The following is a 72,089-nucleotide window of genomic DNA, read 5'->3' on the forward strand; positions in this document are numbered from 1 at the left end:
AAATTGACTTTTGGCGCAACCCCATAGGGATTTTACCACACAAATGTGAGTGATACCCATTACTTACTTTCAGAAAAGAAGTTGTTTAAACCAATTGACCCCTTTTGACCCTGCCTTCCGCACCACAGGGGAAAGTTCCTTCCTTTATAAAATGTTGAATCCTTACCCAAAATGATGCTACCAGTCAAATATGTGCTGTTTCAGAGTTGTTCATATCAATTTAGCCAAATTGACCCCTTTTGGCCCCGACCCTCAGGCCCCTGGGGGGGTCAGCCCCTTCATTTGTACAATTTTGAGTCCCCACCCCATAGAGATGCTTCTGACCAAATTTGGTCAAATTCTGATCTGTGGTTATGAAGAAGAAGTCAATTGTTAACGGACGGACGGACGACGGACGCTGCGGTATGGCATAAGCTCACCTTGGTCCTTCGGACCAGGTGAGCTAATAGGTTTTCAAAATATTTCAAAGTTATGTTGTTTTATTTTGGCAAAACCTGATGATAGGGTTTAAGAATTATTAATTAAATTTTCCCATTTTTTTTCATTCAATATTAAATTATGATAAAAATAATTCACCTTTATTAACCACAATATCTTTCTAAGTATAATGTGCATCTTTGATAACATTCTTGAGAGCAGCTATTGACAATGATGTTTGTAAACATACATCTCACTTGTTAAATATACTGTTTTATAATTAAAATTAAGGTATTATCTACCCAACTACTGATACTATTTTGACTAAATAAACCAAAAATGAAGGTTTCCTTATTATAACCAAATGGGATAAACAATGCATCAAGAAGGAGCTCGCAAATTTTGTACTTTCTCACATTCACATAGTGTATGAATAATTTTCTCTGTCTCAGACTTACATTGAACACATATAGCACTATGTGTAAGAGCAACTTTAAATAGCTAAGAGTTTGTTTTTTAGAATGTGTTGGTTTATTCGGTATTGTAATCATAGTAATTTAGAATTTTTCGTGACAGTAAAAGGTATCATATAAATCATTTTCCATGTGTCCTCATCAAAATCAAACAATTCTTTCCATTTGGTTTTCCCCGTGGATTTGGTACTATTTTGGCACAACAACTTATAAAAATCTTGAGTTCCTCTCTTATGCTTCATGAATACTTTAAATGTAAGGGTATATATGGAAAGCTAATCAACGTTTTTAAAGTATCATCATTGGACATATAGTTTTTGATAGTGTTAAGATACCTTGATATGCGAGAAAGTTAGTGTTTAAATCATTTTTTTCGTGAAAATTCTACAAAATTACAAAAGGTATTAAAATTATCTTTTAATAAGTTAATTATAATTATAACACCATTTTCAAACCATTTCTTATAGAAAACACTATTGTTTCCTATTTGAAAATATTTATTATACCAAATAGGCATTTCAGTATATTTTTTTCTCTCCTATAGAAACTTCTTTATATGTTAATTTTCGCCATGACTGGAAAACATCTTTCCAAAAAAGTTTTTTTTACATTTGTCATGAATAAAATTTTCTCATTAGCATTTTTTTTTTCAAAAAAAAAAACAAAAAAAAAAAAAAAAACACTTGCCATTCCCCCCCTGATGTGATAACCTACGTATTCAGGTAAGTTTCAAGGCTTCAATAAAAGACTTGACATGAATCAGTTTAAGGCCCCCTTCATGGTAGCTTTTAATGATTAATGACCGAATTTAAAAAATGCCAATTATGTCACATCATCAGCGGAGATATTGATGTCAACACTGAAATACCCAATCCATAGGTTGAAGACCTTTAAAGCAACATGTTTTGAACAGATTTGAAATTTCATTAGGTTTGCCCGCAATCCACAAGTTCATACTGGTCGTTCTTAGACAATTTTTCTACATTAAACGATTTGGCTTAAGTGTTATATTAAAAAGGTAGCCCCCTATACGACCCTTTAACCATTAGTCTTCTTCGCCTTTGCTTATAATATATAATACATTTCTTGATAACAGTGTAAATATATTGTTATGTGTATTAAGGCACAAAATATAGGATAGATTTGACGTAACTGGCATTTATCAAATTCGGTCACTGTAACCCATTTGTCGACGATATTTTTAATTGGTTTTATTTTCAACATATCAATACATCATAGAGAGTCCAAAAAATTACATTTCGTCAAAATTTGGAATCACGAAATTCACCCCTCATAACTCGAAATGGTTTCTGGTCTGAACTTAATTTCATATCATATCATGACCTTTTAACTTCAAGGTATTTATATACGGAAAGTACTTTTTGTAAAATCTTTTTATTCATTTCTTTCTATCAATCTTTAAAATAAAAACATTGATTGTTGATCTAAAAATTGTTACTTAGTATACAATACGGGAGAGGTTAATATATCAGTGACAGTTTTTGTATCACGATGATGTAAAACTTTACACAAATAATTTAACATCTTTCTAGAACAGGTAATTGGTATTTAAATTTTCAATGAACTCGTCTACTTATTCTGAAAAAAATATGAACGCTTACGGCAGTTTTAAAATCTAACATTTTTGATCTTACTGAACAACATACGGGAGATCTGACGTACGATATTGAGCAATGGAGTCGAATATCTTTAAGGTCGTTTCAAAGGCGCAAAAACGCAAATCGACCCGTCAGACCGCTCCAGATTTTAGTTTGAATGCTAATCAAATATGAGGCATACATATACTTTATCGACATATCCATACTTGTTCAAATGTTAATCTTCTCTATGTATATAAATAGATATTGTCACTATGTCTCTTTGAAAGATAATTGTAAAAAAAAAAAAAAAAAAAAATGCAAATTACATGCATTTAAATGCATTTTTTTCCATTGCAATAATTTTTTTAAACCTCAGTTTAATTTTAAAATAAGTAATTGAAAACTTAATTTTAAAGCGAAATGTAAAGGTACGAGTCTACTTCGAGGCATAAATATAGTTTCTCGTCATATCCGTACTTGCCCTCATACCCATACTTGTTCGAATATGTTTATCTTCTTTGCACATTTGAACATATATTGTATCACTTTATGTCACTGAAGTATTACATTTGAAAACAAAAAACTAATCAAATTTCAAATTAGAAGCATTTAAATGTATTTTGACATTTACAACTTTTAGATCAATCTAATTTTGATTTAAAAATACTTATAAATAGAAAATTTAATTTTGATAATGATATATTGTGACTATCTAGAAACATTTAGCGAGTATAACCAGCCACATTGCTTTGTACCAGTACATATTATACTTTTCTTAATACTCGAGACGTTGCTGATGGGACGTTAAGAACTAACTTAATACTCTGAGGTATATTACTACCAAAGTGTACCCCAAAGGGACTTTTGACCACTTGACCGGTAAGTACATGCCTACTACTAATTGACCTCAAGTGTGTCGATGTCAATATCAACTTTAAAAACCTTATAAATAGGCACAGAAATTTAAAATAAATATCAAAAATTAATGCATGCATTTTATTTAGCACGTGAGGATACAGAGAATATCAGGAAAGTTTTCAACCCTGTGGTAATAGTCTTTATTAATTCAGATAATATACCATATAATAGTTTACATCTAGTTTTGGTAAAGGACTTATTTTTGTTGTTTTGTTTTCCGATGTATTGTGTTGCGCACATCAACCTGCTTAATATTTGTTAATATAATATTTGGTTTGGTGTGGTTTATTTTGTTTAACGTCCTATTAACAGGTAAGATCATTTAAAGATGGCCTCCCATGCGTGCGACATGCATGTGTGTGGCGAGTGCGTATGTGTGTTTAAGGAGGCTGCGGTATGTTCGTGTTAAGTCTCCTTGTGATAGGCGGGAAATTTTGCCGATTTATAGTGCTATCTCACTGAAGCATACTGCCGAAGACACCCAGCAGGACACCCCACCCGGTCACATTATAACACACCTTGGATATGCACAAGATGTATATTAGTTTATCGAATGAAATAATTAAAAAAAAGCGGTCGATTTAGAATGTGAAATGGTAGGAGAGTCGCCCAGCCCGAGTACGTGGATTTTCTCCAAGTACTCATATTTGCTCTCAAAGTTAGACGCCTCCCTACGGTGCGATCTGATTAGTATACGATGACAGAGCCAGTTTGAAAACGAGTTTTATGATGAGTCAAACCTGTTTACAGTTATTGATATTCGAGGTCCATGTGATGTTATATAATATTCATATGCTATTATTTTTTTTTGTAAGATAAGAATTTAAGTAGATTCAGGAACGATAATTAGATCAAAAGATATTTTGTTTATTTTGCCACATCAATAAAAACAGTATCCTTATATGCTAAAACTCTGGTCTTTACTCATATTGAAATGTCCACATGATCATTAATCGGCTATAAAATACATGCTACTATTTCTGGAAATTAAAGACAAATCGATGACGATAATTATTTCAGAATATGACATAGCATACTAGAATTAACAGTCATGTCCGAAAAACAAACAAACCATACGCAATACCAGCAATGATAAAATACCTGTTAAGGTTATGGTGAAAATCTTTATTGTTTTTATTCTGTATCTGTAGTGATCTAAGTGATACACCACATCGCTGTATTTCAGAAAAACGTATGTCTGCTTTTGAAGAAAAAAAAACGGATTTCTTTTTATAATTCATTAAATTCCAATTTTCTTAATTATAATAATGGGTAAGTACATTCTTAACGGCCAATCAAGTCTGAAAAGATCATTAATGGTGAGCAAAAAATAAGCAAAATGATATGTAAAAGTAAAAAAATGAACTAGCTCACATTCCTGTATATACTCTAAAACAAGAGACCTATGGGCCTTAATGGTCACCTGAGATTTAAAATATTTCAGTTAATTTAATTGACAATTTTTGGCCCCGCCCATCAGCCCCTAAGGGTCAGTCAGGGCCAACATATGCATATTATCAAACTTTCATCCCATGCTGAAAATGGTAACCAAGTTAGAATGAATTCCAATAGAAATCAAACAAATAATAGTCAAAAATGTGATATCCCTATATAAACTATAATAAAATTTACCGCTTCTCCAGGGGCACACTTATGACTCGAGGGTCATGAAATTCATAAATTTTGTAAAGCACCATAAGACCCTTCCACGTATGAAGAGTATTTGATTTTGCCTTATATGGGTCTTGAGTAGAAGATTTTTAAATTTCAATCAATTTGACCCTTTTAAGCCCAGCCTATCAGCCCCTGGGGTCAGTCAGGGCCACCATCTGCGTACCATCAAACTGCCTTCACAAGCTGATAATGTTAACCAAGTTAAAATGAACTCCAATAGAAATCAAACAAATTATAGTCAAAAATATGATTTGCCTACATAAACTATAGTAAAGTTTACCCCATATCCACGGGCAAACTTGAGACCCCAGGGTCATGAAATTCACAATTTTGGTAAAGCACCTTCAGACCTTCCATCTATGAAGAGTATGTGTTTCTACCTTATTTGGGTCTTGAGAAGAGTTTTGAAATTTCAGTCAATTTGACCCTTTTTAGCCCCGCCCATCAGCCCCTGGGGGTCAGTCAAGGCCAATATGTGCATATCAAAGTTTCTTCCCATGCTGAAAATGGTAACCAAGTTAGAATGAATTCCAATAGAAATCAAACAAATAATAGTCAAAAATGTGATATCCCTATATAAACTATAATAAAATTTACCCCTTCTCCAGGGGCACACTTGTGACCCGAGGGTCATGAAATTCATAAATTTTGTAAAGCACCATAAGACCCTTCCACGTATGAAGAGTATTTGATTTTGCCTTATATGGGTCTTGAGTAGAATATTTTTAAATGATTCTTGGCTGAACATACGACATAAGACATTCAGATTTTGAATGTTCAGCCGCTGAACATACGACATACGACATTCAGATTTTGATTTTGAAAGTTCAGCGACTCGACATACAACATACGACATTCAAATTTTGAATGTTCAGCCGCTGAACATACGACATACGACATTCAGATTTTGAATGTTCAGCCGCTCAACATACGACATTCAGATTTTGATTTTGAATATTCAGCGGCTCGACATACGACATACGACATTCAAATTTTGAATGTTCAGCGGCTCAACATACGACATACAACATTCAGGTTTTGAATGTTCAGCCGCTCAACATACGACATTCGACATTCAAAACTTCATATCTTGTGTTTTTACCAGCCAACGAGGGAACTTTTGAATGTTCAGCGGCTCGACATACGACATACGACATTCAGATTTTGTTTTTGAATGTTCAGCGGCTCGACATACGACATACGATATTCAAATTTTGAATGTTATGAAGGTGGTATGTTCAATCCAAGTTTCATACCAATGGTAAAAATGAGGCATTAAAGAGGTTTTTTTTAAATTTAACGTTTGCGAACCGTGCAACTATAACATTTCTTATTATCTCCGTGTGCCATTAGGAAATGTGATAAATGTTTGATTTAGATATGCATTGATTGGACTATTTTACATACGTTTAAATCATGTCAACAAATATATATATATATACCGTGGAAAATCAACAAAGGAATTCACAAAATAAACCCAAAACAGTGAGCATGTGACTTTTTAGCTAACCTGGTCCGAACGACCAAGGTGAGCTTATGCCATACCGTAGCGTCCGTCCGTCTGTCGTTTGTCGTCCGTCCGTCCGTCAATAATTGACTTCTTCTTCGTAACCAATGATCAGAATTTAACCAAATTTGGTCAGAAGCATCCCTATGGGGTGGGGACTCATAATTGTACAAATGGTGGGGCTGACCCCCCCCCCAGGGGTCTGAATGGCGGGGCCAAAAGGGGTCAGTTTGGCTCTATTAATATTAACGACTTCTTCTCTGAAACCGAGAAATGAATATCGCTCATATTTGCCTGGTAGCATCACTATTAGGTGGGGATTCAAAATTGTACAAATGAAGAGGCTGACCCCCTGGGGGCCTGAGGGGCGGGGCCAAGAGGGGTCAATTTGGCTATATTTACATTAACGACTTCTTCTCTGAAACCGAACAATGGATAATGCTCATATTTGCCTGGTAGCATCACTATGTGGTGGGAATTCAAAATTGCACCAATGGTGAGGCTGACCCCACGGGGGCCTGAGGGGCGGGGCCAAGAAGGGTATATTTGGCTAAATTGATATGAACAACTTCTCCTCTGAAACCAAGCAATAGATATTGCTCATATTTGACTGTGAGCATCCCTTTGGGGTCGGGATTCAAAATTGAACAAATAGTGGGGCCGACCTCCCTTGGGGCTGAGAGGTGGGGCCAAAAGGGGTCATTTTGGCAGAATTGATATAAGCAACTTTTTCTTTGAAACTAAGCAAGGGATATCTCTAATATTTGACTGGTAGCATTCCCTTGGGTTGAGGACTTAAAATTGAACAAATGACGTGGCCAACCCCCTGGGGCCTGAGGGGCGGGGCCAAAAGAGGTCAATTTGGTTAAATTGATATAAACAACTTCTTCTCTGAAACTAAGCAATGGATAGCACTGACATTTGTATGATAGCATGGTCATGGGGTGGGGATTCAAAAGTGTACACATTTAAGAGTTGACCCCACCAGGGAGCTGAGGGTTGGGCCCAAAAGGGGTCAATTTGGCTAAATTGATATAAACAACTTCTTCTCTGAAACAGCTCATATTTGACTTGTAGCATCCTTTTAGGTTAGGATTCAAAATTTTATAAAGGAAGGAACTAACCCCTGGGGTGCAGAGGGCGGGGTCAAAAGGGATCAATTGGTTTAAACAACTTCTTTTCTGAACCTAAGCAATGGATATCACTCACATTTGTGTTGTAGCATCGCCAAAAGGCAATTTCATTTCATGGATTAATGCAATTTTTGGCATAAAAACCTCACGTACCCATAGAAAATGCCTATGATATATTGACATAGCAATACCAGTGACAAATATACTTAATCATCATTCTTGTTTCATATCTCATGAAATCCAGGTGAGCGATACAGGCCCTCTGGGTCTCTTGTTAACTGTTGTTGCCATTGCTTAAAACAAATTGACCACTTCCACATTCCAATGACAGTACGGTCAGACGTGAAGCTATTTTGACTCTCTCAGTTTATTTTAAAACGAAAATATCTTACACATGGTCCTAATAATAAACTTTTGGCATTGATAATATGACTTAAATGCTCAGTTTAACGGTAACGGCAAGTATGTAAACTTCACCAAATGGAAACAACATGCTCTTGTATTCTTGTATCTACCGATTAAGTATGAAATAAATCAAAAGTCATTTCAGAAGAGCAAAACATGGATACCCATGCATAGAGAGTAACATAAACAAATCATTTTAGTTAATGACATGCATCCGCATCATCACCCACGATTCATGAAAATGAAAAGAGTGGTTCTTAATATTGTTTCACAAGGAAGACATGCGGCGGAAACCAAGTGTCCACATCTCGTGGAAAAGGTTAAAGCTGTTCAATCAATCCATGTTTTCAGAATTCCCATGCACTTTTGAAGATAGGTTTTGATATTCTAACGGTTGAAAGTGAAGAGGCATTCTTACATGAAGCCTAAACTGATTTTTGTTTTGTTTTTGTTTTTTTTGTAAGCTTTAAGACTTTACCTGCAACGTTTAAGTGACCCCTTGGCATCAATATAAACATAAAGGTCATCTTCATCAGAGAGTGTTTTGGCATATACAATGTAGGTATCACTATGTCGGCGTCGGCGGGGTCGTCCGTACAATGGTTTCTGTGCAATAACTTGAGTTCCCTTTGACCAATCAACCTCAAACTTCATACAGTGCTTGCTTGGGATGCTTTTCATGTTCAAAGGTCAAAGGTCAAGGTCACTGTTACTATTAATAGAAAGTTGGTTTCTATGCAATAACTCGGGTTCCCTTGGGCCAATCAAACTCAAACTTTTAAAAGTTTTCCTTAGCCAATTAGGCTCAAACTTCATACAGTGCTTCCTGACCAAAAATGCTTGCTTAGCTTGCTTTTCAAGTTCAAAGGTCCAAGGTCACTGTTACTATAAATAGATAATATGTTTGCTTAAAATAGTTTGAGATCCCTTGGGCCAAGCAAACGCAAGGTCACTGTTACTATTGAATAGCTTTCATTTGGTTATGGAGATTGGAATGCACTAGATTTAGTGGGAAAATATGTTTCTCTTTATGTCACATACCTGTTAATACCATGTTTCTATCTAACAATTGCAACAAGATATAAAGAGTAAAGTGGATTGCACTTTTTCATTTGTGAGTTCGTTCATTGCATGGAAATCCATCTCGCAAATCATTCGGTTGGAATAGATACAATGAATATCCAAGCTGAAGCTCTACCGGAATGAGGCTTCTCCTTTTTCCAGGAGTTCGGAAATAATTTTCTCGACACCGTTACATTGGGTGCATAGAAGGGATTATTGATATGTTGTGAGCCTCGTATTGAAGGAGGTTCTCAAGGATGGTCTTTTTAAGTCCTACTCTTCTCTGGCTATATAGGGCCGTGTACCAAAGGACTGGTGTCATTTGGTAAGTTTATATTGACAATGTAGCTCTAAACAATCAGCTTTTGCAAAATGAACAACATCAGTGAAAGAGCAGTGATCCTTTATTTTTCATCAACAAGGGGCCCATGGGCATTAACGGTCATCTGACTCTTAAGACCCTTATACAATTGTAGTACACATACTCTATAGCAAGTATAGTGGCACTGTTGACCATGGCGGCCATCCTGGATTTTGGATTGACCCGAAAAATAGCAACACTTGACCAGAATCATTTCAGGATCATTTCAGTTAAGTTAGAGCTGACTCCAACAAGTGGAACTTGAGAAGACGTTTGAAATAGGTGTTGTTCAGGAAAACCATGATTGCGTAATCATGTTACAAAATGGCCGTCGTGGCTGCCATGTCAAAGTTTTTATGAGGCTGAAAAATAAAAACACTTTGTTTGCTCTCGTTCTTTAACACTCTCACCAATATCCAGCTCAATGGCAGCCGTGGAACTGGAGAAGAAGTTTAAAATGTGTTTTTCAAGTTGGCTGCTATGATGGTCATCTTCGATTTCTGACGCAAAAACAACAAAACTAGCTCAGGATTATCTCAATATCTTTTCAGGCAAGTTTCAGCTAAATCTAAATGTTGGAATTTGAGAAGAAGTTTGAAATGAGAAAAAAATACGCACACCGAACAGCGCACGGCGGACGACGACGGACGAAGGATGATGAGTATAGGTCATCCTGGCCTTCGGGTCAGATGACCTAAAAATTGTAACACCTAAGGATATCCATAATGATATGGTAGCAACACTAGGGAAAGATGCCCCCTACAGTGAAAAGGTACATTCGATTCTGACCGTGGATCTTGCAACGAGAAAGTGTTCGGTTCGATGGGTATCAAGACGTTTGACAGTTGATCAGAAGCACACCAGGCGAACATTATCTTGTTCTAATCTTAAAGGTGCTACACCTCCGACAGATAGTATTTTTATCAATTAAAAAAACGAATAGACTCGTATGTATTGTTCTTCAGGAATAAAAGTTATTTTATTCTTATTTATCTTTGAAACTAAAAAAGAAATTAAATAATTAATTGCGTGCCAAAGAAATTCCATTTCGATCCGCCTCCATATAGAATGACATACTGATGGCGCATGCGCTGAGAACAGAAAGTAGGAACCACATGGCGAAGCGAGGAAGGCAACATGTCTTAGCCTAACATCTCCAGAAAGAAGGAAGCATAAATTAAATTATGAAAAGAGAACGAAGAAAGGGAAGGGTTTCAATCGGAGACTGCACAGACCTATGGAATTATAAACAATGGAATCAGAACTCATGCGGAAATGACACAGTTGAGTTTTTGTTGGAGAGGCAAGTGTGTAACGTACACACATACGTAGTGTAATGTTCGGTCTGTTGTCATCTTTATTAAACCGTATTAAAGCATATGATGCGATTGAATCAACGGCTAGGATTTCTTTTGTGATATGTAGTGATTGCAGATTCACTACTTATAGTTCGCCATCTTTTAAAACTTGTTGATAAATCACAGCTGTATCAACCCAGCGAATTTGGGCCGAGGGGGTAAAGCTAAAAAGGCGTTTCGGTTCGTCGGCGACGACAAGGCAAAGGATCGTGATTTTTCCCAACGGATAATATTGAAATGTTTATTTTTTTTTAATTGCTATTTGCATTAAAACCTCGCAATTAAAAGTTGTAATTAAGTTAGGCAACAGGCAATATATATAGTTGTCTTCTGTATGTAAATCTCTTCCCAGAATGCACTGCGATCAAGGTCAAGTGTGTGCAAAGTAGATTATAATGTTCAAAAGTTCGAATCTTCTTGGCTTCATTACGACAATAGTTTACCTTATTTGTAGGTCTTATATAGGCATACATATATGGACTAAATGTAATTTATTGTCAAAATAATAACAATTTATTAAACTCTGTCGGAGGTGTGGCATCTTTAACCTTTTGAGGAAGATCCTGCCAACTTTCTTAACAAAGGAAACGGACGGGGAAAAAAACGGACGACAGACGCCGCGCCATGGCATAAGCTCACTGGACCTTCGGTCCAAGTGAGCTACAAATTGATTGCAGTGTTTGAATACTAATATAATGTATTACAATGACAATGCAACAGTCGTCTGTATAATGCATGACAGTTCAACAATCGTAATAACAGGGTATGAGGGTAAAACTCGTTATTATTATACCTTTCCTTATTTTACACTATATAAAAGGTAGACAATAGAAATGCTATTGAACCACATCCTCCAAAAATGCTATTAACAAGGTTAATAGTCAAAAGTGCTATTTACCCGGAATGATCGCATTAAGATTTTCGTGTTCTTTTTTCTTCGTTCATTCTGATTGGACAATGCATACGCGTTTTCGACACCAAGACGAAGCAGACAGTAATCGTTTAAGGGAATGATACAGGAACATTTCGGAAAATGAAAATAATGAAACAGTGTTATTTACCTCACACACATACAATAACTGTATATTATAGAGTATGACAATGTAACAGTCTTTATCACACCTTTGCCTCTGATATGATACATTTTGACAATGTGATACTAGTGTTGCCCGCGTTGTCATATCATTGCTCGTTTTTACACTAACACGGGCTGATAACTTGATATCAGCCCAGGTTGATATCATGTCATCGGGGTTCGTCACTCCGGACTGTTACCAAGTTACTTCACATCAAAAGAAGCAAATGTCTGATATATTATCTAGCAACAGTGAGTCGGAACCACCCCAAGCTGAAGTGGATGAAAACTTTGACCCTGAAGACCAAGATCTTATTCTGGCTTCACAGAACATTGAAGATGCTTTGCAAATTATTACAGCTCATGAGACAGCAAACACTAACAATGTTTTGGTTCCCATTACCGAAGCTGTTTCAAATTTAAACCAAAATTCCATGCAACAAACTATTTCTGGACAAAATGGTTACAGCTTCGGTTCTACAGCCGTTTTGGTTCTAGCAGGATCCACCATTTCATGGCAAAAACATTTCTTTCTTTTTTTCAACAAAACTCAAGAGAAAGAGAGGATTCAAGTCATATATTCAGATAGTAACTAATTCTTATGTATCTTAAGAGAGACTATATTCTTATTCTTATATTGACACAGGACTCGTCACCTACCACCACTTTTGTTAAAATGCTAATTTATTTTTGCGCCAATGACCATTGTTTTACTTTTACTTAAGTTGTTGAATTGTTCGATTAATTTCTTTTTGTTTTTCTGTTTTATTTTACAAAGGTGTGATAAAAAGGTTGTGATATGACAATTTCGATAGCACACCATTTATCAGCCCGATACCCTGATATCAGCCCTTGCTCTAATTATCATCGTGTATGAGAGTGTGGTGGTCGTTATTGTAGTTTATGACGGTGTAAAATTATGTGTCGTTAAAATAAATAACGTCGTTTATTAATGACGTCGTACTGCTGAGGCTCGTCTGCTGATCTAAAAAAAAAAAATTATTTGCAGTCGCAACGGGACAAAATGTAAAGTTGTGATCGCATAACATTACACGATGTGCGACGTGCGCACGATGTCTGCACGATGCGTGAAATGTGCGACTCGGATCGTCACGGCAGATGTGCGCACGCCGGGAAATTCGAAATGGTTATGTGTGCAATATAATGTAGATTCAGGAATTGATTATCTGATAGTGTACATGTACAATGTTCGGAAAGATTGTTACAGATACAGATATGAAAAGGCAATTATTTTACTATGACAGCTTATCACTTTTATTTTTGGAACAATAATTATTTACATCCATTGAAAGAGCAATTTTTATACAGTTAGCCTGTTGTCGATCCTGAACTTGAATAAAACTATTTAAGTGTAAAACGCCATGAATCCTAAGAAATCAGCAATAAATATACGAAACATAGATAAAAATGATATACTATGTGATTTGGTTATAACAATTACATCCATTTTTATGTTTTCATTAAAATGAAATAATCATTTATACCAGTTGGGTCTCAGTTACATAGCATTATAAAAAAGTCACGGCCCAAAATATCATAATAAAACCATTATACAACAAACACATCAAATTTAAACATATTAACAATTTGAATGAAACCAATATAGTCCTGACAAATGAACATAATTACTTACTAGAGTCCAGGTTCAAAAGTATTGCTAAAGTCATGGAATTCTCGGTAACTAAAATAAAAAACTTACCAAAATCTTTTAAAGTGATATAAACAATGTATCAAATATGAAATCATGCTAAAATTGAGATAAAATCATGCTTGAGTTATGTAATATATGTTATGGAATGATATAACATGTCGAATATCAATTGATTGATCATTATATCGACCTTTTTAATGAACAACATCACAATTTTAAAATCGAAATCAGAATATCGTATGTTGAGCGGCTGAACATTCAAAATCTGAATGTTGTATGTCGTATGTTGAGCCGCTGAACATTCAAACTCTTAATGTTGTATGTCGTATTTTGAGCGCTGAACATTCAAAATCTGAATGTTGTATGTCGTATGTTGAGCGTCTGAACATTCAAAATCTGAAAGTCGTATGTCGTATGTTCAGGGGCTGAACATTCAAAATTTGAATGTCGTATGTCGTATGTCGAGCGGCTGAACATTCAAAATCAAAATCTGAATGTCGTATGTCGTATGTTCAACAGCTGAACATTCAAAAACTACCTCGTTGGCTGGTAAAAACACAAGATATAAAGTTTTGAATGTCGTATGTCGTATGCTCAGTGTCTGAACATTCAAAATCAAAATGTGAATGTCGTATGTCGTATGTTCAGCTGCTGAACATTCAAAATCTGAATGTCGTGTGTAGCATGTTCAGCCACTGAACATTCAAAAGCTACCTCGTTGGTTGGTAAAAACACAAGATATAAACTTTTGAATGTCGTATGTCGTATGTTCAGCGGCTGAACATTCAAAATCCGAATGTCGTATGTTCAGCGCCTGAACATTCAAAATTTAAACGTCGTATGTCGTATGTCCAGCCGCTGAACATTCAAAATCAAAATCTGAATGTCGTATGTTCAGCGGCTGAACATTCAAAATTTGAATGTCGTATGTCGAGCCACTGAACATTCAAAATCAAAATCTGAATGTCCTATGTCGTATGTTCAGCGGCTTAACATTCAAAATTTGAATGTCGTATGTCGTATGTCGAGCCGCTGAACATTCAAAATCAAAATGTAATTGTCGTATGTCGTATGTTCAACGGCTGAACATTCAAAATACGAATGTCGTATGTCGTATGTCGAGCCGCTGAACATTCAAAATCAAAATCTGAATGTCGTATGTCGTATGTTCAGCGGCTGAACATTCGAAATCTTAATGTCGTATGTCGTATGTTCAGCGGCTTAACATTCAAAATTTGAATGTCGTATGTCGAGCCGCTGAACATTCAAAATGAAAATCTGAATGTCGTACATGTATGTTCAGTGGCTGAACATTCAAAATCTGAATGTCGTAAGTCGTATGTCGAGCCGCTGAACATTCAAAATCAAAATGTGAATGTCGTATGTCGTATGTTCAACCGCTGAATATTCAAAAACTACCTCGTTGGCTGGTAAAAACACAAGATATGAAGTTTTGAATGTCGTATGTCGAGCCGCTTAACATTCAAAATCAAAATCTGAATGTCGTATGTCGTATGTCGTATGTTGAACGGCTGAACATTCAAAATCCGAATGTCGTATGTCGTATGTTCAGCGGCTGAACATTCACAATTTGAATGTCGTATGTCGAGCCGCTGAACATTCAAAATCAAAATGTGAATGTCGTATGTCGTATGTTCAGCGGCTGAATATTCAAAATCTGAATGTCGTATGTCGTATGTAGAGCCGCTGAACATTCAAAATCAAAATCTGAATGTCGTATTTCGTATGTTCAGCGGCTGAACATTCAAAATCTGAATGTCGTATGTCGTATGTTCAGCCGCTGAACATTCAAAAGTTACCTCGTTGGCTGGTAAAAACACAAGATAAGAAGTTTTGAATGTCGTATGTCGTATGTTGAGCTAACTTCACACAGCCTTTCCCTATATAAACTATACGATGCATGACGACGGACAAAAGGCGATTAGAATAGGTCACTTGAGACTGTCTCAGGTGACTTAATAATACATGTTATGGTTATTCGTATCCTGTGGTACCGACGGACGGTTCAAAATTTGTAAAATATTGTATGAGATATCATTTTTAGGAAGAAGTTTCAGATTTGTCAGGCTGTTTTATAAAACTTTGTTATTTTTGGGAAGCAAACGTTATTCCCATTTGTTTTCAGTATTTGGCATTTTGTCCGGAGCTATACTACACTTTCCGACCGCTTCCCTGCAGGTAGGGCGTATGGAATGTACCTGCTGTCCTACTGCATGATCGTAAGAGGCAACTAGATTTGGCATCTTATCTTCTTTTTACCAACTTTCCTCTTAATGTCCCCTTGACAATCCCTCATTTTTTTGCCTCAGTATGCTTCAGTGAGGTGGCACTATCAATCGCAATAGTTCCGGGCTATCACAAGGAAACTTAACACGAACATAACACTGTCTCCCAAAACACACTTCGTTCTACGCCGTTCTGAAATGACCTTGCTATCAAGCTATAAATGAATTTAACAGGAACATTATTTCAGTCATGATCAATACGTTAAAGAATATTAACTGTTTCTTACTTGATCGACTGTGCCCTTCAGGTAGGACGTAAGAATTGTACCTGTTGATCGTAGGAGGCGACTAAACTTTTCTTTTCTCTTCTTTCTGAATAACTTTCTTCTTCCTAATGTCTGCCTTGACAATGCCTCACTTTTGGCCTTTAGTTGAGCGTTTGCTGTGAGGAAGGTTTTGGGTTCTGCCCCCTGGCCGAGACTTACCAGAGTCTTTAAAAAGTAATAGTTGTTACTCCTGCTTAGCGCTCAGCATATTTGGAGTGGAACGACTGGTTCGCCCGTTATCAGTATAATGTGACCGGGTTGAGTACCCTGCTGGGTGTCTTCGGCAGTATGCTTCAATGAGGTAGCACTATAAATCAGCAAAAAATCCGGCCTATCACAAGGAGACTTAACACGAACATACCACAGCCTCCCAAAACACACATACGCACTCACCACCCGCATGCATGCCGCAAGCACGGGAGGTCGTCCTTAAATGACCTTAGCTGTTAATAGGACGTTAAACAAAATAAACCAAACCAAACCAGGCAGTACCTATATCGTATTACTCATTATATCATTTCATATACCAGAAACCTGCGTCTTGAAGGGATATGATTCCATACTTCAATACTTGCCTGTCAGATCCACAATGCACCTTTGGTGGTATAATTTGAGGAAAAATGGATATTGAAGCAAGGAAGGAAAAGATTATTTTGGCACTGACCAGTACACAGTTCAAGTGACAAGTATCCAACGTGTCAAAGAATCGTTTGGCAAGCCATAGTTACAACATTGATCCAGTTATTACTATTTCAGCGCAAATTATTTGTCCTTGCACGTGAATAATTTAAAATGAAAAACCAACATTTCACCTCTTGGATTTTTCAACGATGGCGGCGAATATTTATATCCATGATACTTCTCTCAATTCTGACTTTATTTTACTTCTTTGTGGAGACCACTGCCCTGAAAACTGTCAGGCATTTTCTGATCGCTTCGTCACAGCAACGAATGTCCAATTTCAACTACCCTCTGGATATAGACTTGTCCTATCTTGTTAAGATGAAGATCGTAAATGGCAAAGCGATTGAAATTGAACCTATCAATCCTCATATCTTTCGCTATTTACAACAACCTGCAGAATGTTCTTTCTCTGGACCTGGTGATACAGTAAAGCTTTTAGTGCTTGTGAAATCTGCCGTCTTAAATATAAAACTACGTGAAGGTATACGCAATACCTGGGGAAAGCACATGCCGTCAAATGTTCGCATTGTTTTCTTACTTGGAAACACCGACGAAGAAAATCAGAAACGTATCCGTGAGGAAAGTGAGAAATACTCCGATGTTATACAGGAAGATTTTTTGGATAAATATCATAATAATACCTACAAAACTATCATGGGATTTAACTGGGGTGTGACGTACTGTTCCAGCGCGTCATTCTTCTTCTTTGTTGATGATGATCATTATGTTTGCCTAGCTAACGTGTATAAATATCTTGAAAGCGTTCATTATACAAAACCCAATTTGCTATCGGGTTTTCTTCTAACCCACTCTAAACCTTACCGGGATGTTAAGTCAAAATGGTTTGTATCATGGGAAGACTATGGTTTTGACTGGTGGCCACCCTACCTAGCTGGAGGAGCGTATATTGTATCGTTCTCAATTGCACAGAAGTTTCATATAGCATTTCCGTATGTTAAATACATAGGAATCGATGATCCTTATTTAGGAATTGTAGCTAAGAGACTTGGCATCCGTCCAACTCACAATCGGAGGTTTCGAAGCAAAGTAACATTCCTTAACACTAAGGAAATAAGACGATTGAATATGTTTGCTTCACATGAGTTTAAGGACCCAAATAAAATGAAAAGACTATGGGATATGCTTCATGTTAATGACACAACGACCACTGAAGCACATTAAGGACATTTTATTTTGGTCTAGATGGTATGCTATCGTATCTTGTGTTATATTTATGTAACTTCCTGTGTGTTAAACATAATCTGTTCTGGTTATGGTTTATATCACTTAAAGTCATCTAACAAGTGACCGATATACTTCAAATTATAATTATATTGATTAATTCAAAACTGCCGAAGACGATTGGTCGAGAATGATTGGGCTAGACTGGTTTGGTTTGGTTTGGTTTATTTTGTTTAACGTCCTATTAACAGGCTAGACTGGTAGCCAAGCGCCATCGAGGAGGTGATATAAGTTTCGTTTCGTTATATTTTAACTATGTAAAGTCAGGTGGGGTGTGTTTGCACGTACAGAGTGAGGATATTGTAGGTCCTTACCTGTATAGAATCGTTACCGAGCAAAGCGGACGTACATTTTGCAAATTTTTTTTCTCTCATTTTTTTTTAAAGGAAAAGTTTAAGTTGTAAGTAAAAGTTGTTAAATTTGACTGTTACGCATACTATTCATGCAGCTAATTATAGTATTTATGTTGTAGAATCTGTTTGTTATTTGTACGGGAACAATTTCTCACCAGGATTTACTTTGGATCGCGCCAGAGGACTTTCAGTGTGTAGACTTGTAAAGGCGTGATCTTAAGTGGTCACTGGACGCGCTTCTTTATTTCAATTTATACGTCATGTTTTCGAGAAAACTAGTTTGTGGTTTTGAGGTTCAGAATAATTTCATGTTATCATTTCATATGTATGTACAACCAACTAAACTATTACCAATGTAACAATCACACATGCTAATTATAGAGTTAAAATAATGTTCAGTCTTATGTTCTTATTTCAATTAAAATGTTTAGAAATTAAATAATATATGTACGTATGAGGAACGAAGGAGAACATAAACATTAGTATCAAAACCTTCGCTGAGGCCATTGTCTAAATATTTAACAAAGTTTTGATCTAAGGAAAGAGCGAGTTCTTGTTCAAGGTTAAGAATACACAAGAGTCATTTTCCATGGACATGTCATTTGTAGGACATGACCGGTGGTGTAGTGGACGGTCGCAGGGCTACGTGTCGCTAGTTCGAGAATCTGAGGAAGGCTTTGGGTTCTGTACCCTAGCCGAGACATACCAGAGTCTTTAAAAATGATAGTTGCTACTCCTGCTTTTCGCTCAGCATATTTGGAGTGGGACGACTGGTTCGCCCGTTGTCAGTATAATGTGACCGGGTGGGGTGTGCTGCTGGGTGTCTTCGGCAGTATGCTTCAGTGAGGTAGCACTATAAATCGGCAAAAGTTCCGGCCTATCACAAGGAGACTTAACACGAACATACGGCAGCCTCCCAAAACACACATACGCACTCACCACACGCATACATGTCATATGCACGGGAGGCCGTCTTTAAATGACCTTAGCTGTTAATAGGACGTTAAACAAAATAAACCAAACCAAACCAAACGGCAAGGGCTCAGTGTTGTATCCTTGAACAATGTACTTCACTCCGACACACATACCACTCACCACACGCATGCATGACGTTAAACAAAATAAACCAAACCAAACCAAACCAATCACTCCGATCCATAACCAAATCTAAATTGGTAGTGAGTCATATCATGGACGATTTATACAATGGCTGATTTTTAATTTGAAATTGCCTCCAAATATTTCATTGATGTCATCGAACCACTCCAAAGAATAGTATAAGCCTGTCTCAATGGACTTGGTTTGGTTTGGCTTAATTTGTTTAACGTCCTATTAACAGCTAGGGTCATTTAAGGACGGCCTCCCGTGCGTGCGATGTGTAACGGGAATGGATTTTGTGAGTTATGTACCTTTCGTTGAGAGTTGTGTCCCTTAGTAGAAGTATATATTTGTGTATGCATGATAGTATTTTGTTGGATTAAAGTTGATTTATTAATTTTGAGTGTGAATATATGTGTTCAGAATGTAGAAGATATATAGTATGAGAGTATGTATATAGTTTGGGAATGTGTGCGAGTAACTATGATTGTGTATTTTATATTGAAAACAGTGTATGCTAATCTATGTGCACCATTGGGAATGGAAAAGGGTGCTAGTTTATATGTGTGAATGTAATGAGTATGTGTGGGAAGTTGTATGAAGATATAAAAGCCATTGGCTGGTACTTCATTGTTGCAAGTTGGTTGTTTACTTCCCTTTTGTTCTTTCCTTTCTATACTTTTAACAGAAGCCATTGGCTGGTTACTATATATTCCCGTTCGGGAATCCCTTCCGGTTGTATTTGTCGACGTTTCTGATTGGCTAATGTTCGGGGTATGTGTTTAATTATAATCACCTTACCTGTACATTACGCTACGCTCAGGTATCGGTCTATCTGTAGTCTTAGGACAAACTGCACGTGTATTTCGAGGCATACAATTAAAGTTAGCTATATAGCTGGGAATTTTAGTATTATACGACAGTCTGGCAGAGGCTTACATGTAGCTGGCTGGCCATGAACTCAGGATGGAGGCACAGTCTGTAAGGGACCAGGTAGCCCCGGAGAGCACCGCTGCACTCCTGGGGCGAGAGAACACCGTGTCGCGGGACCAGGAGGTCACACCTGATGGAATCATACGTGACAGTGCGCGGTGGTACCGCAAGGTGGACGCGGGATCGCGCTACATCCCCGTGGATGAGGACTTTTCCAGTTTTCCACAGGATGTGGAGTGAACAATTATATTTTTTTTGTGATAAATATATCATATATGTGACATTTTGATAGGTTTTCTTGGGGGTGGACGAAAATTTCAACATGTGTTGTACATACTCATTGTTATATATCATCATATGGTTTTTCTAGTTTATTTTTGTGTAAGTTTTGATTATTAATTTTTCTGTATGATGTGTAGCTGTAAGACAAGAAGTGCTGTCCAATGGTTTCAGTGGAGGGGTATATTTCTGGTATGGAATGGAGGTATATCGGAATTGATTTTTATTTTCATGTGTTGTTACTTTAGCGTAAGCAGACTAATACTTAAGTATTTGGGGCTGATCACAGTTCACCTGCTGTGTATAACATCACATGTAAGGTAAATTCAGGGTCTTATATAGAAGACAAGGTCCGAGGGATTATTTCATTATCAGAAAGTATGCATGCAGGCCTTTGGATCTGGGATGTTTTTAAGTATTTATGTCTTATAGGCTATATATATGGTTATGCATGTTGTCATGGTACAGCTGTATGTTATATGTGGGTTGATGAATTGGTATTTAGTTATGTTTTTTGTACAAGATGGTTAAAATGTCATTTTTTATACTTAAACATCTTGTTGCTGTTGTCTTGGTACAACTGCGGTCATAATTGTCAACTTTGATATAGTGTTTTTATGGAAAAGTCCTTGTTTTTTTTTTCCAAAACCATGGACGCATGGTTTATCATGTTTATTGTGTAACGCTGTTATGATGGTTGATATAGTGTTACAAAACCATTGGATTCAATTTCAATTTCAACATATTTTATTGACATGATGTTAAGTCAATAGGATTGGACATCAGGTATAGCCTATCTTAGTCCTTTCCTTATAATTAACAGATGGTAAACAAACATAGACCTATATACATATATGGAAGATTGGTGAGGGTATCAGGGGAGGTAATTCCTTAATAATTACAAGGATTTATTAATTTTAACATTAAATAGTAACCCTTAGGATATTTAGTTTAGCTAATTGTTTTATTATTTACTAAATGAATATTCAAACGTAGTGTATTTTGTAAAGTAGGTGTATCTAAATGATGATATTGAGTTTATTCCCCCAACAGATACAGGCCATAAAGTCCATATGTTTAACACACAAGCCATCCACTGAAGAGGATCAAAATTCAATTTCATCCCATAGAAACATATTAAGTTAGTAGAGTTACACCAACTCTTGAAAATAAAATGATTGTTTCAAAAAGACCTTTATAGGAATTACCTCACTTACATATAAGCACAAACAAATAAGGTTATAGATAAAATAGAATAACAGAAGATAAATTGTTAATAGACTGCCCAGAGTTCATTATTACATTAATCAAGTATATTTGGTAATCAAGAATAAATAGACATTGTTCACTCAATTTCATATTACATATTCTAAACATGTATTTAGATGTCTATTTAATTATATTGCTGTATAATTAGAGTCACCAGGGGTTAAAAAGAAATATTAAAAATATTAGATCATTATACATCAGACATGATTTCAAAATCTCTTTGATTGCAGGATGAAATTTGAGACATGTGTCAAGATGCTAAAATTTTGAATATTATTACAAAGAGTACATCCATTGACAATGACATTGGTACATAAATGATTATGATGTGGACGATTTAAATGTTGTATAAGTACTAGACGAGGATTTTGATATAAATTACATTCAAAGAAATAATGTGATATAGTTTCAACAGATTGATTGCATTGACACATTGGAGATTCAATTAGATGATCATTAAAACGGTCGTAATTTAGATTACTTACGTTGTTTCTTTATTGGCATAGAATAATGTTTATATCACGCCGGCCAGAATATTTAAATACATCAGTTGTAGTGGATATAATATGGTGATTGTTATTTATAAGTTTTTTAAATTGATTAGTTGAGTGAATGTTACTGATTTCAGGAGCGAGTCTATTCATTTCATTTAACATGGATGGGAAAAAACTTTCAAAATAAGTTACTGTACGACATAAAGGGGGGTCAAATAATCGAACTGTACGGAGTGGATTTCTAACTAAGGTTTCATCATGAATATATGGTTCAATAATTTCTCTTAAGTAATCTGGGGTTTCATTATTTAATATTTTGAACATTAAGATAAGTTTGTGTTTTTGCCTTCTGCAACTCAATGATTCCCACCCTAATTCTGTATATAGTTTTTCATGTGAAGTACCTTTGCGTAAACCAGTTATTAATCTAGCAGCATCTAATTGAATTGATTCTAAGAGATTTTTTTGTATTTGTGAACAGTTATCCCAAACAACATCGGCATATTCAATAATTGGCCTAATGTAGGATGCATATATGGTTGTTAGAGACTTCCTATCAATTTTAGTTTTTAATAATCTTAAAATGTTTATTCTTTTTGAAGCTTCATCATATATATTAGAAATGTGTTGGTTCCACTTGGCATCATCACTGAGTGTTAGACCAAGGTGTGAATGTAATTTATTTTCAGTAACTGGTTCATCATAAAAATTTACAGCAGGGTGATCTTTATTATTTTTTCTAGAAAATATAACTGATTCTGTCTTAGCAGGATTAAATTTAATATCCCATTGTTTGATATTAATTAAATCATTAGTGAGACTTTGAGCTATTTCAATGGGGTTATTATCACATATACCATACAGAGAGGTGTCATCTGCAAATAGTTTTATCTTATTAGAAACACAGTCAACAATATCATTAATATAGATTAAAAACATCAGTGGTCCGAGGACTGAGCCTTGAGGAACCCCAGCTTGAAAAGGGTCAAATGTCGATACAAAACCTTCAGTTTGAACTCTCTGTTTTCTGTGTAATATTTTTTTTAAACCAGTTTAAAAGATTACCTTTAATGCCATATAACTCCAGCTTGTAAAGCAGACCATCATGCCAAACCCTGTCAAATGCCTTACTAATATCGCAAAATATGTATCTAATTTCTTTGTTTTGATCAAGACATTTAACAATGGTATGATAGATAGACAATAATTGATTTACAGTAGAGTCATTGGGTGTAAAGCCAGACTGATGTTTAGTGATAATTTTATAAGTGGTGAGGTAATTATATAAGTATTTAAAATTAATCTTTTCTAACATTTTTCTGGATATCATAAACAATGTCATTTATATACACAAGAAATAGAAGAGGACCAAGGATCGAGCCCTGAGGTACCCTAGCCTTGATGGAGGCCCAATCCGATACACAATTATTTAAAATCACCCACTGTTTCCTTCATTGAGATAATTTTCACTTGGATTATTGATTATACGCTCAGGTATCGGTCTATCTGTAGTCTTGGGACAAACTGCACGTGTATTTCGTGGCATACAATTAAATTTAGCTATATAGCTGGGAATTTTAGTATTATACGACAGTCTGGCAGAGGCTTACATGTAGCTGGCCGGCTCGTCTTTCTCCTTCACAGAGTCAGGTATGCAGTAGATTTCGGACTTAAACCTCTAAATTATCCAGGGTTGGGTGGTATTTTTCTCTCAATTATAGGCATGATATAGTCAGTAATTCCGTTGTTATTTCGGGTGGTCTTTTCCCGTTGTAGGCATGTTATAGTCGTTGTATTTTTGGGTACATTTATTCCCCAGGGAGGGACGGGGGTGGATATTTTTCATACGAGATATGGACCGGACGCACGGCTAGGTTACGTGTGCATTATGTATATATTCAGTCATCGTGTTTCATCACTTCTAATCTTCATATAATAAAATGTTGAACTTTATAAACTGTGTTGTCATTCCATTGATCTGTAGCCAGCTGTAAATGTCGAGACAGAACCACAGAGTTGACGAACTTGAAAATCACTATACGAGGATACACTGGTCTCGGGAGTCGGAACTACTACAGTAGTGCCGTAACTCCTCAGAACTTTTACACATATGTGTGTTTTGGGAGGCTGCCGTATGTTCGTGTTAAGTCTCCTTGTGACAGGCCGGAACTTTGGCCGATTTATAGTGCTACCTCACTGAAGCATACTGCCGGAGACACCCAGCAGGACACCCCACCCGGTCACATAATACTGACAACGGACGAACCAGTCGTTCCACTCCAAATGTGCTGAGCGCTAAGCAGGAGTAGCAACTACCATTTTTAACGACTCTGGTATGTCTCGGCCAGGGGACAGAACCAAAAGCCTTCCTCACAGGGGCGAACACTCAACTAAAGGCCAAAGGTGATGCATTGTCAAGGGAGATATTAGGAAGGAGAAAGCTGTTAAGAAAGAAGAGAAAAGATAAGATCCCAAATGTAGTCGCCTCTTACGATCATGCAATGGGGGCAGCAGCTACAATTCTTACGCTCTACCTGCAGATATATATATGAATGTTAATTCTAAAACGATTCGGTTGCAACTCAAGTTTTGATTGGATACGGACCATGTTCTTATCTGCGATAGAACCATGATCGATCGTGTTAAGCCCCGCCCATCGCGATTAAGCCACGCCCCGTTTCTCATCGAAAGAATATGGCGTCAAGTCGGCTCTTAGCGAAATTAATAACCCCGCACCATTTAGGATTTAGATAAAAATACGCTCAGAAATATGATAAAATCAGTTCCCAGTGCCCTAAATTACACCTACCCCAACCATTGTATTAGGGCTACATCAATAACTGTTTTGTCGCACGCGGGAATAGAGTCAAGGGCAAATATGATAATTTTAGGTCACCGTAATGAGTCGTCACTGAAGCATGATAATGCTGACAGTTCGGATGCTAAAAAAGGCAATACTCTGATATTCTCCAAGCTAGAGCTGGTGTTAATAAGAAGCTATCATGCCCGATGCAACGTCCTGAACTAACCAACAACCCCCTTCACAATCAGCTGTTTAAAGTGTGTGGGTTGAAAATGAAATAGCTTCAAAACAGTCAAGATATTTATTTGGTACTTTTTATAGACCCCCGAATTCAAATGTTCAACCCTGGAATAGAATTGAACTATCGATTGATCATGCATTTAACACAAATATCCGCGATATAATAATAATGGGTGACTTTAATGTAAATGTTTTACAAAATCATCCCCATCAAGGTCACCTATCTAATATAATAACTACGTACAACCTTACCCAACTAGTAGACGAATGTACACATTATACAGAAAATAGCTCGTCGTTGTTGGAACTAATTCTTGTAAGTAACAATTCAATATTGAATCGGACATACGTTTCAGAATCCTTCCTGGATCAACCAATGAGATATCATTGTCCGGTATATGGCATTTTTAATATTCAAAAAGTTCTATCAAAGTCAATTACACGTAAAATATGGATGTATAAGTATGCCAATTTTGAGCAGTTTAGAACATTGTTACAAGAGACCGACTGGTCATGTCTTGACACTAATGATATAGATCATTCATGCAATTTGTTAACCGATAAAATTAACGAAATAAGAAGTATCTGTATTCCAAATAAATCTGTTACAGTTAAAAGTAGAGATCTTCCGTGGATGTGTTATGATATTAGAAAGAAAATTACTAAACGTAAAAAACTGCATAATAAGGCAAAACTAAGTAATAGAGAAATAGATTGGTTAGAATTTAACGTGTACGTAATAAAATGTGTTAACATGATAAGACAAGCGAAAGATAGGTATTTCAATAAACCTACTTCCAAATTAACGGAAAATAATAGAAATAAGTCATGGTGGAAAGTTGTTCATAATTTCATTAAACCAGACCCTAAAACTCAGCAAATTCCTCCTGTAGTGTTTGATGGGAGATATTATGACGATGACACTGACCCTCCTGTAGTGTTTGATGGGAGATATTATGACGATGACACTGACCCTCCTGTAGTGTTTGATGGGAGATATTATGACGATGACATTGACAAAGCTAACGTGTTCAATACTTACTTTTCTAGTCAATCGTCAGTGGACGATTCTGCTTCACTTCTTCCAGAAGATAATTCCAGCATAACACCAAACAACCTGAATGAAATAGCTTTAACAATCGATGACGTAAAAGATGTATTGGTTAACCTTGATGTTTCTTAGGCCGTGGGACCCGACTTGATTAGTCCTAGAATTCTTAAAGAGACGGCGTCAGCCTTATGTGTTCCTCTTGCCTTCTCACATCTCACTTTCTTTGTCAAAAATACCATCGCAATGGAAGGAAGCGAATGTAATTCCAATTCACAAGAAAGAAAATCGTGCTGAGGTTAAACATTATCGTCCAATATCTTTATTGAGTGTTATTGGGAAAGTCTTTGAACGCTGTGTTTTTAAATATATACATAACTTCTTCTGTTACAACAATCTGATAACTAGTCGTCAATCAGGGTTTACCCCTGGAGATTCAACTATAAACCAACTTGCTAGTATAGCTGATGATGTTGGTAAAGCCTTAGATGTAGGCAAAGAAATTCGAGTTGTCTTCTGCGACGTAATTAAAGCTTTCGATCGAGTCTGGCATCGAGGTCTCCTCTTCAAACTTTCCAAATTTGGTATTTCTGGGAGCTTAATTAAATGGTTTGAAAATTATCTCAATGGAAGGAAACAGCGGGTGATTTTAAATAATTGTGTATCGGATTGTGCCTCCATCAAGGCTGGGGTACCTCAGGGCTCGATCCTTGGTCCTCTTCTATTTCTTGTGTATATAAATGACATTGTTTATGATATCAATTCTATAATTAAGTTATTTGCCGATGATACGTCGCTGTACAGAATAGTTGAAAATCCCATCACGGCACATGTCACGTGCACTCTAGAGTCAGATATCAACAAAATTCATATATGGTCCCGTCAGTGGCTTGTAGACTTCAATCCCCAAAAAACTGAAACTATGCTAATAAGTCGAAAAAGAAATCCCATTAACCATCCCTCTATATATATGAACGATACTCCTATAAATAATGTGTCTTCTCATAAACACCTGGGTGTGTTCTTCTCAGGAGATGGTCGTTGGATAGATCAAGTAAATTACTTAATTGCCAAAACTTCATCTAAAATCAATATGATGAGATCGTTGAAATTTCAGTTAGACAGAAAAAACTTTGAAAACTATTTATTTCTCTTTTATAAGACCACTACTTGAATATGCCGATATTGTATGGGGAAATATTCCTAAAGAATTGGAAAAAAAACCTTGAAAATTTTAATATTGAAGCTGCACGTATAGTAACTGGCGCAACAAAGCTAACCAGTACTGATAAATTGTTCAATGATGTAGGATGGACTAGTTTATTTGATCGTAGACAAAATCGAAAATTCTTCCATTTCATAAAATGTTCTATCAATATACTCCTCAATATTTATTTGGTCTTATACCTAACACAGTTTCGGAGGGACATAACTATGATACAAGAAACTCGGACCAAACATTTGTCACTCCAATATTTTGCAAAACTGCTTTTTATAAACAATCGTTTTTACCCTCTACAATAGATCAATGGAATAAACTTCCACCTCACGTTCGATCAAACCCATCTGTTTCTGCTCTAAAATCTTACCTCGATCAACAGTTAAGCAGGAACATACCTATCCACTACACATTTGGAACCCGGAAGGGTCAAATTTATCATGCTCGTCTACGAATGGAATGTAGTTCCCTAAACAGTTATTTATATAATAAAAACATTGTTCAATCTCCGCTTTGTCTGTGCGGCCAAGTTGAAAACGCTACCCATTTCCTTTTAGAATGTGCCAGGTACGACGACATAAGAAGGCAGTATTTATATTCCTTACCTTATAATATTACAACAGATATCTTACTTTTTGGGAACCAAACACTTTCACCACAAGAAAATAACGTCATCGTCTTAGCAGTTCAAGATTATATACTTAAAATAAACAGGTTTTCATAAAATTTTATTTATTCCAAAAGCATGTTTTGTACTTAAAGTCAAGTTGTCTGTCTCAACAATCTGAACTCTATACACCAAGTATTCACCATTTTCCTTTTCTTCTCCTTGCTTAAACTTTTGTTATTCATTGTTAATATATGGTCTTATATGCCAATAATATGTTGTCCATCCTCATTATATTTGCTGTTTATGATAAGGTGATATATTTACACAGGTGTCTGAGACACTTGTTTCTATTTCCTATTCTCTACATTCAATTTTGTAACTATACATGTTTTGAAATGTCTGAATAAAAGAAAGTTTAAACTAATCAGCTGGTTCGTCATCTGGACTCAACAACAAAGTAAACGACCTTGCTCTCAGCCGTCTGACGTCACTAAACTCTCAAAAACTCACAGGACAATTAGAAATTTATAATTCAACTGTCAATATTTATGATTATTATAGTCGAAATATTTATCTGTTACGAAAGAATACTCACCAAAAGTTACTGTTCTAACATTTTTTTGTATTTCTAGGCCCGTTATTTGTTAAAAATGTCAGGTGTGCGGTAGGGCTAGGCCTATAATCACGTAACAATGACATGAAGTACTGTACAGTACCATATGGAATGTATTTAGCTGAATAAATTAAACAAATAGTGTAAATATTGTTCTGACCGTCATTTATTGATTGAAAAGTTCATTCCGTCCGTTTGTAGGCATCTCGCCAAGTAAAATCCGAAATGAAAAGGAATAAGTGCACAAACCTTCACATAACGGTTGGGCCTATAAACACAGCAACACTGATTTTGTCGAAACGCTCTTATAGCTACGCATACTGCAGATTAATCCAAGTATGTATTTTAATCTTCGGTAACATGACTTTAACAACAATCCAAATACACCGGTTCGTCAACATGCAGATCGAACTCTCGCGATGATGGCCGTTGCCAAATGACCGACTTTTTACAGCGTACTTGTAGCGATGTAAAACAAACCTGTTAGAATGGGGATAGTACGTTCCATTTCGTGGCTATACTGGTGAATATAACATGAAAGGAGGTGGTGCATGGCGGCCCACGGCCGAATATTATTTTATGCATGATATTATGATAGACTTTTACCAAATACATGTCAATTTAGACACTAAAACGAAAATTGGCAAATGCTGTATACGCAGCGCCACCTAAAATGATTTCTGTAAAAAATGTGTACCCTCCCTTTTAAGTTCAGTATATTTCTCGTACAAAAGTACTTGATAAATTTCATATTGCATTGATAGTCTCATGTGATGTTATATTTTATAAAAACATGTGTGTTTAGTATGAATTTGTTTAATAGAAAGTGTAATTACAGCTTTTTTAACAAAATTATCAGTAAAAAAATTACCTTCTTGAAATTTTCTTTTATTTGTTAAGTAGATAAAATGTAATAATCGTTGGAGTACTATCAAATTTTGCTTTTAAAAAACATGTTTGCATATTAATCTTGATACACAACCAAAAAAAATCATCAAAAATTACTGGATAACAAAAGATTTTTGCTTACAAAGAAAGGTCATGAAGTAAATTGTATTAAAAACCCAAGGGTTAAAAAGGAGTACCCTGTCTGACACAAGCAGTAAAGTCTGGTTGCATTGTTATTTTTGTTGGATTTTTAGCATTTGCCACTATTTTTCAGTACTTTCGGTACTTTGATATGTTGTCCAAAATTGGGGGTGTATGCATTTAACATAATAAAATCTTGGCATATCCAGTAATTCACCAAATAAATTTGTTTCATTAAATGTTTATGAATATCCATAGATTATTTCTAACCGGAAATTTTGATAGTACTCCATTAATAACTGTATGGTATTAGACTTTAAATGAAAAGTTAAAAACAATGATTTTCACAAAGAAGACATTAAATTAGGCTGAAATTTAATTTTAGTGTCACGGAGCGTGATGATTCATATACAAAATTAAACCTTAAACAAATGGGGTGAATTTGTTTCACAAATAGGAAATAAAAATGTGTTCTATAATAATTAGTGGTCAAAACATTAGCTTCTTATGCAGTTAGATGGGGAAATAATGAAATCACCAAAAAAAGAATATATACATTGAGGAATGGAAATTAATTCCTCCCACATAATCGGGGATATTATGCTTTTGACAAAAATATGTTTCCGGGAAAAAAAATCGCCGTGGGCCGATTTAGCCCTCCTATGCACCACCTCCTTTCATGTTCTAATCGACAGTATAGCCACACTTCACAATCAGCTAGTTCGTCATCTGGACTCAACAACAAATAAAGGACCTTTCCCTCAGCCGTCTTTAGAAAACTATTAAGTAATTATAGGCTTGATAGAAAATGACCAAAAATGATTTATATATATATATACAATCAACGCATGAAGATATAGAAATATGATAATAGTGGTCTGTTAAACCAGAATACCGAAATGTCATTATCGACCGCCTGTTTATCTTAATCATTTAAGGAAAAATAATTGATTTGTAAATTTTCTGGTTTTATACATCTTCACGACAGCTATTATGATAATTAAGAAGGCACACTCTGCTCTGCAATGATTCTGCATGTACATCATTTTAAATATAAAACAGGGCACTTTCAATGTCCACTGCACCGCAGGTTTGTTAATACTTTTCTGCAACAACACTTGGAATGTCGTCAAAAATGTCCCTTTTTAGAGTAATGTGGTTAAAAGGGATGTGATTTACATTTCTTTTACTGTAATAATGAAACATTTTTATTTACAGTGGCGCACATTTCCATCAATGTTCGTCCTGTTAAACGCTCTAGCTCATATAGCCTGTAAAAACATTTTGTCGGGACAGTTAGACCATACATCTGTCCGGATTCAAAATATCCAACATTATGTTAATGGGGTTTTCTCTGGTCCCAACATCGGATGTTTAAACATGTCCATTTGAAGGGGAAATAATTCAATAAGGGGAAAAGATAAGCAATGATGTGAATTTACTTTCTATAAATTATCAATACACGTATACAATAGTTAACAACAACATATACTCAAAATCTGTTGAAGGGACCAACCAACCAATTGTTTATCCATAGACTTTAGTGTTAACGTTTTGGAGTATATCATTAAAAGTGTTGAATTCAATATGGCAATTATGGTTTATAACAAAAGTTTAGAGGGTAGCCATTTTGAAAATGGGTGAATTTCGCAGTAAAAATTCTCAGAAATCTGAAATGTTTACATGTTAATTATTATGACCTGACCTTTTGGAAAACAATTAAATCAGACTTACGAAATTTATGTCAACATTTCTTATGGAAAGTTACCCATCAGGCCACATATTTTGTTACTTCATAAATACTGGCCAATCGGTGGCTGCCAGACATTTTATCCCTGGCTCATCTTTCTATACACAGGGGATGTTTCAAAAATCTATTTTTCAATTGGTTGGTTGTTCCCTACAACTTGGTAGTTCAAATCCAGCGCAATAGGCAGCCATTTTGCGGGTCATTACTAAGATATGAGACGTTGGCTGTAATTGGTGGAGCCACGGTCGCAATGGGCAGCCACAGCCATCGTCTCTATAGCAAGCCGGGTGTAAATTTCGGGCCTTGTGCGTTTTCAGGCAGACTGACAGGACTAGTGAGCCAGTCCACTTACCTGGTAAGTGCCAGCAGTCTCCGAAATGGGGACACTCTTTAGCTTATGTCCCCATAACACCTTCAACTTAAAATAGTTCACAAGTAAATAAATACATAAACTTAGACCCAGTCACAGGCGGGTTATCGACTACGAATTAGTACAGCGTTACCTCGGTCCGAAGTTAATACATGGGTTACGTTAGAACCTAGATACCTGTATATTACAGCGAATATAGCGGTAACAAAACTAGTTCAATGGGGATTTAGATACTTTGGTGTAGTTCTTAAACGGTAAAGGATGGATATGATACCGTCCGTTGCTCGAGTTAATAATAGGGCGAGAAAGTCTCGTAATGGCGTCACTTCCGGTGCACGTGCTGGATATAAACAAACCAATGTGTAGTTAAGTCGTACACTGGTAGCTGCCCTGCCGGTAGGGCGGAAGAATTGTACCTGCTGCCCCATTGCATGATCGTAAGAGGCGACTAAACTTGGGATCTTATCTTTTCTCTTCTTTCTGAACAACCTTCTTCCGAATGTCTCCCTGACAATGCCTCACTTTTGGCCTTCAGTTGAGTGGTCGCCGCTGTGAGGAAGGCTTTGGGGTCTGCCCCCTGGCCGAGATATACCAGAGTCTTTAAAAATGGTAGTTGCTACTCTTGCTTAGCGCTCAGCATATTTGGAGTAGGACGACTGGTTTGCCGTTGTCAGTATAATGTGACCGGGTGGGGTGTGCTGCTGGGTGTCTTCGGCAGTATTCTTCAGTGAGGTAGCACTATAAATCGGCAAAAGTTCCGGCCTATCACAAGGAGACTTAACACGAACATACCGCAGCCTCCCAAAACACACCGCACGCATGCATGTCGCACGCACGGGAGGCCGTCCTTAAATGACCTTAGCTGTTAATAGGACGTTAAACAAAATAAACTAAACCAAACCAAACCACCGTTCCAGAGTCACAAAAGCATACAAAATGTATATGGAAACAAGCCAAATAAGCACAATGATCTGGCCGGCACAGAACCTCGACCTTAAAATTATAGAAAATTTGTGGTTGATAATTAAGAGGGCAATTGAACAGTCAGTTGAAAGAATAGAATCTTCTGAACAATTTTTTTTTTTTTTTTATAGTTTCTGTTTGGACCAGTTTTGAAACAATCCGAAATCTTGACCGGTCAATTCCAAAAAGAATATCTGCTTTAAGAAGAGCCCGCGGATACATCACAAAATATTAGGTAAATAATTCAACATACTATTTTTGATTATTAATCAATATTTCTTCGATCTTCTTCTTTGTGGTATAATTTGTTTCGTTGTAAGTGTATGCAAACTGCCAATATCGCCGTTGAAACAAAGTACCAGCTACATATTTTTAACGTGCAACGTCACAATCGTTCCACTATTTTTGTCCATAGACTGTAGGTTGATGTTTAAAAGTGCGATGACCATGAAACAATAGGAGATTTCACATTTGTACATGTTATTACAGTTGCCTCCCTTGGACCCTTGGTATCATCTTCACACACATATGACACATCCTAAAATGGAAAATCATCACATGCAAAAAATGTGAAGAGTTGTCTCTTTTGACAACAAGAAGTGTTGTCAAATACATGTATTATACATACATTTTATAACGGCAGTTTGTCATTGATATTCTATATCTCAAACCATGTGTGCACTTGATAATTTTTTTATGAGAAAGGGAGGCGTCTTAAAATGTACGAAATAATATTATGTGTTATCAACACTAAGGCGCCCTATCCTTTGCGTCTTGCTCTGGTGTTATAGCATATGGGTCCTCGGATTCCATTGAGACAGGCTTATACTATTCTAACGAGTGGCTCGATGACATCAATGAAACATTTGGAGGCAATTTGTGCTGTAAAAATCAGCCATTGCTTGAATCGTCCATGATATGATCAATCTGGGTTTAGTTATGGATCTATCAATGTTCGCTTGCAGGTAGTCATGTTGATAAGACAGCATCTTTGCTGTTAAATTACATGATACCAAAACCGGCAAAACACCCCTAAATCCTCGATCAACAAGATTACATGGATAGACTATCCATGTAATCTTCGAATCATTATCTCTTCAATGAAAAGGCCCTGTGTCCAGAATGTAGCCATCAGACAGAGCTTTACTCATCAACGTCAAATAGTTCGGCTTCTTGTCACAGAAAGGATATTCTCTGCATGTGATCAGAATTTTTAAGAACTAATATATGTGTACAGTAACCCGCTTTTCAAAAATGCTTTGGACAACACTGTTGTGTCCAAGAATAAATGTTCACATTCAAAGGACAATGGGACGTTTGTACATTTAGGTTTGGAGAGTAACAGGGGGGTCTAGTATGTCCACTATCGTTCATCAAGTCATTGGGGTGACACCAAAGGCAAAACACAACACTTTGCCCAAATAGTAAAGTTTTGATCTCCTAGAAGAGTTTAAGGTAAGTAATAAAGCTCTCTTTATGCTTAATAATTGGGAATGTCACCAATATTAAAGACATTCAGTATATCATTTGTTCACAAAAATGATGCCCTGCAGGTAAGGCATATTAAAAGAATTGTACCTGGTGCCCGCATTTCATGATATCGTAAGAGGCAACTAAAGTTTGGATCTTATCTTTTCTCTTCTTTCTTAACCTTTTTTTCTTCGTAATGTCTCCCTTGACAATGGCTCACTTCTGGCCTTCGGTTGAGCGCTCGCCCATGTAAGGAAGGCTTTGGGTTCTATCCCCTGGCAATGACATTCTCACTGTAGGGATGAATCCGGATATAGGTACCAGGCGAAGCGGAGTTGGACAGAGCGGACGAGGATGGGAAGTTAGTTTATGCAATATTTATCATATTTACAGTTGTTGTATATAGTTGATACTCTGCAGACATATTCATAAGGAATCCATCTACGGCAATGAGTCAAGAGTATGTCATTATTGGCGTATTTAGTTATCGGCACATGTAAACATGCCATCTAGTACCGCCAAATATCGGCACTGGTAACTTCAACACATCCAAACGCAGCTTGTTAGTGCTTTTAAAACACAAATAATAAGTAAGATTATTCAATAATTATGCCTGGAAACTTAATATTTACGAAATGTTGTTTGGTTTGGTTGATTTTGTTTCACGTCCTATTAACAGATAAGGTCATCTAAGGACGGCCTCCCGTGCGTGCGACATGCATACGTGTGGCGAGTGCGTATGTGTGTTTGTGGAGGCCGCAGTATATTCGTGTTAAGTCTCGTTGTGATAGGCCGGAAGGTTTGCCGATTTATAGTGCTACCTCACTGAAGCATACTGCCGAAGACACCCAGCAGGACACTCCACCCGGTCACATTATACTGACAACGGTCGAACCAGTCGTCCCACTCATAATATGCTGAGCGCTAAGCAGGAGCAGCAACTACCATTTTTAGGTCATCTGACCCGAGGATGACCTATAGTCATCATGTTTCGTCCGTCGTCGTGCGCCGTCTGTCGTGCGTAAACTTTTCACATTTTAAACTTCTCAAGTTCCACCAGTGGGATTGAGCTGAAATGATGCTGGGATGGTCCTGACCAGGTGTTGTTACTTATTGGGTCAGTCAGAAATCCAAGATGGCCACCATGGCAGCCACCTTAAAAAGCACATTTTAAACTTCACCTCCAGTTCCATTGGTGCCGTTGAGCTGGAAATGGTGAAGGTGTTAAGGAAGGAGAGCCAACAAAGTGTTGTTTTTTTCCGCTTCGTAAAAACTTTGACATGGTAGCCATGGCGGCCATTTTGTAACATGATTGCGCAATCATGGTTTTCCTGAACAACACCTATTTCAAATTTCTCAAATTCCTGTGGGATTCAACTCTAACTTACCAGAACTGATCCTGATATAGTCTTGATCAAGTGTTGTTATTTTTCGGGTTGATCCAAATTCCAAGATGGCCACCATGGCCAACAGTGCCACTAAACCTGCTACAGAGAATGATGTAAGCTGGTTTGTGATTTGCCAGTGAACAGGCTTCTGAATATTCGAAATATAGAAATTAATTTTTTCATTTACATAGGTAGACTAGACTGCCTTGACGTACTCCAGTGTTGATATTAAACGATAAAATTTTCTGGTTTAAAACAAAACTGCCATTCTCTGGCCCCGATTGGTATAAATTTAGGTATTGCCTGATTTTTCTCTCCACATTTTCCTTTTTTATGTAATGTTACGAACCGAAAACCGAACCGACGTTGTTTGTTCATCGGTTTTTAACCGAATCATCGCACCCATAAGAAGTTGGTAGATTCAAAATTGCTGTAAGGCCATGACAGACGACCCCTGCTGAAATCAGAAATGAAATGAGAACGCTTAGGTGTAAATTATCGGTTTTAGAAGAAAAAACTTTATTCAAAGCTATAATTATCTGATGTACTATATCTCATCCATCCAAACATAGAAAACTACCAAATCACTGAAAAAATACACAATACATCTTTGTGTCGGGTAGTGCAGACACAATGCAGGACCTGTAAACAATATGACGTCGGAATGTTGAAGTTGCAATAAAGTACATTGATATGTATTTTACATGAATACACTTATGAGCCACAGAATTGGATGCACCATTAAGCCACATGCGCAGTGACATTGTTTTCTATGGAGATGTCTGACTAAACTGACCGTCTAGTGGTGACGGTATTATGATATGCATAGGAAATGAGAAAAAAAATGTACACTATATTTGGTAAATTCCTTATGAAGTAGTAAATACAGGCCTCACATTTGTTAAAATAAAATAAATTGGTGCCGGATTTTCCGACAGTGTTTACACCGAAAAATGGTGTCTCCCGATTAAGGTAAGATTGCGGAAAAACTTAATGTACAACATATGGCACAACAAGATTAAATCCGTCTTTGAGATAGAGATGATTAATTTCAAATAGGTTTCAGAAAAAATATATTGTGCAGGGAATTGTGACATTTCGGGACAAATATCATGATATTTGGCAATTTTGTAGGTTTTTTAAAGTCGTTACCATGGTAATCACAGGTCTGAAAAAAACATAGAAAAAATCAGTTTACTTATCCTTCAGAGCTGTATTAAAATTGCAAATGTTGCATAGATTACAAATACATATACTTTATTTTAGGTAATATGTAGGGTTAACTGGCTGTGTTTACATATCTTCAAAAAAAGTGCCTTATTTTTCAGAATCGGGCATTTTCACTGTACACATTGAACATTTCCATTATAGCATCCAGAGTCATGTTAGGTTTGTATAACTTGTTACAAGACATGCGCGTCGTCTGTTTCTTCTTGGCTGCCCTGCAGGTAGCAACTACCATTTTTAAAAACTCTGGTATGTCTCGGACAGGGGACAGAACACACAGCCTTCCTCACAGGGGCGAACGCTCAACTGAAGACCAAAAGTGAGGCATTGTCAAGGGAGACATTAGGAAGAAGAAAATTGTTCAGAAAGAAGAGAAAAGATAAGATCCCAAATTAAGTCGCTTCTTACGATCATGCAATGGGGGCAACAGGTACAATTCTTACGCCCTACCTACTGGGTCTAAATAGTAAAATCATAGAGCTATTGTAGTAACTATTACTCCAGCACCTGTTAAAGACATGATTGATGAAATGTATTCATTTACATGCAATAGTACTATACCATCAATATATAAGTTTGCGACCACTTCATTTGATGTAAGTGATGGTTAGATGGTTACCTTTTTAAAGTTTACAGCAACTGCGCAACAAATTATACCAACTTATTTTAATTATTAGCGCAGATTGGAGCACACGAAAGGTATTAATGTGGGAGGAAAACGCAGTGTCCGAAGAAAACCCACGTGGTCGTTCAGGAGACCCCATGCCTTTTCACGTCCGAACGAGGAATCAAACACCGTCCAGTTGAAAGGCAAGTGTGTTACCACTGTAATAACCGACGACCCGAAATTGTGCTGAGTTTACTTTTTAACATTTTAGTTAGTGTTTGATGTGCTTCTTTTTGTGATCGTCAATCTAGTTTGGGTACTGTTTGGCCATAAATGGCTCAAATTGGACATTACAAAAGTGTGAAATTGTGACAAACGTAAAGCGAGGGTCTACAAGGACGACAAAACATCCGATACTGGACTAAATGAGTGCTTTCGGGTAAATAAATATCTTATTTATCGATATGTAATGTAGGAATTATGCTATGCCGTAATTTATCTGCACCAAAACCTTACGACACCAAACGGCGGTGTCGGGGAAATCGACGGTTTCATATAGTTGTACGCTTTGGCCCTACATCACACCTCCAGCTGTCGGAATGTCCAAGTCTGCTGTCAGGCCGAGAGGAAACTCAGGATATCGGAGCAGTAAGGAGAAACGCAGTGGATCGTAGGGTGGATTTCAATAAAAACAAGGGAATGTAATTATAGTTCAATAATTTGTAGTTGTATATAAAGCTCTATCACAGCAACGTTGGCGTCTCAAATAATTCATGATTATTGGGCCTTGATAAACCAGTCGATGTCTCTCTAAACGTCCTCGGGAGCATACAGCCGGAGGTGCCATTTCAGCGCTAACAGCTTACACATATGTCTTGCACTGCCCTAACATGTACTCATCTACATCCGAGTCGACTCTTACACATCGGAGTATAGTACCTTGTTCAGGGATACAACACTAAGCCTGTGCCCATTCTCGAACTAGCGACACATAGCCCTGCGATCGACCATTAGACCACCGATTATGCCAGGGGAGGTGACTCTTGTGTATTTGCCGCTTAAACTGTTATCCATGTTCCCAACCTTAAACAAAAACGCGCTCTTTACTCGGATCAAAATTTTGATTGGATTTTGATAAAACTTGCTTGATGGGCTTATAACCCGAATCCCTCGCTCAAGTTCGATCATCGGCATATTCCGCGCATATTTAATGAGGCAGCTGTGACCTGATTGGCTGATTGCTTTCTGCACAATATCGTTTAAAGTAATAACCTGATTTCAACGAGACTTCTATGCTAGATTCATGTGTTTTTGAAGGCTGTTTCCATCATTAAATAGATGAACGAATACTTTTTTTATAGCAGATGATGAATTTATGACATGCCTCGCCTGAAAAAAAGAGCACATGTCAATGTTTATCTGAAGATAAGCAACGGAAACGGCAATCGTCAAATCTATCAAGTCGGAAGAAAGGGAGAATACAAGCACGATCAGCCCAATTTGATAGTTCACTGTACAGTATAATATTTTATTGAATTGTTACTAATTATCTTAATTACTTTCACAGGAACTTACTGACTGAACATGAATATAAATGTAATGATTCTAAATGCTATATGTCATGTTTTTCATGTTTTTTTTTATGAATGTTGCCCACTTTTAATTTCATGTAATACAATATTTGCATGGGACGGGAGATCTTGACTATATCATTGTTATGATTTGAGGCGAATTTGTCAGTTGTTATATGACTTAAGTGATATAAACCATAACCAGAACAGATTATGTTGAAAACACAGGAAATAACAGTTATTTTATCCAAGACCAAAATAAAATGCCCTCAATGTGCTTCAGTAGTTGTGTCATTAACATGAAGCATATCCCATACCTTTTTCATTTTCTTTGGATTCTTAAACCCATGTGAAGCAAACATGTTCAATCGTCTTATTTTGTCAGTGGTAGGGAATGTTGCTCTGTTTGCAAAGTACCGATTGTGAGTTGGACGGATGCCAAGTCTCTTAGCTACAATTCCTAAATAACTATCATCGATTCCTATGTATTTAACATACGGAAATGCTATATGAAACTTCTGTGCAATTGAGAACGATACAATATACGCTCCTCCAGCTAGGTAGGGTGGCCACCAGTCAAAACCATAGTCTTCCCATGATACAAACCATTTTGACTTAACATCCCGGTAAGGTTTAGAGTGGGGTAGAAGATAACCCGATAGCAAATTGGGTTTTGTATAATGAACGCTTTCAAGATATTTATACACGTTAGCTAAGAAAGCATAATGATCATCATCAACAAAGAAGAAGAATGACGCACTGGAACAGAACGTTACACCCCAGTTAAATCCCATGATAGTTTTGTATGTATTATTCTGATATTTATCCAAAAAGTCTTCCTGTATAACATCAGAATATTTCTCACCTTCCTCACGGATACGTTTCTGATTTTTGTTGTCGGTGTTTCCAAGTAAGAAAACAATGCGAACATTTGACGGCATGTCCTTTCCCCATGTATTGCGTATACCTTCACGTAGTTCTATGTTTAAGACAGCAGATTTCACAAGCACCAAAAGCTTTACTGCATCACCAGGTTCAGAGAAAGAACATTTTGCAGGCTTGTGTAAATATCGAAATAGATGAGGATTGATAGGTTTGATATTAATCGCTGTACCATTTTCGATGTTCCTCTTGACAAAATAGAGCAAGTCTATATCCAACGGGTAGTTGAAATTGGTCATTGATTGTGGTCGGTGCTTCCCAAGTTGTTGTGAAGTTTTGTTCAAACGTGGCACTGTGATAGGACGAGACTTGGTGATAATTGGTACATTGAATGATGTATAATTTCTAGGTTTTGGGATAGTTGAAGAATGGTTCACTTCTTGGAATAACAGCGATATTCTTTTGTTATATGAATGCACCAATGTAGTGTCCTCCAAGAAGAACAATACAATTAGAATAGAGAGGAGAAGTAGCATGGCTATACCTATACTCCTGAATCGTCGCAAAATCCAAGAGAGGTAATGTTGGTTTTTCATCTTCAAATGTTCACCTTCAAGGAGCAATAATTTCTGCGAAAATGACTTATTCGACCAACTTTGGTTTGCCAGTCAATTCCTTGACGCAGAGGTCCGTGCCGAAATATTATTCTCGTCTTGTTTAGTGTTGTCACTCAAATCTGTATAACGAATTCAGCGTCACGTGTATGTCTTTATCGGGGATCCTTAAATTATACCATCCAGGACGTATTGTGGATTAGATAGGCGAGTGTTGACTTCCAAGATGTAGGTATGGAGTCCTTCCATGTTGATATAGCTGAAATCATGTCCACGTCAAGAGGCAGGTGTTCTGGTGTCTGAAATAAAGTAATAATATAATGAGTAATGCTACATAGGAATTGCCATCACATTATTTGAAGTGTGAAACATTTTATTTTGTTAATCGATTTTTCGACACATTCATCAGGGATAAAGTGATATAATTTCCTTTTTAGGTCACCTAGTGACCTATTCTAACGGCCGTTTGTCCGGCGTCGTGCGTCCGTAAATAATTTGCATTTTCGCCTTCGCTTCCATAACAGCTGAACCAAAGTCAATGGAATTTGACAGGCAGCCTCCATGGCTACAGGTTAACTAAAATTGTGAATTATATGGTCCCGACCCCCAAGGGGCCTGAAGAGTGGAGCCAAAAAGGGTCAAATTGACTAAAATCTTCTTAAATTCCAGATAAGGTAGATTCAATTACTCTTCACAAAAAGAAAGGTCTTAAGGTCCTTTACTAAACTTTGTGAATTCATGACCCTGGGGGTCTCGTGTGTGTATCCCCTTGGCGAGGGGGTAAAGTTTACTATAGATTGTAAAGGGAAATAACATTTTTGAGCATTATTTGTTCCAGTTGCTATTGGAAATAAAACAACTTGATTACAGTTATCAGTATGGGATGCCTGTTGTAAATTACGTGTATATTAGCACTGACCGACCCCATGAGCTTATGGGCGGAGCCAAAAACGTGTCAAATTAACTAAAATTTCAAAAATCTTCTTCTAAAAACTCAAATAAGGTAAAATCAAATACACTTCATATCTGCAAGGGTCCTAAGGTGCTTTACCAAACATTGTGAATTTCAAGACCCTTGGGTCTCATGTTTGCCGCTGGGAAGGGGTTTAACTTTACTAAAGTTTATATTGGGAAATCACAATTTTGACTATTATTTGTTTGATTTCTATTGAAATTATTCTTTTTTAACATTATCAGCATGGGAAGACAGCTCGATGATATGAACATGTTTGCCCTCACTGACCCCCTAGGCTGAAGGGCATGTCCTAATATGGTCATTAAATTTACTTAAATATTTCAAAACTCGGGTGACCGTTAAGGCCCATAGGTCTCTTGTTTAATATACATATGTTATCTTATTTCTTCAGATTTAGTTTTTTCTTGGAACGACGCATTTAAAGCAACTATTATTTACCTGAAATAACACTTGTGTAATAGTGATCGAGTCGTTGCAAGCTATTTATTGTATTTATATAGGAACATAAGATAACATTTTGGGTGTTATTTCTTGATCTTCTTTTGGAAATCCGCCATCTTGGTAAGAATTAGTATAAAATGACAAATGTATGGTATCTTTTACGGATCTCCAGAGGGTCAGGCCAAAAGTGTTCAATTTACTGAAATTTAAGATGAGTCTTCTTTATAAATACAGAAGCAGTAAAAAAAAATTATGGATGGGAGAGTCTCGAAGCGTTTTACCATAATTGCGTATTTCATGGTTTTAGGATCCCACCTTTCCGCTAGTGAGGGGATAAATCTACTAAAATTTCAATAGTAAAATAATACATTTGAATAAAATTTGATTAATTTCATTGTAGATACATATTTTAAACTTGGTTAGAGCAATACATTTAGGATGACAGTTTAATACATACATTACCGGGAATGATTTCCACTAGCCAGAGGGTTAGGGTAAAAAGGAATGTAATTGGCTGACATCTCTTTTTTTTTTTTAAACATGTCAAGTACTCTTCTTGGTGTTGAATCCGGAATTTATCCTTGTAATTTTTTCAAGGGTCTTCATGCACTCTTTTTTTATGTCCGTATTTTGCCCTGGAATATTTATTGTGATGAAGAATTACGGTCTCTCTATTGTGTCGGTATCATCAGCTGTGTACATTTACTATAAACACTCATAAAATACCTCTATATTTTTTCTCTCTAGACTGCCCTGCAGGTAGGGTAAGAATTGTACTTGCTGCCCCCATTGCATGATCGTAACAGGCGACTGAATTTGGGATCTTATCTTTTCTCTTCTTTCTTACAATTTTTCTTCTTCCTAATGTCTCCCTTGGGTGGGGTGTGCTGCTGGGTGTCTTCGGCAGTATGCTTCAGTGAGGTAGCACTATAAATCGGCAAAAGTTCCGGCCTATCACAAGGAGACTTAACACGAACATACCGTAGCCTAACAGGACACATACGCACTCACCACACGCATGCATGTCGCACGCACGGGAGGCCGTCCTTAAATGACCTTAGCTGTTAATAGGACGTTAAACTAAATAAACCAAACCGAACCAATTTTTCTCTAGAAAATAGAGCGATATATTGTCAAAGCCAGATAGGCATAAACATATCGAATAACAGCCGTTGTCAGACCAATGAGGTATGGATGATCGATTTTCATCATAACCCTTACTAGTAGCCTACCATTGTCAGAATTGTATATAGTGTGTTAGTGATTGATTGCTAATCATACGTAATAACTATTAATTCTGGTATCTTTTATCAATTTGATAGCCGATATGTACTTTCGAATCAGAAATTGGATTCGTATCGTATTGCACTCGTTATTGATTTCTCTTGAATTTCAAATAATGGTAGCATTGTCATTTTTTCATTGATACGAATGTTTTTAACTCCTGAGGAATGACGATGTGAATCTTTTTAAAATGATGGTAAATACTGGTGTACAAGGAATGAAATGTAGTGTTTCGCGAGAACCCAAGGTTTAATAGGTACCTTTCTATCTTTCCAGTCTGAGTCAAATAAAGAAACAGCAAAGTATGTTTTACGAGAGGTTAATATCTATTAACAAAAACAATTTTACATCACACAACAAACGACACATGGTGACAAACACAAAGAACAATATCGTATTCAAGTTTCTATGCACTGTCCTCGGTATGACCAAAGTTGTTTATCTGAAGTTGATATAAAACAAAAACCTGTACAATTCATTGTAAGATACACGCTTCGTCTTTATCTATTCGTTGCACGATTAAAATATTAGTCGTTAGATAAAATACTGTAATTATTTATTTTTGAAAATCCTAACTATGTCGCATTACTGATATAAACAAATTAGCTCAATGCATAATTGACACACCCATTGTTCTGGCCGTAGAAAGTAATATACAGATGCGCTAAAAATAGATTACCGTTAAGCGTATATGTTTATAGAAGCATATCATTACGTAGATTATTAATAATAGAAGTGACGCGTAGGTTTAGTTTAGATTACTGGACAACATATTTAACAACATATATATAATGCTAGTAAAATAGATGTGACACGGGAAGTTTTAGTTAAAAGGTAGTGTTTAGTATATCATTGTACATGTGCTAACATATTTTAACAATTGTTGCTATAATAATGTATTTCAGTTAGATTGTACTGAAGTCATAAGGTAGACAACATTTTATTTTTTGCATTCTTCATTCTGTAGTCAAAGAGTTCACAATGTTGATGCATATAACATATTCGGTAATTTAGTTTCACATATGTTCATTCCATTCTGTAAACAAAACACTGAGCCAACCAGAAAACATATTGAATTGAATAGATGAAGAAAGGTCATGTTAAATCGAGCGAAGATCTATACAAGAGTCTTTTAAAGAAAACATTAATGTACATTTGAATAATGACGTGAATATTATATCACGTTATGCATCCATTAGTCCAGTAGGTGTACTATATTTAGATTTGAACACAATAATAGTAGGTATAGGTACTCACCACATCTCGGCTATATTTCCTACACTGTTATAACGACACTATAAGTCGGAGTCAATTTCACTGATAGCCTGATGTAGCGCTGTAGGTTTTCTGTCTTGAAACATATGTGGTCTACAAACGGTTGTAAAGTCTATAGATAGCAGCTGTTTTACCCGCATATATCCGACAAATTGTCTATATTGTGATATGCCAGCGGGGATGTAGGTACGGATACCTGCTGTCGATTTATGAATATTTTATTACCATATATGAAACAGAGTTTTTCCTGCCAACCAATGGGACAGTCGCATTTGTACGTAGTAACTCGCAATGCATATATAATTCAGAGGGAAAGGAAGTTTGATAATGGAAAGTTCGTTACACTTAGTTCCGGATATGGTTTAGAGCACAATAGCGTATGTTTTGGTATAACGTCTGGCCTACATTCGTTCACCAATAAGACAAGCATATTAAGGGTTTTGTAGTCCGCATTTCGTCCCTGTGTGTTAACATTGGGGTGTACTTATTTGTTTAGTCTCTTTCAGGTGTTATCATTGTGTGTATTGACATTGTTTATTTACTTTTTAATCCGGGTTTTGTACATGTTTGCTGATAGATCGTTATTTTGTCTCGCCTTTTCAGTTTTGGATTGTATGGATTATTTGTATTGACAATGTAGCTTTTCTTTTAAAACTGATAGCATAGCACTGTAACAGAATGTACATTGACAACATACCCCGAAATTTCACTCTTCCATTTAAAAAACAGTTTTGGCTTCACGGTGCATTGTTTAGGTGGAATGCCTTTGATTTATCGCTTTTCATGTTAGATTGTCACTCGTGAATAACCTGTTGATGTGACTATTGAATTTTCAAATTAAACTGAAATTCACTATCAGTAGATAGATTCTTAATGGTCATCTTAACAGCCAAGTATATTCAGTGATATTGATATTTCACAGTCTTATAAACTACTCCTCTGGTGTAATTAAACAGAAAAAAACTGACCAACTGTTAGTATTTACCATGGCTAGTCATGGGTGTTACTGTTGACATGTAAATTGTTCAGGTGTTTGTGAATTTTGGCAAATCATGGGAATAAAGCTTGTTTCAGGAAAACATAATAAACTCATGTTGATCACATATATTGAACGTAATAACCATGCCGTTATGCTAACATGTCACCGGATTGGACTTGATAAAAGCATAAACATTATTCTCTTTTGACCTTAAATTCCAAATGCGCGGTTTAAGTAAAACTTTCTGAAAAATTACCCAAACTCCGCAGTTCACCTTTTTGTCTCGATTCCAATTGTTTATCTCGAATAAAAAATGAACATACATTTGGATGTCAAATTTATAATACGACTTCATAAATAGACATATACATGTAAATACCTTTATAAAACGAAACTCGGCTCAATTTGGGAAAAAACCTAGTCCTTTTTCGAATGTTTGTGCTCAACAAGCGTCACCTCTGGACTACGAAGCACTCGGATGCTATAGAAAGCACCTTAAGACAGTAATCAAAGTAGACATTTAAAAAAGTGATAATTTCATTTGAAATACCGTAAAAACTGCGCATTATATAATTTAAACAGTGTACAGTTATTTTCATTGTCAATCGCATATTCATGTAATGATAAATTCCAGACAGTCGCCTACAAATTTTATGAAATTCTATCAGTAACCCACTACAAAACGATTACTCTACATGTCATTTGAAGTTACATAAGCTAACTACTCGTATTGGGATACGACATGGCTAGGAAAAATGATTGAAAATTGACACGAGCTATCTTTGCAAAAAAAATAATATTCGATTGGGATTCTTTTTTCTGGAGAGAGAGATAGCATTTTATGAGTGTGTCGTATCCCATACCTTACTACGGTCTCCGACATCATCACCAGCTGAATCCAAATTTATGCTGCGTTAAAAGATTTCTCTTTAACATTCCGTTTGATGTGACAATACCGTTGTTATTGAGCGGAATTGCAAATACCAGCGGTCACAACAGCTGGCGTTAAAGCAGAATACGAGATACATACTCTCTGTTAATGATTGCGCTGTTTATTCTTGTGTAAGTAGATATGGCTCATAAATATCAAAGATGTATTGTGTATCAGTTTTCCAAAGTAAACAGAGACAAAAATTAGGTTCCCGTTTTAACAGTTGGAATGATTTGTAAAAAATGAAAGCAATCAACTGGTTCAATTGCAACTGTTCGCGTAATCAGTTAAACAAGAAAATTAACGAAAGCGAGTGCCCTTAATATAATCAAATGATCGTGTACGAGTTTCATGATATCCAATCATACCTTTAAAACGAAAAATTATAAACAGCAAATTAGATAGCAAAAACCTATTTAAGTTGATTAACGCGATTTATAGAACTGAGCGGGAGAAATAAGTATGTGTAACTCAAACAATTTTTAAACAAAATTATCATTTCATACAAATACGACAAGAAAATTGGAACCTTACAAACAAACGGTAACAGTCTTAGCAATAAAACTAGTTTATTTTGTTAAACGTCCTACTAACAACGTCAAACTTTAATGAAGATGTAAGTAATATACGAATATTTAACTATATATGCTAAAAGATACGTCACAGTAAAACGTGTTTAAAGATTTGATTAAAATTTATATTTCCTATGAGGTATCCAAACCAATAGCAATGTGCCTTCTATTTCACTTCAAGTTGTACGTTTAATTCAATTAAAATCCAATCCCTCTCTTCTCTCTTTTGGAGCCTTCACTATTGTCCAATAACCTTAATCTGAGACTAATCCAGCAGATTAATGCATTTTGTTAGTTATTAGATCCTTACGGTCTATCAACACTGTCTTAAGGGCATTGGTTTGGTTTAGTTTGGTTTGGTTTGGTTTATTTTGTTTAACGTCCTATTAACAGCTAAAGGGCATTAGGATTTTTTGTAAAATCCTAAAATACAGGTAACCATTAACTAACGAAAAACGTCCAACTTGGCCCTTAGATAAAAATGTCAGTAAGTGATATAAGTTATGTTTCCAGGGAGATTTGTTTCAATTACTTTGTTAATTAAACTATATACATTGTAACTTAATAGGGCAGACGAGAAAGTGAAAAACATGTGTCTTCTCTCTGAATTAGTCAAATCATCCGACAAGACTCAATTACCAAGACAATGAAATTTAACGAACTTCATATTCTTTAGGTTTAACTATCTGTTTATCTCCGATCTTCGAAAAATTCGGCAGTATAATTCAGTGTGATAGCGCTATAAAGTCGGCATCAGTTCCGCGCTATCACAAGGAGACAAATACGAACATATCAAACAAATATTCACTAAAAGCATCTCGCACAAAATGAGGATGTCCTTAAATGACCTCAACTGTTGATAGTACAATACGAAACTAAACAAATGGGATAACAAAACATAGTACATAGTTTTTTTTATTCAAGGGTATTGCAATACCGGAAGGGCGCTAGAGTAGGAAGAGGATTAAAATAATAGCCAAATGTTTGTTGAGTAGCGGAGGTGGTCTGTCTTTGCATTGAACGGGCCATTAAAGTGGTCGTTGGTGACGTAGATAAATGGGGAAAACGTGATTACAATGTATTGTCTAACATTGTCCTATTGTATTCATTTACCGGAAGTTGAAAATGCAGAGGAAAATATTGTGATAGGATTTATTTAAACTCCGATCGATGTTACCATCGCTATACCATGTAAGTTATTGATAGATTTGCATTATAAAATCCCCCCTAGGTTCAGAAAGGCCGTTTTATTATTGGCGAGTTGGCTTGATCATGAAGTAATTTTATTTGAGAATGGGGTCCATTGTTAATCCAAACAAGTCCCCAGAAAAACAAGACATGTTTCTTCGATTGCAATTATCCCATGCGGTTTGGTTTTGTACCGGTTTAGTTATGAATTTCTGTATGCGGCCGACTGATAGCTATGATGTATCAACTGCGAGTCTGTTAATTAATTAATCGATTTATTGACTTTGATATCCCCGATGCGGCCATAATTCAGCCAGAAACATTCCAGCGTCCATCTGGAGAAGCAAAAGCATGTAATGGTTAAGCTTATGATATATTCCTTATTTTCATTGGATTTGATAAAAGGAAGAGTCGACACGGAAGTTAGGATTTTCAGTGTTGCAGTACTGTATCGTTTAGCTGATTTGATTTACATCGCACGCATGTATTCACACACACATGATACTAACTTGCAGGTAGAGCGTTAGAATTGGTCGTAAAAGGCGACTGAATTTAGATGGTGTCTTTTCTCTTCATTCGAAACAACTTACTCTTCGTGTCTCCCTTGACAATGCCTCACTTTTGGCCTTTATTTGAGTGATTGACCTTGTGATGAAGGCTTAAGGTTTTGTCCCCCGGCCGAGACATACTAGAGTCTGTAAATATGGTAGCTATTTACTATTTAAGGAGCAGGATGACTGGTTTGTCCATTAACAGTATAATGTGACCGGGTGTGGTGACCTGCTAGATGTCATCGGTAATATACTTCCGTGAGATAATACTGTTAAGTCGGCATATTTAAGGTCACAGCAGTCAAATGTGTGAAATTGTTTAAACGAAGAATTCTCCATAGCCAAACATCCGGATAGCCGATACCGGACCTGTATATTACTGGCCAAGTCTGTGGTATCTGGATCTTTAAGCTATTGAGAAGTCGTCTAAAGATTTTCACATATTTGACTATTGTGACCTTAAAAGTAGGCCAAGGTCATTCATTCGACAATCTTGGTTGCCCTACAACACAGCATGCTACAGGCTCTGAGCTTCTCGGTTATTAGGAAGTTTAACGGGAAACATTAATGCTGGACGGACGCCACACCACGACATAAGCTCACTCGTCTGTCGGAAAGATGAGCTAAAAATGATAGTTACTACACCTGCTTAACTCTCAAACTTATGGGAGTGGAATGAATTGTTAGCCTCTTGTCGGTATAAAATCTCCGGTTTCGCACTATACCGTAGCATCCAAAAAACCCTAACCAAGCACACGGAAGAGGCCATCCTAGACTCACCATAGCTGTTGATAGGGCGTTAAACAATACAAAACCAAACGTAGTATGCAGTTATAAACCCGACATAAATAGCATGCAATTATCAGATATCGATTGTGTCATCGCCTGGATGAATTATTGATTTAAAAAATGGTATCGTTTTATTGATTTATTTGGTAAGGACTTGACATAACCTATGAGGACAAATGGTCCTAATAAATGATGTGATGCACTGGCCGAAAGATAAACAAATGATATTCATAGTGTGCAAGTATTGTTCTGTTGGTGTCTATATCTAATGTATTTATATATGTAGATTAATTCAAGTGGTTAACAGTGACTATGCTGCTGTGTCAGTGCATCATCATGAGTTGAACCTTTTATAATGCCATAATATTGAATTTCTGGTTATAATATCAATATCATATATCCTACAGAAGGGAATTGATGCCCGACTCTTCTGTAGTTAGCTTTAGACTGATTTTGGATTTTACTTCATAATGTCACAAAAATCAAATTCCATTAGTTTGAGCAGAGATAATTAGACGGAAATTATTCTCCCATAGGTGGCGAGTTTTTTCTTACGTGAAGTGTTTGTTAGCTTTGCATGTGCAGTTTCAGGTACGTGTCATTCAGCGAGTTTAGACCAGAGACGACACGTGTTTTTAGCGAGATCAAGAACGTTTTTTGTATTTTATACTAGATGCTCCTGTCGTCAGAAATGGTTCCACGTGACCTGAAGTACGGTATTAAGTGTAATTAGATGTTAGACAAGGTACGGGTTGATGTGATGGTGAGGATGCAGAGGGTGATGGATGTGGCTACGTGTACCTATCGCTATTTGTCACAATAAATACATGTAAATTTATTCATGTATATGTTGGATTTTTCTTATGCAAAAATATGCAGTAGCTTCCTTGGAAAAAAAATGTTCTTTTGCATGTTTACATAATTGTAATTTTAACACAAATAAGTGCTCACAGAGTTTTGTGAATGCTTTTTTTAAATACCTTATATGTTTTACTTTTTAACTTGTTACACCGTAGAATGTTTGATACTATCACTAGTTTACATAGCATGGACATTACAATACAAAGAAATATTAAACGGCTGTGTATTCTGTGTTTGTAAAGTCTTTTAAATAAAATTTACCACTTTAAACAACTGAACAGCTATCTTTGATAGTCTTTCTCATGTTTCAAAGTAAACAGTTTTATTTCAGAAAGACATCGATAATCGAAATATTCTTACATCAGTATGTTTTGCAATGCCGCTATATATAAGTTCCTACGATGAAACGTACACAGGTGTGTTTAAAGACACGTAAAACAAATATATTTTCGGGATGAAATTTGACTTGTTCGTAGAACGTCATTGGCGAACGTCAAGCTTCTCATGCGGGCTACGAAAATGCTTGTTTTATGTTAACGCTACGGATTAGACCTCGTTCAGCAATTAGAGTCATGAGGTGATCTGGAAGATACTTTAAATACAATTTATAAAAAAGATCTAATTGATTTTTTTTAAACAAATGATTGAAATATAAATTCATTGTGAAAAAAATAAACCAATTATAAAATTAAATGCATGAATGACCAGTGCTATTACTGCGAAGAATAATGTTCATGATATGCCATGATTTCTCTCCTGGGTAGTACATTTGTTTAAATATTTAATAATATTTGCTCTTTGTGGTACTGTGTATAGGTACTTTAGAGTATTCCCATCGGATAGCACTTTAATTATCTGTTGATATGTTTTGTATGCTTTTTTTTTTATAATATTGGTATGTAAATATTGCATCATATACCTTATAGGTAGAACATCTGTATATATTATATTGTTTAGACATCTGAAATGAAATGCTGCCCTGGTACCATGTTTACTTTACCAGTAATTGATTATGATGGTAACAGCTGTTTTCATGTTTAAAATGTTGATTTAATGTGATATCAACATCCAGGCAACAGGTTTTTTTCATGACTTAGTAATCAATTATTCAAAGTGTGACAGATTAAATTAGATGTTTATGTCAAATGATACCAAAATCAATAATAGCTATTCAAATTAACAGAAATTATTTCGATTATATGCCACGTGGCATGTTCTCAACTTTTACATAATTGAATTGTAGTGTTTATAAACCTTAGCTTTTAAGGGCACACGATTGCTTCATTAAAGCAGCAATTTTTGTTTAAAAGTCATGGGATCTACGATATTTACGTAAAAAAATATATGTCCAGTTTTTTGGGAAACTACTCTCGAGACGAAGATATCAATCTAAAACATTCCTAATATCGTTTTGTTTTAATGCGATATCGACGATTGTTTTCCGGCAACTCATTAAAATCATACCGATATAACAATTACCTAAAATTCGCATTTTTTGCGTAATATTAAAAGTAAAAGTTTTTTCATGCGATCTTTCTTTACACGTGAAGTTATATCAATTTAAACAGGATACTTTTTATAGAAATATCGTAGATCGGATGCGTTTAAATCAATTGAGGGAAGAAAGTTACGTACTGTGAGCTCCGACCGAGATCGCAACTTGATGGCGGGGGGATAAAGGATCATAATCGTTATTTCTCGGACAAGTTTGTGTTTGGGTTTAGATCAAGGTCACTTGCTATTATTTTTAGAAAATACTAGCTCTAGCGGCGTTTTTCCCTGAAGGATTTTGATCAAACTTCATACGAATACAAAGAACGAACTATGCTGTCTTAGACAAGTTAGTTTCAAAGACGTGACAATGCCAAGGACATCGCGTTACTGTTTTGAGATCTTGTCAGCGCTCAAGCAGCTTCATTCCTTGAGGGATTTTGATCAATCTTTATATAAACATAAATGACCCTAATTTCCCTGCCAAGAGCTTACAGAGCCTCATCTTCCTGTTCCTCATTTGACGGGTACCGTCGATACAGCAGAAGACACTTACTCTTCGCGAACACCTGATATTTTTCCTTTTCCGAAGAAATTCGTGCAAATATGTTTTTTGTTCATGTTTTGTCTCTCGATTTATCGATTTTGAGTTTAGAATATCCGTTTCGCTTTCATGTCGGACTTTGATGTTGTATTTGTACACAATTACCATATGGCCCGTTTGATATATACAGCGGGGATTAAACAACCGACTCTACCCTACGGTAAGACTAATTATATCTTCTCTGATCTTCAAGGTACGCCAGGTACATCTAATTTAGATTTATTGATAATTTCGATAACTTTTTTGACCATTCTGATGGGATATTCCCCCAAGAAATTTGAAGACAAGGACACTACTCTTCATCCTCTTTACTTACATGACCTTCACCTTTGATAGGACGTATAACAAGGACGTATAACAATACAAAACCAAACAACGCATACGTAAACAGAAGAGACAGCGTACAACTAAGCTGTATAGGCCCTTTGAGATCCATATTGTTGATATCATCCCAGCTTCCACTGTCTATGGTGTTTACACTCCCCGAGTCGATATTCAGGGACTTGATCCCTGTGTCACGATTTCTATCACAGATGTCAACTACTGACGGAAATCGAGTTTCGATATATACTGAATAAGTCGATATATCTTTAAATATAAAAATATTAAAAATAAGTATGTTTCCACGTATGATATGTTTGATACTTGTTGATATGCCTGCTGGTTATATTGTCATATTATATATTTATTGATATGCCTGCTGGTTTCGTTGTCTGCCCTGCAGGTAGGGCGTAAGAATTTTACCTGCTGCCCCCATTGCATGATCGTAAGAGGCGACTTAATTTTGGATCTTTTCTCTTCTTTCTGAACAATTTTCTTCTTCCTAATGTCTCCCTTGACAATGCCTCACTTTTGGCCTTTAGTTGAGCGTTCGCCGCTGTGAGGAAGGTTTTGGGTGCTGTCCCCTAGCCGAGACATACCAGAGTCTTTAAAAATGGTAGTTGCTGCTCCAGCTTAGCGCTCAACATATTCGGAGTGGGACGACTGGTTCGCCCGTTGTCAGTATAATGTGACCGGGTGGGTGTGCTGCTGGGTGTCTTCGGCAGTATGCTTCAGTGAGATAGCACTATAAATCGGCAAAAGTTTCGGCCTATCACAAGGGGTTTGGTTTGGTTTATTTTGTTTAACGTCCTATTAACAGCTAAGGTCATTTAAGGACGGCCTCCCGTGCGTGCGACATGCATGCGTGTGGTGAGTGCGTATGTGTGTTTTGGGAGGCTGCGGTATGTTCGTATTTAGTCTCCTTGTGATAGGCCGAAACTTTTGCCGATTTATATTGCTATCTCACTGAAGCATACTGCCGAAGACACCCAGCAGCACACCCCACCCGGTCACATTAAACTGACAACAGGCGAACCAGTCGTCCCACTCCAAATATGCTGAGCGCTAAGCAGGAGTAGCAACTACCATTTTTAAAAGACTCTGGTATGTCTCGGCTAGGGGACAGAACCCAAAGCCTTCCTCACAGCGGCGAACGCTCAACTAAAGGCCAAAAGTGAGGCATTGTCAAGGAAGACATTCGGAAGAAGAAAGTTGTTAAGAAAGAAGAGAAAAGATAAGATCCCAAATTTAGTCGCCTCTTACGATCATGCAATGGGGGCAGCAGGTACAATTCTTGCGCCCTACCTGCAGGGGGTTATTAAACATCAGAGGGCAACATTGTAAGAACAAATAATCATTGACATGGGGGTTGGGATGAAGAGGAAGGGTGAGACAAGATACTCTGTACCATATAATAACTATGTTTATATTCTGAACCTTCACTATTCTAATAAGTGTTACGATAAAGACTCCGAGACTGAGAAATCCACTAGCATTATCTACTACATACTTGATGTATGTTGTGTTACCATTCTTACCGCAATAATAATGATAGCGAATACACCTGTTCATGAAAAGAAAAAATATGTCTCGAACCGAAAAAATTGAATATCAGTAAATCTGTACAAATCCGTATCATATATCAGGAAAAGACAAAAATTCTACCACGGAATTCGGGCTTTAATCCTCATAAAACTAGCTGTTGACCGAAACTACAGACAGTGTCCCCAATAATTAAATTAACTTCATATGAGAAATAAACTAGATAAAACGATAGGAGTGCGAATAGACTTTGGTATATCCCAGGGTGACGTTTTGGTGACTACACTGCCACCTTCATCAGACAAATTTCCAGTAATAGACTTTGGTATATCACAGAGTGGCGTTTCCATAACTACACCGTCACCTTCATTAGACAAATATTTAGTAATAGACTTTGGTATATCACAATCAGTTTAAGTCATTGGTCATTATTTGTCTGATTCCAAGAATAATGATGCTGGGATTATTAAACATGCAGTGGAAGGAAATATGGAAAATATGTTGAACTGGTTAACAGAAGAAGACATCATTGTTGTTGACAGATGGTTCAGAGATGCAGTAGAAATGCTTCCAAGACCTAGGAATTAAGTCCGAGATGCCAGTGCTTTTACCTTAAGATCAAAAGCAGGATACTACCGTGGAGGCAAACACATCACGGCTTGTCACAAACGTACGTTGGGTGGTAGAGTCTGTAAACTGTTGGATTAAACAGTGAATTTGGTTTGGTTGTATTTGTTTAACGTCTTATTAACAGCTAAGGTCACTTAAGGACGGCCTGCCGTGTTTGCGATGTGCATGCGTGTGGTGAGTGCGTTTAGAGAGGCTGCGTTATGTTCGTGTTAAGTCTCCTCGTGATAGGCCGGAACTTTTGCCGATTTATAGTGCTACCTCACTAAAGCATACTGCCACAGACACCCAGCAGGACATCCCACCCGGTCATATTATCCTGGCAACGGGCCAACCAGTCGTCCCACTCCCAAAACGCTGAGCGCTAATCAGGAGTAGCAACTACCATTTCTTATGACTCTGGTATGTCTTGGCTAGGGCACAGAACCCAAAGCCTTCCTCACAGGGGCGAACGCTCAACTGAAGACCAAACGTGCGGCATTGTCGAGGGAGACATTAGGAAGAAGAACATTGTTCTGAAAGCTAATGTTAGCTTAAAATGCATGTACCGGTAGTTTAAATACGGTTTAAACACTATATTAAGGAGCAGTGTGTGTTTTTATATGTTAGTGCTTGGTGCACAAGAGTAAAGTCAATCTAATACCATGTATTTGTTTATTTAAAACTACAAAGACAATGTTAAACTGGTTTTAACTTCATATACAAACCATATGTATAAGTAATAATTGGAGGATCTAACAATTGAGAATGAGTACCGTAAGATGACAGGGATTCAAATACTTTTGTACCATGCAGTACTGTTGTAGTATAACACTAAGCTTGATACTGTCAAAACCTATCAAAGTATCTGTGAAGGACATTATTATAGTAGGAGTGAATGTGAAGGAGTCTATATTGTTAGTATGAGTGAATGTGATCCAAATGTATTATATTGGTGTTCCTGTGGTAAAGGATAGAATGAAATATTCATACTTAAGGTTTTAGACTCGTGAAACCAGAAGTGTGAACGTATCAGAAAAGGTGTACAGTAGCATTGCTTGGCCAATCAGATGAGGTGCGTTTGAAACGAGAGCCGTGATTGGTCGGAATTGGAACTTATGTGTGCAGGAGTGCATCGATACAGAGTGTTGTCACAAGCACATGTCAATAAAGTTACAAGCGTATTTGATAGCTGGTGGTCGCTAGCCTAACGACTTTATTACGATATATGAGATCAAGGTATGGGTGCATGACGTATTTGAAAGCGGTCACATGTAAATTTTGTCACTGGGTTTCCGGGAATATTCAGTGGTTCAGGCTTCCCGGGACAAGTACTGAGCTCAAGAAACTCCGTCCTTTTTGTTTGTGAATTGGATTGTGAAGGTGTCTTCTTCATCTTTCAGTCTCGCTGGTTCAGCAAGTAGATTTCCATCGGAACTCGGCGGCTGTGATACCTCGCACTCGTTAGCGATAGCCTCTTAAAATCGAAGGTTTTTAGGTTTTTGAGTATCATGGACTTTGGTGTCGTTGTCTTTTTCTACTGACCTTTTCGTGTTTTGTTTTGTCTCTGGCGTCTGTAGATTAACAATGCAATCCACCAGCAGCCGTTTAAACACCAGGGGTAAATTCATATTAAATACTTCTTGTGGTCTGACCATCCAAAAACTGTAACAATCCAGGATTGATCCCTTTCAAAAACGTATCAAGCTGATCATGATCGACCATTATTTTTCACGTGCTTGGCGGTGTCAACTGGCTCTGCACATATGTATACACTCGCGATCGACCAATCGCAGCATTCGTTTGAAAGGTAGGGCGTTAGAATTGTACCTGCTGCCCCCATTGCATGATCGTAAGTGGCGACTGAATTTGGGATCTTATCTTTTCTCTTCCTTCTTAGGAACTTTCTTCTTCCTAATGTCTCCCTTGACAATGCCTCACTTTTGGCCTTTAGTTGAGCGTTCGCCCCTGTGAGGAAGGCTTTGGGTCCTGTCCCCTGGCCGAGACATACCAGAGTCTTTAACAAGGGCCCAATGGGCCCAAATCGCTCACCTGCAATGCAGTGATCTTTTCATATATGGATCCTGCAGTTATTTGAAAGCATGCTACAGGACCAATATAATGTCTCTCTGCACTTTGGCTTTTCACTAAAAGTCATTTAAAGATTTAAGCATACTTGATCGACGTGACCTTGAATGTGAGTCGGTCATTCATTTGAAAAAACTTGGTAGCCCTTCACCCCAGCATGCTACGGACCCAATATTAACTCCATGGGACTCTTGGTTATTGAGAAGAAGTCGTTTCAAGATTTTAGCCTTTTTGACTCCTGTGACCTTGAATGAAAGTCAAGGTCATTCATTTGAACAAACTTGGTAGCCCTTTACACCAGCATTTTACAGACCCAATATCAACTCCCTGGGACTCTTGGTTATTGAGAAGAAGTCGTTTAAAGATTTTAGCCTTTTTGACTCCTGTGACCTTGAATGAAGGTCAAGGTCATTCATTTGAACAAACTTGAGAGTCCTTCACCTCAGCATGCTACAGGCCAAATATTAAATATCTCGAACTGTTGGTTATTGAGAAGAAGTCATTTAACAATTTTAGCCTTTTTGACTCTTGTGACCTTGAATGAAAGTCAAGGTCATTCAATTGAACAAACGTGGTAGCCCTTTACCGCAGCATGCTACAGACCCAATATCAACTCCCTGGGACTCTTGGTTATTGAGAAGAAGTCGTTTAAAAATGTTAGTCTTTTTGACTCCAATGACCTTGAATGAGGTCAAGGTCATTCATTTGTACAAACTTGGTAGCCCTTTACCGCAGCATGCTACAGACCCAATATCAACTCCCTGGGACTCTTGGTTATTGAGAAGAAGTCGTTTAAAAATGTTAGTCTTTTTGACTCCAGTGACCTTGAATGAGGTCAAGGTCATTCATTTGTACAAACTTGGTAGCCCTTTACCGCAGCATGCTACAGACCCAATATCATCTCCCCGGGACTCTTGGTTATTGAGAAGAGGTCGTTTAAAGATTTTAGCCTTTTTGGCCCCTGTGACATTGAATGAAGATCAAGGTCATTCATTTGAACAAACTAGGTAACCCTTCACCCCAGAATGCTACAGACCCAATATTAACTCCATGGGACTTTTGGTTTTAAAGAAGAAGTCCTTTCAAGATTTTAGCCTTTTTGACTCCTATTACCTTGAATGAAAGTCAAGGTCATTCATTTGAACAAACTTGGTAGCCCTTCACTCCAGCATGCTACAGACCCAATACCAACTCCCTGGGACTCTTGATTATTGAGAAGAAGTCGTTTAAAGATTTTAGCCTTTTAGACCCCTGTGACCTTGAATGAAGGTCAACGTTATTCATTTGAACAAACTTGGTAGCCCTTCACCCCAGCATGCTACAGGCCCAATATTAGGTCTCTGGGCCTTTTGGTTATTGAGAAGAGGTTGCTTGAATGAAAAAATTGACGCCGGACGGACGGCCGGACGGACAATGGACGGCCGGACGGACAACGGACGCCGCGCCAACGGAGTTGCTACTCCTGCTTAGCGCTCAGCATATTTGGAGTGGGACGACTGGTTCGCTTGTTGTCAGTATAATGTGACCGGATGGCGTGTGCTGCTGGGTGTCTTCGGCAGTATGCTTCAGTGAGGTAGCACTATAAATCGGCAAAAGTTCCGGCCTATCACAAGGAGACTTAACACGAACATACCGCAGCCTCCCAAAACACACATACGCACTCATGAGCTCATTCATTTCATCGCTCAAGGCATGCATGTCGCACGCACGGGAGGCCGTCCTTAAATGACCTTAGCTGTTAATAGGACGTTAAACAAAATAAACCAAACCAAACCAAATATCGCATCCCATGTATGCATTGAGCGTGATGTTGCGGTGACTACACTAACATGCCAAAAATGGCTACAGCATCTTTGACAGGATATTTCAACGTGACAAAAAATGGCGAAATGTTATCAACAAATGATTGAATATCAATCTAGAATGGCCTATACCCGTTATATAGCGATGTTGGTATGTTCAGATACTGTTCTGCTTTTACGCGTTTTATTCTATACAGGTATTGTTTTCTGAAAATAATGCCAACTGATACGAGAGGAAAATCCAATACCGCCATTAGCTACTTACACGATCTACATTGTATCAAAATAGTATTGATAATGACTAAGGCTTGCAGCATATGGTCCCATGATATGTAGTTGTCAATTTTTTTATTTATTTTTTTAAATCAATAATACTAAATATTATGCCTGGTAGACGTCTTTGTTGTTGAAATGACTAGTAGTGTGCGCTTGTCAATGGTAATTTACATAAATCTACACTAAATTCTGGTATGTACAAAAGCATTATTGTACAACGCAAGTAAAGAACTTGCGTCTGCACGCTATGCCCATTGTTCAATCTAACTTGTTATTATGTGAGTGTATTTAACGATATATACTGAAAAGAATTAATATAAACATTCAATAGTGTGCGTCATGCAAGATATCAACCTCTATGACGGCACATAGATAAGCATGACTTTATATAATGGAACAACAATGAAAACTAAGCTATATAATTTCAGTAAGATTTGAAATTACGACAATACTTTGGCGAAAGCGTTCTCACATCAGCACGACACATTCGTACTCCAAAGAGCCTAAGACATTCAGTTGGCTGTAATAAACAAGTCGCTGATGACTTGGTTCTGTTATAAAACCGTTTCTTCAGTATATATGGAAATTAATACCTACCTGTACTAGATGATCTGTCTGTGTCGGAACCTGCGCTGGAATCCAGTCAGAGCTCGCAGACGGTAAATACAATAATAGTTCGACTTTCATGCAATTTAAAGTCTACGTTTCATCACAGGTAAGATTCATCAGGTTGAGAGGAAGCAACGTTCTGACTACTTTGAGCCTGCCACTCAAATCAATAGATACGCGTGTTTGTCATCAATGTATCAGGTAGCTATCGTATATGTCGCTTTACCTGCGGTCCTGTCACGTGTTTCGACTACCGCTTAAGGTAGACCGACCTTAACATCAAATCGGCAGTCATCCGGAATCCATTATGCTTCTACTGATTGACTTGGCATATGGACGATTTGAATGCCTTTGCCATGTCAACATAGATCGGAAAGCTATTGGAATGTACCTGGGTCGACATACGTCCTTGTCTCCAATAATAAACACACCAACCGGATGTAACACAATACGGGGAGCGTTCCATTAAATAAGATACCACGACAACAAACAGTTATGTATTATACACAAAGAAATTTTGAGTAGAAAAAAACTAGCTAAACACCGTATGTTTCATTTAATATGTAATTGTAAAATGCTTTTATACATGCTGGGTGACAATATCGGTGGATGTTTCCCTAAGGGAATGTCCGTAAACCATAACTTTCCGAATTTGTATCACATATTTTACATATTTTGAATTACAGTCGGTGGTTTGGCACTTGGGAATTTTAATATCCTCATAAACTAAAAATCAATTATGAACAAAAATCCCAAAACCTGATCTCTACATGTGGATTAAATGTAGAATGAAATGATTTTGGAAAATTCATTGTATTAGGTTTCAAATTGCCACAGACCACCCTCATGACTCATAGACTAAAATAAACCAGCATTGGTTTCTTGATTTCCTGAACTAGTTGATGTCGTTTAGGACATCAATAGAGAAATAATGTACATCATATCCAAACATGTAAATTTGTATATTTTGTTTAACAATATATACACGATGTGAGGTTATAAATGTATATACATACAGGAATATGTGATATATACAATGTATTTACTGATCATATCAAACTCGTTCCTTCAACTGAGCGCAATTTTACACCATGGGAGCCTGATGTATTTGTATGTCTATGTTTAGGTTTTGGTAAGCCATAGTTATAGTACAGTACTCGTTCGTGCATTGTATTGCATTGCATTGTATTCTAGTGTATTGCATTGTATTGTAGTGTATTCTATTATATTGTATTGCATCGCATTGTATTGTATTTTACGGCCCATCGACAATTTGAGCCATTTGGGGCCACTGATAGAAGACGCACTGGTTGAAAGACACATTATATTTCATGGTACAGTTCTATTGCATGTATAGGGTGAGATAGATGCGGAGCAGAAATGATCGAATAAAGATATCACGAGTGTGTTTGAAATAGGAATTCTCGATCATTAGATGCTTGACAGTAAAATAGATTAATCGCAGGCATGACAAAATGGATGATCTCCTAAACGTAAAATATAACTGTGTTTGATATATGTATGGCCAATGCGCAAACGCGAATGGACAGCTTCCTCTTGGCGAAACCCGTACATGCGTACTCGTGAGCATTATGAAATACACATGCATGTATTTAACAAATATTAACTCCCTTACTGACCGAAGAAATACGCAATGTTTATTATATTATACCCAACATGACAACGCCTCACTTTTGGCTTTCTGTTGAGCGGTGCTCCTGTAAGGAAAGCGTTTGGTTCTGTCCCCTGGCCGAGACATACCAGGGTATTTTTTAAATGGTAGTTGGTACTCCTGATTAGCACTCAGCATTTCGTGAATGAGACGATCGGTTTGCCCGTTGTCAGTATAACGTGACCGGGTGAGTTGTCCTGCTGGATGTCTTCGGCAGTATGATTCAGTGAGGTAGCACTATAAATCGGCAAAAGTTTCGGACTATCACAAGGAGACTTAACACAAACATACCGCGGCATCCCAAAACACACATATGCTCTTACATATGTAGCACACGCATGCATGTCGCGCTTATAAATGGGAGTCCGTCCTTAAATGAAAATAGCTGTTGCTTGGACGTTAAGCAAATAAAACCAAACCATATAATATGCAATAAAACAGACCATTAGGAATTCATCATAAACCCTTTAAAGAGACCAACCAACCAATTGTTTTCCCTTTAGTGTTAACGTTTTGGAGTATTTCATTCAAATTCTTGAATTCAATATGACAATTATCGTTTATAACAAAAGTTTAGGGTCTGATATAACACCTAAATAAAAAAAAAGTTGGGTCCTTCAGCTCAAATTTTCTCCATGGTAGCCATTTTGAAAATAGGTGAATTTCGCAGGAAAAATTCTCAAAAATCTTAAATGTTTACCTGTTTATTATTATTACCTGAACTTTTGGGAAAAAAATCAATCGGACTTACGAAATTTATATCAATATTTCTTATTGATAGTTACCTATCAGGCTACATATCTATTATCTCACTTCATAACATACTGGCCAATCAGTGGCTGCCAGACATTTTATCCTTGGCTCAACGTTCTACGTATACACAGGGGCTGTTTCAAAAATATATTTTTTCAATTGGTTGGTTGTTCCCTTAAATAGTTTGGTTTGAAACAAAAAATAAAGTCCACTTACAAAAATCCTGAGAGTCCTTTCAAATTTATAAACGAACTTTATCTGTAATTATTCAATTATGAAATTAATGTTACGGTTATCAAGCACCGTTCCGGGAGCATTTCTTCTGTATGCTATATCTGTCCGACGTCATTTTGCTCACTGCGAACTGAACATTACTGTCTGGTATTATGACATCACAATATAATAGTGTCAACCCGTTGTCCTTGACTCCGCCTCCGAGGCTTATATACTAAAGGAGAGACTGGAACAACTACAAATATACAAATGTATCATGGGTGTCTGTGCACTAGTCCAGAATATTTGACACGAGGTACTGGACCGCTGTTCTATTGCATGAGGCCAAAGGATTTTTACCCATGATATACTGTACTTGTTTTATTACGTAATCACTAAAATACACTAAGAATCACTGAAATCTCAACTTTCTTGTAGGCCTAGAAGCCTGCATGACTGTCGACTTGCAGTGTTGACATCTGAGTGACTTAGGCGCTTGAAAGGGTAAGTCTTAATTCCGAAATGTCAAAGGTGTTCAATAGTTCGCACGTGATGATGCAATTGTCATTTTAGCCGTGTAACAATTTAAAATATATGCGTACAGATAAAGGAAAATCAAACGCATTATGTAATAAAATTATGTAGACACTTACATCTATGAGGTATACTATATATATTACATAATATCATGTATGCTTTTACTTACATTTTTTGTAATTCAGATGTTTATTACGCAAACATAGCCCATTAACTAGTACATTTTTATTGTTTGTCTGCCAATAGTATCTCAATACACATTTAATACGATAGCATTTAATTCTAACATACACTTATAGAAATAAACGGATTTATATTGATCGCAAAAGGACAGATTCCACCCTGGCATCTGACTGGGTTTCATTTTTCACGAAATGTCTCATATATCATTGAATGGAATTTATAAAGCAATTGAATAACAATGCGTTGTCCGAGAAGATTATTAAATCAGTTTCATGTCAGTAAATGGATAATGTCGCTTATGGAAATAATATCATATTTAATGTTTTTGAAATTTCGAAATACAATCTACATTATTGTGTAAATATCGTGTCATGATTACAAATATGACGCGCAACAGAGTTTAAGATATCACAACAAATAATGTGAAGAAGAAATCGATAGGCAGTTGTGGTTACAGCAAACAGTGGTAATAGGGGTATACACGTATGTAGATGGACACTTTGTAAGAAGGTAGAACTACATATGTTTTGTTTGAACATGTGCGTGTTCGTTAGGTTAAATTCAGCATGAATGACATACAGTAACGAGCATGCCGGGATACAATGTACCGAGTATTAAATTGGGTTCCCAGACAGACAACATTGAGATAAGTACATGTATTACGGTGGTTGGGTGGCACAGCGGTAGCACGCCTGCCTTTCACCTAGGCGATCGGGGTTCGATTCCCCGATCAGACGTGGAGAGTATTGGGGTTCCCTGTCCAACCACGTGGGTTTTATACCGGCTATTCCGGTTTTCTCTCTCAAAAAGACCCCCGCGCACGCTTAACTTCCATCTCAGTAAGCAAGAGTAAATCAATTTATAGCTAAATATATACATTGGTAATTTTGTAGACAACCTTTACTCGCAGAACATGTGACGTCCTTTCTGTGTTTATATGTGACAACAATGGGGTATGTCTTATCTGCCGATTAAGCTGAAGTACATATCCAATCACTTGTGTCGGTCAAATATGGAACCCTAATTACAATGTTGAAAATCAAGATTTCTTTCGACTTAGCAACGAATTCTGGAGGATTCAGTTTTTGTGAGCAAATGTGTCATCATTATAACGGCATACCTTCGTCTGTCATTGGTCTTACAGGGGGCGCAATCAGTTACTCAAAGTTATCTGGACGCTTAAAATCTATCCATTTGCCCATAACGTCAAACCCGCGGACATATCAATTTGTACGGCTGCTGTTATGTAGGTGTTTTCTAAGGCTATGTATAAATATATCGACGACATTTTACAAACAGATAGACTCACCTTGATAGCGTGCCCTCTGACAATAAAACCAATGAATGCTGTCGCGGTAACAAGCATTTGAGATACTTTGACAGCATTCCCTCTAATATCTCGATTGAGAATTGCAAATTTGATTCATGCTGTAATTTTTTTTTTATCTTTGCCTTATACTCGCTGATGACGTGTCCATGCTTGAATGAATCAGCAACAGTTGTTTAAGTAGACATAAAATGATCGATTCAGAGCAGACGACATCGATTGCTAGCTCTGGCTAGTACTTGTGTGATAACCATATGTATGACTGTTCGTCCGTTGAAAAATTTCACCAAGTCAATCTTATCGATTGTAGCAAGCTTTGATATACAGTAAATGTGGTGACGTAACCGCTTCTCTGATTGATCGGAAGAGTTCATGATTATCGTGTGCGGTAATCTATAATATCAGCGATGGGAGTACCACATGTGGGGACTTTTCCCTGTTTTTTTTCTTCTATTTTATCTGATGGAATGTTTATTAAGAGTACTACATGTGGTTACCATTGTTCTTTCCGTTATCTGATGGAATGTTTATTGAGAGTACCACATATGGTGGCCATTATTTTTTCCTTTATCTGATAGGATGTTCATTCAGAGTATCACATGTGGTAACCTATATTCTTCCCTTTATCTAATGGGGTGTTCATTCAGAGTACCACATGTGGTAACCATTGTTCTTTCCCTTTATCTATGGGGTGTTCATTCAGAGTACCACATGTGGTAAGCATTGTTCTTTTCTTTATATTATGGGATGTTCATTCAGAGTACCAGATGTGGTGAGCTTTTTTTTGTCTTGATTGATGGGATGGTTGTTAAGAGTACCACATGTGGTGGCCTTTGTTCTTTCCTTTATCTGATGGGATGTTCATTCAGAGTACCACATGTGGTAACCTTTGTTCTTTCCTTTATATGATGGGGTGATCATTCAGAGTACCACATGTGGTGGCCTTTGTTCTTTCCTTTATCTGATGGGATGTTCATTCAGAGTACCACATGTGGTAACCTTTGTTCTTTCCTTTATATGATGGGGTGTTCATTCAGAGTACCATATGTGGTGACCTTTTTTAATCTGGTGGGATGTTTATTCAGAGTACCACATGTGATGCCCTATATCCTTTTCTTGATCTAAATGAAACATATAATGAGAGTACCACATGTGGAGACCTGGTTTCTCGTTCTGTTTTGATGAGAGATAATGACGAGTTAGTTTGGTGTTCATATAAAAAGCTTTCAGTTCCGTTTTGGTGTCCACACAACCGTTTCTATCACTTTGCTTTGTCATTCCGAGGCCCGGGAAACGCAGTTTTCGATATCATAACATCTTTTTTACTTTGTGTTAGTGAGGACATTGTTCGTAAAATTATTTTTAGTGAAGTAAATAGTTTGTTATGTTTTACAGGCAATTGTCACTGTTATAATGTCATATGTTTGTAGCACAAAAGTGAATGTACTAGTCGATTAATAATTTAAAGGTTTCTCCCCGAAATCATTGGTTACCCAATCATGTGAACTGTCACATCCGTTGTATCGGTATCTGATATATCGTTAATGAGCAGATCATCAGCCGTGTCAAAAAAAATCGATCACTTTCTGTAGATCTTAAATTACATATTCATAGACTTGACATTGTTCACAGAAAGAATGGTTTGGTTTGGTTTGGGTTTTTTTTAACGTCCTATTAACAGCTAATATCATTTAAGGACGGAACTGCTATGCATATTCAAATTAATATTTCATTATTTTCCATTTTAGTGGGTTTTTTTTATTCACTCAAAGAAGGTATCTTAATCTTGTATAGATACCTGATATATAATTTATGAGAAAACCATCAGTATTAACCGATCACATTCTCTATAGACTTCAAATTAAATATTCATTGACTTCAACGGGAAACAAAATGCACTGTTTCAATTTAAATATATTTTGTTCACGACGAGATAGGAATCTCTTGTTTTTTTCCTCGTGGTTTAAACATGATATACCTGATGTTTAATTTGATTTAGCGTATTTTCTATTATTTATTAACACTGGGGACATGCATATACAGTCAACAATGAGGACATACACACACACACAACACTGGGGATATACACACACAAAATACTGGGGACATACACACACAACACTGGGGACATACACACAGACAACACTGGGGACATACACACACACAATACTGGGGACATACACACACACACACAACACTGGGGACATACACACACACACAACACTGGGGACACACACACACAACACTGGGGACATACACACACACAACACTGGGGACATACACACACACAACACTGGGGACATACACACACACAACACTGGGGACATACACACACACACACAACACTGGGGACACACACACAACACTGGGGACATACACACAGACAACACTGGGGACATACACAAACACACAACACTGGGACATACACACAGACAACACTGGGGACATACACACACACAACACTGGGGACATACACACATAAACAACACTGGGGACACACACACAGACAACACTGGGGACATACACACAGACAACACTGGGGACATACACACACAACACTGGGGACATACAAACACACACACACAACACTGGGGACACACACACACACAACACTGGGGACATACACACAACACTGGGGACATACACACACAACACCGGGGACACACACACAACAACACTGGGGACACACACACACACAACACTGGGGACATACACACAACACTGGGGACATACACACACACACAACACTGGGGACATACACACAACACTGGGGACATACACACATACACACAACACTGGGGACATACACACACAATACTGGGGACACACACACACAACACTGGGGACATACTCACACAGACAACACTGGGGACATACACACACAGACAACACTGGGGACATACACACACATAGACAACGCTGGGGACACACACACACAACACTGGGACATACACACACATACAACACTTGGGACATACACACACAGACAACACTGGGGACATACACACACACACAACACTGGGGACACACACACACACAACACTGGGGACACACACACACACACAACACTGGGGACATACACACAACACTGGGGACATACACACACACAACACTGGGGACATACACACACACAACACTGGGGACAAACACACACAGACAACACTGGGGACATACACACACACACAACACTGGGGACATACACACAGACAACACTGGGGACATACACACACAACACTGGGGACACACACACACACAACACTGGGGACATACACACACACAACACTGGGGACATACACACACACAACACTGGGGACACACACACAGACAACACTGGGGACATACACACACACAACACTGGGGACACACACACAGACAACACTGGGGACATACACACACACAACACTGGGGACATACACACAGACAACACTGGGGACATACACACACAACACTGGGGACACACACACACACAACACTGGGGACTTACACACACACAACACTGGGGACACACACACACACAACACTGGGGACATACACACAGACAACACTGGGGACACACACACACACAACACTGGGGACACACACACACACAACACTGGGGACTTACACACACACAACACTGGGGACAAACACACAGACAACACTGGGGACATACACACAGACAACACTGGGGACATACACACAACACTGGGGACACACACACACACACACAACACTGGGGACATACACACAACACTGGGGACATACACACACACAACACTGGGGACATACACACACACAACACTGGGGACACACACACAGACAACACTGGGGACACACACACACACAACACTGGGGACTTACACACACACAACACTGGGGACACACACACAGACAACACTGGGGACATACACACACACACAACACTGGGGACAAACACACACACAACACTGGGGACATACACACAGACAACACTGGGGACACACACACACACAACACTGGGGACACACACACACACAACACTGGGGACTTACACACACACAACACTGGGGACATACACACAGACAACACTGGGGACACACACAAACACAACACTGGGGACATACACACACACAACACTGGGGACATACACACACACAACACTGGGGGACATACACACAGACAACACTGGGGACATACACACACAACACTGGGGACACACACACACACAACACTGGGGACTTACACACACACAACACTGGGGACACACACAGACAACACTGGGGACTTACACACACACAACACTGGGGACACACACACAGACAACACTGGGGACATACACACACACACAACACTGGGGACATACACACACAACACTGGGGACATACACACACAAACAACACTGGGGACATACACACACAGACAACACTGGGGATATACACACAGACAACACTGGGGACATGCACACACACAACACTGGGGACATACACACACAGACAACACTGGGGACATACACACAGACAACACTGGGGACATACACACACAACAACCACTTGGGACACAACACCACATAAACACAACACTTGGTGACACACACACATAAACAACACTCGGGGACACACCACATAAACAAACACTGGAGACTTACACACACACAACACTGGGGACACACACACAGACAACACTGGGGACACACACACAAAATAAAACATCACTGGGGACACACACACATAAACAACACTGGGGACTTACACACAGACAACACTGGGGACACACACACAGACAACACTGGGGACATACTCACACAACACTGGGGACACACACACAACACTGGGGACATACACACACAGACAACACTGGGGACACACACACAACACTGGGGACACACACACAGACAACACTGGGGACATACTCACACAACACTGGGGACACACACACAACACTGGGGACACACACACAACACTGGGGACACACACACACAGACACACACTGGGGACATACACACATACACACAACACTGGGGACATACACACACACAACACTGGGGACATACACACACAACAACACTGGGGACATACACACAACTCTGGGGACACACACACAACACTGGGGACATACACACACAGACAACACTGGGGACATACACACAGACAACACTGGGGACATACACACACAACACTGGGGACATACACACACACACAGACAACACTGGGGACATACACACACACACAGACAACACTGGGGACATACACACAGACAACACTGGGGACACACACACACAGACACAACACTGGGGACATACACACAGACAACACTGGGGACATACACACACAACACTGGGGACATACACACAGACAACACTGGGGACATACACACACACAACACTGGGGACATACACACAGACAACACTGGGGACATACACACACAACACTGGGGACATACACACACACAACACTGGGGACATACACACACACAACACTGGGGACATACACACACAGACAACACTGGGGACATACACACACAGACAACACTGGGGACATACACACACAGACAACACTGGGGACACACACACACACAACACTGGGGACATACACACACACACACAACACTGGGGACATACACACACACAACACTGGGGACATACACACAGACAACACTGGGGACATACACACAGACAACACTGGGGACATACACACACACAACACTGGGGACTTACACACACACACAACACTGGGGACATACACACACAACACTGGGGACATACACACATACACAACACTGGGGACACACACACACAACACTGGGGACATACACACAGACAACACTGGGGACATACACACAGACAACACTGGGGACATACACACACAGACAACACTGGGGACACACACACACACAACACTGGGGACACACACACATAAACAACACTGGGGACATACACACACACAACACTGGGGACATACACACAGACAACACTGGGGACATACACACACACAACACTGGGGACATACACACACACAACACTGGGGACATACACACACACACACAACACTGGGGACATACACACACACAACACTGGGGACATACACACACACAACACTGGGGACATACACACACACAACACTGGGGACATACACACACAGACAACACTGGGGACATACACACACAGACAACACTGGGGACACACACACAGACAACACTGGGGACATACACACACACAACACTGGGGACACACACACACACAACACTGGGGACATACACACACACACAACACTGGGGACATACACACACACAACACTGGGGACATACACACAGACAACACTGGGGACATACACACACACACAACACTGGGGACATACACACACACAACACTGGGGACATACACACATACACAACACTGGGGACACACACACAGACAACACTGGGGACACACACACAACACTGGGGACATACACACACACAACACTGGGGACATACACACACACAACACTGGGACAAACACACACACAACACTGGGGACACACACACAGACAACACTGGGGACAAACACACACACAACACTGGGGACATACACACACACACACAACACTGGGAACACACACACAACACCGGGGACATACACACACAGACAACACTGGGGACATACACACACACAACACTGGGGACATACACACATACAGACAACACTGGGGACATACACACACACACAACACTGGGGACATACACACAGACAACACTGGGGACACACACACAGACAACAATGGGGACACACACACAGACAACACTGGGGACACACACACACACAACACTGGGGACACACACACAGACAACACTGGGGACACACTCACAGACAACACTGGGGACACACACACAGACAACACTGCGGACACACACACACACAACACTGGGGACACACACAGAAACAACACTGGGGACATACACACATAAGCAACACTGGGGACATACACATACACACACACAACACTGGGGACACACACACAGACAACAATGGGGACACACACACAGACAACAATGGGGACACACACACACACAACACTGGGGACATACATACACACACACACACACACACAACAGGTAGCACAGTTGTAAAAGTAAAAACTATTATTCGTGATATTATTCTTGCATGATACAAAATACAATGATATGAGTGGCCGTGATAGTTCAGCCTTTTAGAGCCCCAGTCTTTGTAACCTCAGGGGAAGATTCCGAGATCCGAGGTGCGTAGTTTGACGCTCCCTACCCGTGTCGGTTTGTTTTTCTC

The 72,089-nt window shown here is 37.8% G+C and overlaps 2 protein-coding genes across 4 annotated transcripts; one reads left to right on the plus strand and one right to left on the minus strand.

The window, feature by feature from the left end:
- Positions 1-17,080: 17,080 nt before the first annotated feature.
- LOC117339809 (beta-1,3-galactosyltransferase brn-like) lies at positions 17,081-18,094 on the plus strand. The gene has a single exon (XM_033901520.1). It carries the CDS (start codon positions 17,081-17,083, stop codon positions 18,092-18,094), a length of 1,014 nt encoding a protein of 337 aa, XP_033757411.1.
- Positions 18,095-39,416: 21,322 nt separating this feature from the next.
- On the minus strand, positions 39,417-60,346 carry LOC117339598 (beta-1,3-galactosyltransferase brn-like). 3 transcript variants are annotated; one of them, XR_004535271.1, is made up of 3 exons: positions 60,159-60,346; positions 39,705-41,283; positions 39,417-39,634 (listed from the first exon to the last, which is right to left on the minus strand). XR_004535271.1 is itself a non-coding variant. In XM_033901288.1 (2 exons), the coding sequence occupies exon 2, from the start codon at positions 40,964-40,966 to the stop codon at positions 39,758-39,760; it is 1,209 nt and encodes a 402-aa protein (XP_033757179.1). In that variant the 5' UTR covers positions 40,967-41,283; positions 60,159-60,346; the 3' UTR covers positions 39,417-39,757. The 3 variants fall into 3 exon arrangements, 2 of the variants coding, with proteins under 2 accessions (XP_033757179.1, XP_033757180.1); XM_033901288.1 differs by having other exon boundaries at positions 39,417-41,283; XM_033901289.1 differs by lacking the exon at positions 60,159-60,346 and adding an exon at positions 44,943-45,090 and having other exon boundaries at positions 39,417-41,283.
- Between the last annotated feature and the right edge of the window lie 11,743 nt (positions 60,347-72,089).

This window comes from Pecten maximus, chromosome 12 (genome assembly GCF_902652985.1).
Source record: "Pecten maximus chromosome 12, xPecMax1.1, whole genome shotgun sequence".
NCBI classification, from domain to species: domain Eukaryota; kingdom Metazoa; phylum Mollusca; class Bivalvia; order Pectinida; family Pectinidae; genus Pecten; species Pecten maximus.

Coding starts and splice junctions, on each gene's coding strand:
- LOC117339809 (XM_033901520.1), top strand. CDS start 17,081: ATGATACTTCTCTCAATTCTGACTTTATTTTACTTCTTTGTGGAGACC.
- LOC117339598 (XM_033901288.1), bottom strand. CDS start 40,966: ATGAAAAACCAACATTACCTCTCTTGGATTTTGCGACGATTCAGGAGT.